The sequence below is a fragment of the Bactrocera neohumeralis genome, unplaced genomic scaffold, assembly GCF_024586455.1.
Source record: "Bactrocera neohumeralis isolate Rockhampton unplaced genomic scaffold, APGP_CSIRO_Bneo_wtdbg2-racon-allhic-juicebox.fasta_v2 cluster10, whole genome shotgun sequence".
NCBI classification, from domain to species: domain Eukaryota; kingdom Metazoa; phylum Arthropoda; class Insecta; order Diptera; family Tephritidae; genus Bactrocera; species Bactrocera neohumeralis.
The window spans coordinates 4,099,819-4,158,730 of record NW_026089623.1 but is presented as its reverse complement, the minus strand read 5'-3'; the positions used below and the strand labels follow the sequence as shown (position 1 = coordinate 4,158,730).

At 37.5% G+C, this 58,912-nt stretch overlaps 2 protein-coding genes across 2 annotated transcripts; both read right to left on the bottom strand.

Moving 5' to 3' along the window:
- Positions 1-27,050: 27,050 nt before the first annotated feature.
- Positions 27,051-28,649, bottom strand: LOC126765148 (tigger transposable element-derived protein 6-like). The gene is made up of 2 exons (XM_050482734.1): positions 27,960-28,649; positions 27,051-27,901 (listed from the first exon to the last, which is right to left on the bottom strand). Exons 1-2 carry the CDS (start codon positions 28,009-28,011, stop codon positions 27,051-27,053), a joined length of 903 nt encoding a protein of 300 aa, XP_050338691.1. The 5' UTR covers positions 28,012-28,649.
- Positions 28,650-41,116: 12,467 nt separating this feature from the next.
- On the bottom strand, positions 41,117-51,669 carry LOC126764865 (WD repeat and FYVE domain-containing protein 2). Its single transcript, XM_050482501.1, has 7 exons — positions 51,415-51,669; positions 51,015-51,362; positions 50,842-50,954; positions 50,662-50,788; positions 50,410-50,606; positions 41,639-41,780; positions 41,117-41,586 (listed from the first exon to the last, which is right to left on the bottom strand). Exons 1-7 carry the CDS (start codon positions 51,573-51,575, stop codon positions 41,448-41,450), a joined length of 1,227 nt encoding a protein of 408 aa, XP_050338458.1. The 5' UTR covers positions 51,576-51,669; the 3' UTR covers positions 41,117-41,447.
- Between the last annotated feature and the right edge of the window lie 7,243 nt (positions 51,670-58,912).

Here is a 58,912-nt window from a genome sequence, read left to right as displayed (position 1 = left end):
AATATATTTTTATTAGGAATGGGGTTTTGGTTGTATGTAATTTCTGTTCGAGCCAGTATCGATAAGGAATTTGAGCAATTCACCGCTAGTTGTTTTGCACTCGAAATATGGTAGTGATGAATTGCTTATATTATGTTCGGACCGACATTGAAAACATTTTGAAAACACATTTGTATGTTGTGGAATCTAGTCGTTCGGACCGACAATATGTGTTTTCGATGAGTTTTCACTGACAACTATCAATAGCGGCATTCTCTTGTTCTTGCAAGATTGCACGATGACACAAAATGCAAAAATCCTATACCGAAATATGCAAGGCCAAGAGAGTACCAATTGCAGAATCTAGTGATATATGACGGCACGAAAATAAACATGGGTTTTGGTCTGACATATTTTACAGCCATTGCAAATAATTTTCTGCGTGTGTTTGCCGTTGCTCCAAGAGGAAAATTCTGCAATTTCTGCAGAATTTCCGTGCAAGGTTTTGCAAGAGCAAGCGAATCCCCCTAATATGAGAATATCAAGTGACAGCTGTTTTTGTATATGGAATGTAAACAAATATCAAGTGACAATTTTGGGCCAGCAAAATATGTCTTCCAAAAACATCGATTGAACCAGAGCAGGCACCGATTATAATGAGTGGAATGTAAGTTTTCAAGTAGTTTTCAGCGAAAACTGTGTTTTCGTTTGACAGATTTTACACGGACGAAAACACAAGTTTTCGTGCGAAAACCAGTTTTTGTTGGATTTTCATTATTGGTAAATCCACTTGTTGGTCTTTTCCCTGCGTATTTAGGAGCAATAGGTCTGTTCGCATAGTTAACATTAGCTGTTTTTAGACTTGGATTTATGTATATCCATAGGTTACGGTGGTTTTGGGGCAGTTGGGCTAGGTGGGGGAAATTTAGGATCATTATTTCCGTAACGGTATTGGTTGTAAGGTCCATTTGGTTGGAATACCCTTTGAGGCATTCGTGGCGCGTGAAATGGTTGAGTTCGATATTGGTTAAATGTGTTGGGGTGTGAACTATAGGAGAAAAGTGATGGTGAGCTTGTGCTTAGCCCTTTTCCAATGTTACTAGAATGTCTGGCATACTGAGCCCTAAAGTTTTGATTCTCTAATTTTGTATATAGATATAAAGCCTGTGGTAGGCCTACTGGTTCTTTCATTCCCAATAATCGCGTTTTGTTGCCTTGAACGAGAGTAATCATTTGATACTCAATTGTGCCGAGATCTCGCTTATCTGTATAATGCAGAGTCTAACAATGTGAAATGCTGTTCCAGTTTAGTGGAGTATTATACGACACCAAAGCATTATCAGCAGTCCTCGTTATTTTATTTCTTATAGAATTTATAATACCAAAATATTTAGCTCTGATAGGTTCATACAACTTTAAAATTCTATCAACGCTCTTCTTCTAAGAGCTGTATTCGATTGGATTTCCCGAAAATTCTCTGAGGCAGCGAACTACGTCAGCAACCTTATCTAGTTCATCAATATTATGCCTATATTCGGTGTTAATTACTTCATCTGTACAGTTAAGTTCGTTATGTTTAGTTTCTCTGATGTCCTCGGTGGGGCATACATTTCTCACTTTTCTTCTAATCAGAGCTTCTAATTCTGGTGTTGCGTTTCTTCTTCTTCTTAATTGGCGTAGACACCGCTTACGCGATTATAGCCGAGTTAACAACCGCGCGCCAGTCGTTTCTTCTTTTCGCTACGTGGCGCCAATTGGATATTCCAAGCGAAGCCACGTCCTTGGTCCACTTGGTCCTTCCAATGGAGTGGAAGTCTTCCTCTTCCTCTGCTTCCCCCGGCGGGTACTGCGTCGAATACTTTCAGAGCTGGAGTGTTTTCATCCATCCGGACAACATGACCTACCCAGCGTAGCCGATGTCTTTTAATTCGCTGAACTATGTCGATGTCGACGTATATCTCGCACAGCTCATCGTTCAATCGAATGCGATAATCGACGTGGCCAACGCGCAAAGGACCATAAATCTTTCGCAGAATTTTTCTCTAGACAACTCGTAACGTCGACTCATCGGTTGCTGTCATCGCCCAAGCCTCTGCACCATATAGCAGGACGGGAATTATGAGCGACTTATAGCGTTTAGCTTTTGTTTGTCGAAAGGGGACTTTGTTTCCTTGTCCAGCCTGGAGAAAGCAGAACTAACGGCGCGGGTGTTTAAGCCGATGATATCAATATCATCGGCATACGCCAGGAGTTGTACTCTTATAGAAGATGGTACCTTCTCTACTAAGTTCTGCAGCTCGAACTATTTTCTCCAGAAGCAGGTTGAAAAAGTCGCACGATAGGGAATCGCCTTGTCTGAAACCTCGTTTGGTAACGAACCGCTCGGAGAGGTCCTTCCCGATTCTGACGGAGCTTTTGGTGTTGCTCAACGTCAGCTTACACAGCCGTATTAGTTTTGCGGGGATACCAAATTCAGACATCGCCGCATAAAGGCAGCTCCTTTTCGTGCTGTCGAAAGCAGCTTTGAAATCGACGAAGAGGTGGTGTGTGTCGATTCTCCTTTCACGGGTCTTTTCCAAGATTTGGCGCATGGTGAATATCTGGTCGGTTGTTGATTTTCCAGGTCTGAAGCCACACTGATAAGGCCCAATCAGTTTGTTGACGGTGGGCTTTAATCTTTCGCACAGTATGCTCGATTGAACCTTATATGCGATGTGGAGGAGGCTAATACCATGGTAGTTGGCGCAGATTGTGGGGTCTCCCTTTTTATGGATTGGGCATAGCACATTTAAATTCCAATCGTTGGGCATGCTTTCGTCCGACCATATTTTACAAAGAAGCTGATGCATTCTCCTTATCAGTTCTTCGCCGCCGTGTTTAAATAGCTCGACCGGCAATCCGTCGGCCCCGCCGCTTTGTTGTTCTTCAGGCGGGTAATTGCTGTTCGAACTTTTTTATGGTCGGGCAATGGAACATCTGCTCCATCGTCATCGATTGGGGAATCGGGTTCGCCTTCTCCTGGCGTTGTGCGTTCACTGCCATTCAGCAGGCTGGATAAGTGTTCCCTCCATAATTTAAGTATGCTCTGGGCATCGGTGACTAGATCACCTTTGGGGGTTCTACAAGAGTATGCTCCCGTCTTGAAACCTTCTGTAAGCCGCCGCATTTTTTCGTAGAATTTTTGAGCATTACTCCTGTCGGCCAGCTTATCAAGCTCTTCGTACTCACGCATTTTGGCCTCTTTCTTCTTCTGTCTGCATATGCGTCTCGCTTCCCTTTTCAACTCTCGGTATCTATCCCATCCCACACGTGTTGTGGTCGATCGTAACGTTGCGAGGTAGGCAGTCTGTTCTCTCCGCTGCGACACGGCACTCCTCGACGTACCAGCTGTATGTAAGGAGTTTGAAATGCTGTCCCACAGTTCCCTTATACCGAGTTGTTGGCGAGTGATCTCAGACAGCAGGAGTGCAAGCCGAGTAGAAAATCGTTCGGCTATCTGTTGTGATTGCAGCTTCTCGACGTCGAACCTTCCTTGTATTTGTTGGCGTGCGTTTTGTCCCTCTTCCGTTCTTCTTCTTCCTTTTTACGTCTATTACAACATGATCGATCTGGTTGGTGGTTTTTCGATCCGGAGACAGCAAGGTAGCTTGATGAATCTTCTTATGCTGGAATCCAGTACTACAGATAACCATATTTCGGTCCCCGGCGAAGTCGATCGGCCTCAACCCATTTGGGGATATTTCGTCGTGGAGGCTGGATTTACCGACCGTAGCGCCAAAGATACCTTCTTTGCCCACCCTGGCGTTAAAGTCGCCAAGCACGATTTTGACATCGTGGCGGGGGCAGCCTTTATAAGTGCGCTCCAAGCACTCATAAAGGCATCTCTCGTCTCTGTCCTTGTCCCGTCCATCGCATTTCTTGGACGGCGGTGATGTCAGCCTTTATTTTTACGAGGACATCAACCAGTTGGGCAGCGGCACCTTCCCAATTAAGGGTCCGGACATTCCAGGTGCATGCCCTCAATTCGTAGTCCTTATTTCGTTTGCCATGGTCATCATCAAAAGGGGGGTCTCTCATCCGAGGCTGTTGTTGCTTTTTCATTGGAGTGGCGGGTCCCAAAACCAGTGGTGAGTCGCGGCCTTTTTAAGTATTTTTAGTTATAGCTGTATAAGCCTCTAAAATGGTTATTATTGTTTTGATTTCGAATTATATCCGATCTCTGGAGGGTCTCCCGAAGGTGGTGAATCGCAGAGACGTTTTAAGTTAAACAGTGGTTAATATTATGTTTGATCTCTGGAGGGTCCCCCCGAAGGTGGTGAATCGCAGAGATATTTAGTTTGAATTTTATTATAAGGACTAGAAGTTCCATTTTGTGTGTTGTTATTTTATATTGATTTTCAACATAATATTATAATTTTAATTTATAATTGTATTTTATTTTATTATAAGGATTATTTTATAAAATTTTATTATAGTTCGTAAGCTAAATTTGCTTTTATTTTATATTGAATCTACATACATACTTACAATACATATTTCTTAATAAATCTATATAAGTAGTAAAATAGAAACTTTTTTTTTTAATTTTTACTAATAAGTGTTCATATATAATATATATTTTTGCATGTGTAAGTTGTGTCAAGAGAGCACACTTTTTTGTGAAATGAACAAGCTATTCAAATTTTTCGTTAGTGATAAAAGATAATATTTTTTTTTAACACTTTTCACTTAATTAGTTACTTGAATTAGATAATTCAAAATCAAAATTATAATTCTTAAAACTAACATCTTACATTAAAACGTGCATGACTGGAAGAAGTGTCCCGTTTAATCCGTTTCGTCATTACTACGGTTCCCCTGATGGCCACTTTCTCGCACGCTTCTCTTCCTCATGAATGGGTAAGAGATCAGATGAACGATTAATTCGGCTAAGAGGATGATTGAAAAAATTCCACTGCCGGCTCCTTCAGGCTGTATGTGTGGTTCTCCAATTCGTTGGGCGCCAGTTAACTTCTTTTAAGTTTAATTTTTATTTTTAATTTAAACGTTTTATCACAACTGTACAGTTATTTGATACTTATTTAATTCTAATTTTTAAGTTGTTGGAGCAATGTCCAACCAACTTAGTGAACAGCCAAATTAAAAGTGAAAGTTAAACCTAAGCTTATACTATCACCACTTAATATTCTAAGCGCCGGCAGAGAGAGACGTCGGCAGCGACGCATATTGTTAGTGGCGTGCTAGTAGCGTCATTAAAATCCGTAATTTTAGTTTGGCGTTCTTTTAGTGGATAGCAGTAAAGTGGCGTGATGCGTTTGCCAAATTTTGTACCTGCATTCCTTAACATTCTTAAGCTTACATGATACCGTACACTATAAAACAAAATATTTATTTTGTTAACTCATATGATTATCTACACACGTACATATATATAATAGTGCATACGGAAAACATCTGTTTTTCCGAATCCGTTTTCGCGCTCTCTTTTCGTCGTGCAAATATATTGGAAAACAATTGAAACAAAATTACACAAAACATTACAGCATATGGTTTGCTCATATACATTAGCACAAACATTTCGTGCATACTTATGCACAAAGCACATTGATCTCTTCAACAAGCTCTCAATTGAACTACAACACGTACTACATACAAGTCCAATTATTAGCAGAACCAAAATACGTCAGTTTCAACTTCCGGTACTAAACGGTACAACACTCACTCTATCCCCTACAGCTAAATACTTGGGGGTGGAGATTGACACCAAACTGTCCTGGAAAATAAATATAGAAAAAAGAATAAAGAAAGCATACTTGGCTTACTATACTTGTAAGAGAATCGTCAACAAGAATTGGGGCCTCAAACCAAGTAAAATCATGTGGATGTATACGGCGGTCATAAGACCTATACTTACATATGGAGCTCTGGTATGGTGGCCAGCGTTAAACAAACAATACAACATTAAAAAATTAAATGGTATACAAAGAGCAGCATGTGCGGGTGTTACTGGGGCAATCAGGTCATGTCCGACTGATGCGCTCAACGTGATCCTGCATCAACTACCAATGGACATTTTTATTCAAAAAACAGCAGCTATTGCGGCGACAAGAATAAAAGAATTGGGAGGTTGGAACCAGCAGAACTATGGACATAGTGTAATTCTAAACAAGCTCACCATTAATAAATCAGACTACATTCTCCCAAAGCTGGACTGGGAATAGACACTTCCAGGTAAGGATACCATCTAGACGGGAATGGAGAAGAGGCTCAATAGAATAGGAGGATACCATCTCAGTCTATACCGACGGGTCCAAAATAGACTGCGGAGTAGGCACGGGGGTATTCTCCACTGATCTTGGCATATCTCGCTATATACGTCTACCGAACTCGGCCAGCATCTTCCAAGCAGAAGTGCTAGGCATAGAAAAAGCCTGCGAAGCTCTATTGGAAAACCACGGGAATATAAATAAAGCAACTATATTTACGGACAGCCAGGCGGCGCTCCTGGCCTTGCCTTCACCCATGACAAACTCCAGCACAGTACACAACTGCAAGAGAGCACTAAGCGCAATAAAAGACAAGCTCCAACTAAATTTAATCTGGGTTCCCGGCCACAGGAACATTTTCGGTAACGAAAAAGCAGACGAGTTGGCAAAGGCTGGAGCTTTCGTCAACGAATCCGAGGCGGAGATAATACCAAGTCCGCTAGGGTCAATCAAAGGAGAGATCAATAGACAATTTCAACAAATTGCAAATAACAGGTGGAAAAACATCACAAAATGCGTACTAACTAAACAATTATGGCCAAGATATGACAGGAAAAGACCAACGACTTACTAAATAGGTCAAAGAAAAGTATTTACAGAGTAACAGCTACCACAACAGGGCACTGGCCATTTGGGGAACACCCATCCAAAATGGGTATGCCCTACAACGACATCTGCCGTGGCTGCGGAGTAGCAGGGAACAAGGAAACAATCTTCCACTTTCTCTGTGAATGCCCAGCTCTAGCACAGATCCGACACAAAACACTTGGAATCCATCTAGCACCAAACCTTGAATGGATTTACACTAAAAGCATATCGGACATATGTAAGTAGTTTCATCGAAACCTCAAAATGGTTTGAAAGAGAAGGTGAAACGTAATAGCAGATACAGGAGGTTCTACGAACAGTGCATCAAAATGGCACATCAAGTGTTAATTGAGCCCAATAGGGCTGCACTCCTACCTACCTACCTACCTACCAATTATTAGGGTGTAACTACATACCTACATAAGGAGATAAAAAATCAAATAAATTAAAAGTGCGGTTTTAGGAAAAGCACAAGAAGAATAAATAAAAAAAATATAATTAGATATGTTTTCCAACTAAAATATAAATAAATAAAAAACTAACTCTTATTTGCTTAAAAGAGTATACAGTTTACTACATAATATAACAAAAATGGTTAATAACGACACAAATCAAAAAACACCTGCAGGAGCTACACGCTCAAGACAGGTTATTAAATTTATTTCACAAAGTGTCAGTTTAACAAGATACTGCACTAGATTTGCATCTTCACCGATTCAAGAAAACTCTTAATCGTTATTAGAAATAAAATGCCAAAATCTTAATAATTTTTGGACTCGTCTCCAAGCGGCTCACGCCGCCATTTTAGATTCTGACGATTCATATACACACAATTTAAATTCCTCGGCTTACGTAATATACGAAAACTGCTTAGACCAGTACGAAGAAACAAAAGCGATGATCTCCGATCAACTAAAGCTAATTAAAGCAATTGCACCTACTCCCCACAGTAGAGTAGAGCTGCCACAAATAGACAGTCAAAAGGTAAGTTCAGGCATCCAACTCGAGGTGCCCGCATGTGACACAGAAATCTTCTACAGAGGTTATGAAGAATGGCCGTACGGGACATGTTCACGGCCGTGTACATAAACCATCCTCAATTATCACAAGCGCAAAAATTGTAGCACCTCAGATACAAAACTAAAGGTCAAGCAGGCGTAATAGTAGAGCAGTTCGCTCTTAATGACGAAAATTTCAATTTAGCTTGGTAAGCTCTAAAAGCAAGATATGAAAACGAAAGAATACTGGTCGATAAACAAGTAACGACACTAATGAACTTGTCAAAAATTAGGAACGAAACAAGTGTAAAAATCATCAAACTAGAATTAACTGTTTCTAATTGTTTGTCGGTTCTATGGACACTAAATATCTCCACAGACAGCTGGGATCCTATTCTGGTAAATATATGTACCGCAGTATTACCAGAAAAATCGTTACTTTTGTGGGAGCAATCGCTCTCATCACGAAAGAAGTGCCCAACGTGGCAACAAATGAAAGATTTTTTCACCACCCAATATGAAAATGCGGAAGAGTTGGAAGAAAAACTAATCAAAACTAAGAACATTAGACACGAACAAAATGGAAGCTTAAATAGACCCCAAGCTAGAAGCAACAAAAATTTAAACAAAAGCTTTTACAAAACACAAACGTTCACATCCGAACAATGAAAACATACGTCATGCGAACTATGTACCAGAGGGCATAAACTTATATCTTGCAACAAGTTTAAAAACTTAAAAGTTAAAGAACGAAATAGTTTTGTCAGGTCAAAAAGACTTTGCACAAATTGCCTGTCACATGCGCACACATATACAAATTGCAAAAGCAAATTTAAATGATTATATTGTCATAAAAGACATCACACAATGCTTCATTACAGCACATATCTCATCTCACCTCAAAGAAGCGCATATATAAAAAGAACCACGGGTTCAATTGCAAAAGCAAATCCCGAAACCTACAATTCTAAAAATTGCCGAGAGACACCATGTTACTCAAAGACACAAAAAGCTCAAACATTGTACAGCGAAACACAAAGTGGACTCAAGTTGAGTATAATATCTACAAACAAACACCTTAATTCACAATTACGGAAATTTCAAAAGTTAAGAAAACTTACCCCCATAACGAACCAAACTCTAGAAGATCGGTATTGTGAAGACTTCTCTAAAGCCACATCTACGCGATCAAATAATGGCCAGTACGTCCCACGACTACCTTTAGAGCCACAATTGTCCAACATCCCACATATTGACAGAAAAAACAAAGTCAGAATTCAATCTGAAAATAATAAAAATTCTAATATATGTAACTTTTCGACCCTCCAGGGTGGCCTTCGCCACTTATGATTACTGAGACAAGATTTATGGGACGAACAAATGAAACCGAACTAAATTTTCGCAGATATAAATACAGCGATGGGTAAACTATTTCTCACATACCAAGCCAATACGGTTTCTGAATATCCGTATTGCGCAACATCTGTGTGCGCACACAAAGCGACACCAGGAACACTACCTAATTACAAATTCAATATGGCAAAATGTAAATAATATCGCTTATATCTTCAATTATACATACTAGAAAGTCAAAAAATCGAGACATTTCGTTCAATATTGCTTCATAGCTGAATTTTAAATTATGAGCAAAAATTCAAAAAAAGGGAAAGGGATCACTATATTCTCAATGCGATACAGTGACGCACCTACACTTACAAAAAGCAAAGGTCGCTCTTATCGTATCTATCCAAGCGCTCCTCATATGGGTGGGTTATGGGAATCAACTACACAAAGCGTCAAATTAATTATGAAAAATTTTCTACTGTACGAATCGAAGCCGTTCTCCATTCACAGCCATTCTCACGCAAGGTCCCTCTAATTTCATAGTCCTAACTCAAGGGTAAAGGAGTAGGGTAAGACGGGGTACATTTGACACTGGGGCACATTTGACTTCAGTCTCTGTGGCGTTAACTGGGGCTTTATTGAAAATGTAAAAACGTGGCCACCACCATTATTGAACTAAACGAAGCGTCAAAAAATTTCACAATTATATTCCAACGCGTAATAGAGTTACACGTGTTTTTCTATTTTCGGGAACATAATTATAATTTTCGGTAGATCGGAAGTAAAGTCTTTCTTAAACAATAAAATACATTTTTTAAAGCATCTTACGAAATTGGTTACTCCGTTTATGTGTGCTAAGAAAATAAATAGTGTGTTTATCTGAAGTGTAATAGAATTTGCAAAATATAAAAAAACGAGACGGTGAGTGGAATGGGGCACCTTTGACTTGTGTAGAAGACAAATGTCAAATGTACCCCATATAACATTTGGTAATGTTAAGACAATTAAGGAGTTTTCTAATGCTAAGTATTACTTTAGCAATGGTGCGCAACTATAAGAAAAAAACCAACCAGTGTCAGATAAGTGAGGATGATATGAAAAAAGCTCTTGCAGACATAAAGCATCAACGCGAAACAGCTACGTCAGCAGCGGAAAAGTACGGATTGAAAAGAACAATTTTGATCATGCGATTGAAGAAACTAGATCCTTTGAGGAACGATTCAGATTCTGGAAATGGGAGTAGATGTGATGAAAATTTAATTTATCACTCTAAATACACAAGCCATCAAACGCTAACGAGAGTTCAAGACGAGCAATTAGTCGAATATGCTAAGAAGTGTGCGTTTTTTGCATATGGATTGCCGTATGATATATTCAAAAGATTTGTTTACGAATTTGTTGCCGCTAATAACATACCATGTCCATCTACTTGGGAAACTAACAAGGCAGCTGGAGAAAGTTGGCTTTACGGCTTTTTGAAGTGAAATCCATCCCTCACACTACGAAAGCTTGAAAAAACAAGCTTGGCTAGGCTCAGGGGTTTTACAAAAGCAGCGATGGAGGAATTTTTCCAAAACTTGAGTCAGATATATGCACAATATTCCTTTGAGCCTAAAGACATATACAATTTAGATGAAACTGGCGTAACCACTGTCATGCACACTCCTAAGGCAAAAAACCTATAAATCTTTGTTTTATTTGCACTCATTTATTTTCTTTTTTCATTATAGGTCCTTGCTGCGAAAGGACAACGTTCGGTTGCACAGGTTGTATCTGCAGAGCGCGGAAGTTTGGTGACCATGGTTGGCATAATGAATGCATGTGGAAACCATCTGCCGCCAGTGTATGTTTTTCCAAGAACACGTGCAAACGTTGGGTTTTCAAACGGATGTTTCCCAGGATCTATTATTTTGAACTCCAAATCTGGGCGGATGATTGCCGAACTTTTCACAGACGTACTGAAGCATATTCAAAAGAACAGCAACTGCTGTAAAGAGCAACCAATTTTAATTTTACTGGATAATCACGCTTCACATTGTAGTCTTGAAAGCATAACATATTGCCGTGATAACGGCATAACTTTATTGTCATTTCCACCGCATACCTCTCATCGTCTTCAACCACTAGACGTTTCAGTATTCGGGCCTTTCAAAAAATTTTGCAAAAAGTCCTTCAGTGATTTCATGATTAGTCATTATGGAAAGCATATAAGCATTTACGATGTAGCAAAATTGACGCATCATCCATTTGAAATGGCTTTTACTACGAGTAATATATAGTGGCTTCAGAGCTACGGGTATTTATCCTTTGAATTCACAGATATTCACGGATAGTGATTTCTTAGTGGAATTGGAGCAAGAGCAAGATAATTTACCAATTATCTATCCACCAAACACACTAGTGATCACTCCTACAAGTTCTCAATCGCTTGCACGGGCTTCTAAAGTAACTCAAACACAAACTTTAACACCAGAACATTTGAGGATTATTGCGCGCTTGGCGCCAAACATAACACAGAAAAGTGGATCTTCGCGAATCCTAACTAGTTCACCAGAAAAAAATCGATTTGGATTTCCAAACTAAGAGAATCACTCAGTTTTCCAAACGTTCCCCTACCCATTCTGGCCACATCTGAGCCAGGCGTGGAGTTACTCTACTTTATAAGCCGATAACACCGAAAAGGCAATAAACAGCTAGTTTAATAAACCGTTGTTAAAGAAATTTTAAATAAAACCGCTCCTTAATAAGACCACAGCCATTACATCACAACCCCAATATAACACACCTCACTCGTAGGCAACCCAACTCACAAAAGGAATGGACAACGAGAAAGCTAGCTCAATTCGTCATACACTCGTCGCATACCAACATACTTTCGCACGTCAACAATTCGACAGTCAACATTCGTTCTACAAGTATATACATTCCGCTCTATACAGCGCTGTGATAAACTTTCGTTCGTTGTACCAGCCATAATAATTCGCCAGAACTCAACGTCTTTCTTCCGCACTGTGATTATTAATACATCACCTCCTCCGATCACTCAGCGGTCCGGTTTACATCCTCCCCGCTCCGTATACGTGTACTCGGATTTCAAATAGAACATTATATTTTTCATAAGTCCTAAATAAACCTTAAATTATTTTACACTTTAAATACGTGCGCATTTTTATTTAACATCGTGAAAGCGATTAGTACTTTTTGGCAACAAAAATGTTCATCATCGATTATAAGTAGTGATAACTGTATTTCTTCTTTACATCATTCAACCTTCTATAATCCAACCGTAACCATGATACAAAGGAGTAGCGAAAGTGACGATTCACAGTACTTAACCTACCCCCCAAGTGTACGTTCACAATAAAAATATATTGGCCACCTCTGGAGAATAACGGTATCGAGAGGTCAAAACAGGTTGCGCAAAACGAAAATGCTATAATAATTATTTATATTTTATGCATACATATGTACATTTATAAATACATTAAAAATACATACATTTATAAATACTATATTCAATTTTGGTTACTGAATGAAGTTAAATGCTGTTATTTAAAAATTTAATTATACCTTCTTGATAGTAAAGATAAATATGCTGTATATTTTTAAGCGTTTAAGTTGACTTATTCATGGATAAATCGGAAATTATATTTGATAATGAGTGGACCAGAAGAAATAGTTGTATTGTAACAAAATTTAGTTTTACATGTCATAATAAATCTAAACAACAGTAAAACATAATTTTGATTGTAAGGTAAATCAAGAGATAATTTTAGAACCAATGTTTCCTATACTTTAAGTATACATTATTTTAATCACAAACTACATACACGTTTTATGTATCAGAATTTAACTACACGCCGGGGATCAGGAATCCTACCCGTTCCCAAATGTGGTAGCTATCTCAGTTTATCAGTATTTATTGATGAAAATAATATATATATTTTATGAACAAAAATTACGATATTATTATTAAGTTCTAAGCTAAGTTTTTAAGGAAAAAAGCTTCTTAAATAAAGTGTTTGTTGAATTTGCAATATCTTTATAGTATCAATACGGTAAATATTTTTCTTTCATAAAAAGTAGTTTATAATAGCTTCCGCAACACTATTTCGCCATGCTAAATAGCAATACTAACAAGATATTTGAATAATGTTGGTATTTGGATGGGTCTTGAACTTCGGTATTTTAATTGTATCCCCGTTTACGTTTAGGTAATTTATGCAGCTTGAGGATTAAAATAACTAAATAAATACAAATTGTATTGCAAAAATATAAATTTGACTGTGAATAAGCATATTCAGTATGACGAGGCGAGTTGTAATCTGGGTAAATCTTTGTCCGTCTATCACTGTCCGTGCAACCTGTATCTTGAGTTATATTTGAGATATCTTGATGAAACTTGGTACACTTAATCCTAGGCACCATAAGTAGCTTGGTAATGTAGGAACATCTAGTTGATTTTACTCTTTATATTTTGATGATGGTACATATGTGAGGTACTTTAATATTGGAGCTTCGTTTTCTGGTAGCAATATGTGGTACTGTCAGAAATAGATAAATTCGCGTTAATATCCCTAATACCCCATATTCCTAATATAAGATTCTCAAACTTTCGGTTGTCTTTATACTGTATAGTATATGTATGTCAATATGTACCTGAACGTATAATGGTAGATATACTATAGTTTATTGCCGTAAATATAGTATATGCTTTAAGTCTACGAATTACCCCAACTTTTATATGGTAAATTTAAAGATATAAGCAGAGAACGTATATTTATAGAGAAGGTTCACGATGTCGTGAATTTAGGGATATTTCAATTTTGGGATATTTACTGTTTTGGATAAGAGTGTTTCACCACAGATTACATACATATGTATATTTTCTATATATTTTATATCAAAGCACACAAGCATGTATGTATGTACAAAGTGAACTATTTCATGATGAATTCCTTAAAATCTTTGGGAATATATAATAGTCCAGTCTTCGACTATCTCTCTCATTGAGCGGACGTGTTTTCTAATCGCGGGTTTTCTTTTGTGCTTTACGTTTTATTCGCATATTTCTTTTCGCATATAAGTGCACGTGTTTTCGTTTTACTTTGATCGTACGGTTTACTCGCGTAAAAACAGTGCATATTAGTGAATATTTGATTTATTATGGCCCCAGGGCCGCCTAACCTCGGGGAAAATAGGTTTGCTTTGCTTGCCTCTAGCCCCAACCCCAAAAGGAAAAAACTTACATACAAACCACTTGAAAATTTCCCAGAATTGCCCCAGATTAAAAAAGATTGCCCAAAGTTTGTTCTAATATCTGCAACAGATTCGAACAAAACACTTTCGAAATACTCTTGTTTCGCTGTGCATAAAAGCTTAGAATCAATTAGTAAGGAAATTTTATCTATCACCGAATTACGTGATGGTCATCTACTCCTACTTGTTAAAAATCGGAAGATTGCTGAAAAATTCCTTACAACAAAGAAATTAAATGGTATTTGCGATATTAAAGTTAAGTTACACGACAATTTGAATTGCTCTAAAGGTACAATTTACGCTCCATTTCTAAATGACATTGCAGAAGAAGAAATTGTTGACAATTTAAAAGATCAGGGAGTTACTTCTGTCTATAAATTCACTAAAAATATAGAAGGCAAACAAAGACCTAGTGGTGTGATACTTCTTTCATTTGACCTCTACAAACTTCCAGGAAAAATCGAAGTCTCATGGCGCACAATGCGGATTAGAGTTTATTTCCCTAACCCCATGAGGTGTAAAAGTTGCCAGCTTCTAGGCCACACAACGAAACGTTGCAACAACAATCCTGCCTGCGATATATGCAATTTCCCTCCCCATCTCCCCTCGCCATGCAACCGCACCTTTTGTGCAAATTGCTCAGGCGATCACCCTTCCTCTTCACGCTCTTGCCCTAAGTACCTACAATCCAAAAATATCCTAAAAATAAAAACAGAAAACAAATGCTCAATGCGAGAAGCAATGCGGTTATACAAACAACAATTACCCCCGACCCCCGCAAACACTTCCTTCGCTTCTGTTACAAAAGAAAATACAAACAAGCAAGAAACCAACGTGATTTCCCACCGCTCATCATCTCCTCCCCTACCACCCTCCACAAACACTCTACCAAAATCCCCAACAACTTACCCTCTCCCACAACAAAAGCAAACTATTAAAGAAAACAAAAACAATTTCGTAATTGTTAACCATCCAAACTCATCATTAAAAGAAACTACAAAAAATCTTCCTAACCTAACGTTTCTCCAAACAAAAACAAACCCAACCAAAATAAGCATACCAGTCATTCCTAAAATATCCACAATAGAATCTCTCAACATCCAAACTCTCTCTCTCCCTACAGACAACATCGATCTCTCTCCACATACTTATACAGACCATACCGCACATCATGAAATTATCACTTCTGACGATGAAAAACAATAACTCTCACTATTATTCCCCACTTATTTCTCAATTCTCTCATTTCTAAGAAATGTTCAAATTTCTCCAATGGAATATGAACGGATTCTACAACAATTACACTGACCTAGAATTACTCATAAAAGAACAATCACCAAGTGTTATATCACTACAAGAAACACATCTTTCTTTTAATTCCGCAGCTACTGTACCTAAACAATACGCTGCCTATTTCTCCAACTTAACACAAAATCATACTAACAAGCAAGGTGTTGCTACCTTAATAAAAAAAGATTTCCCACACAAACTTCTCCCTACATGTTTCAACATTGCCACAATAGCAGTGGAAATATTTATTGGATTTAAATTAACCATCCTAAATATTTATTACATTCCTCCACACCAAAACTTTAATATCAAAGAACTACGCGATATAATCGGACCTATCCAAACACCCGTACTTATACTTGGTGATTTCAATGCCTGGAGCCCTCTTTGGGGTTCCACATGTACTAACCAAAGAGGAAAAGTCATAGGAGACCTTCTTTTAGCGGAAAACTTGACAGTTCTAAACGACGGTTCTCCTACACATTTTTCTACTCATAATTCATTCACGAATGTTGACTTGGTCATTTGTTCTTCTGCTATCGCCCCCAAACTTAACAGCCAAACACTAACTGATCTTTATAACAGCGATCACTTCCCCATTATAACCCACTTATCAACCCCTTTATCCAGAAAAGGGTCGGCGAAGCCAAAATTTCTGTTGGACAAGGCAAATTGGTCCAAATTTCAACAACTCTGCGAAAATTTTTCTGCTGCAAGTCCCATTGACGATAATATAAATAAAGAAACAGCTACGATTACCAAAATAATCAGAACTTCTGCTCACCTCTCTATCCCCCAAACGGGTAAAAAAATCTTCAAAAATCATGTGCCTTATTGGTCTACGGAGTTATCTAAACTTAGAGAAGAAAAACAATCACTATGGTTAATTTACAAAAGAACTCGCTCTATTGATAATCTAATAAAATACAAAAAAGCCAATGCAGTGTTTCGGAAAAATATTAAAGAAGCTAAGAGGGCTTGCTTACAAAAACTCACCGAAGCTATCAATCCGTTAACAAATCCCAAGAAATTATGGGCGGACATAAAAATGCTCTCAGGCTCCTATACCCAAGTTAATATTAAATGTATTAACACTCCAAATGGCTCAATTTTCGACTCAAAAGACATAGCTAATCATTTCGCCTCTGCATGGTCCGATTATTCAAGCGACTCAAATTTCCACGCTTCTTTTGTATCAAATAAAAATAAACTCCTTAGTAGAAGGTACAGCAAAGTACAATCACCCCCTTACATTACCGAATCTGACATAACCATCGCCGAATTCGACTTTACCTTATCTTCAATGTCAGGCAAGACGCCTGGTGCAGACAGAATTTCATATCCCATGCTAAACAACTGTGCTTTAAGCCTCAAAAACAGAATTATTAAATTGTACAACAATATTTTATCACAAGGTGTCTACCCTCAAAGCTGGAAAAACGCGGTGATAGTAGCCATTCCGAAATCCAATGTGGTGTCTACAGATGTTCTTGGTTACAGACCAATATCACTCCTCTGTTGCATGGGCAAACTATTAGAAAAAATAATATCAAAACGTATCTCGTGGTTCGCACTAAATAAAAACCTTCTCAGTCAAAACCAAGTGGCATTTAAGGCAGGGCAAGGCACTTTGGATGCTTTACTCTTGTTTGATGATTTCGCCAAAACTTCCTTATCCAAAAGAAACCACATATCCACTCTCAGTTTGGACTTCGAAAAAGCTTTCGACAGAGTTGGTTCCCATGTTATTCTGCGACAGCTTGAGAAGTGGCAAATTGGCGAAAAAATATTTAACTTTATTAAATCTTTCCTAATCAATCGGAAATTCATGACTAAAATCAATAACACTTTTTCGAACACGTACAATATGTACAAGGGAATACCACAAGGATCACCACTGTCTGTCATACTATTTATAATCGCATTTAACGAAATCAGTACGATAATCTCTAAATATAAACTCATTTCGCATATTATTTATGCTGATGATGTGCTGATCTTCTCCAAACAAAATAATCTAAATACTGTAAAAAATACCTTCTTAAAAATCGTTACTGAAATTTCAAATTGGTCCAATGTTTCAGGTGCGAATATTTCTATAAACAAATGCAAATTATTCCATATCTGTAGAAAACACAAATGTAATAACTTCAATCTAAGCTATAATAATGTAAATATTGTAAATACTACTAGTCTTAAATTCCTAGGTATAATATTCGATAAGAGACTTACTTTTAAGGAACACTGTACAAATCTACGTAAGCAACTAATTTCTAGGCTTAATATAATTAAGTATCTATCATCAAAACACTGTTTAATTCACATTTCTTCTCTCATTAATATTACAAGAGCTTTAATTTTATCTAAGATTGATTATGGTCTCCCTATCTATGGCAATTGTGCCAAAAGCAACATAAAGCAAATCTTTGCACCATATCATGCAGCTGTTAGGAGAAGTATTCGGGCCTTCCCAACATCACCAATAAAGTTCACATTAACGGAAGCCGGACTCCCATCCATCGAGGAAAGAGTTACATATACTTCGCAAAGGCTTATTCCAAAACTACTATTATGTAATAATAAGCTTTTATATAGTATAGTAAAAGCCAAATGGACCGACGATACTAACTCCACTACTTCTTCCACTATTTCTAATTGCATTAAATTAGCTAAGGATTTAGGTATTACAACTATACCGGAGGAAAAGTCTATTTCTTTTGCCCCATCATGGCTACTCAAAGAATCTTCGTTCGATCTACATCTTCAAAAACATCATAAAAAGAACACCAATTCCAGGGTTTATCAAAGTTTGTTCAAAGAGCGCATTGTACAACACTACGTAGATTGGAAACTCATTTTTACTGACGCTTCGAAGGCCGACTTCTACACGTCTTTTGCTATTGTTGATAACGTTGGAAAGACATTAAAAGCTGGACACCTACCCAATTACAGCTCAGTATACACCGCAGAAGCAGCAGCCATCTATAATGCGCTATCCCTAGTACAAAACTCTAACTTAAAAACATTAATATGTACTGATAGCAAGTCTACTATCTCAGCTCTCCTAAATGCATCCAACAAATCCTACCTCATTGCGCAAATTAGAAACATACTAATTGGGAACACAAACATTAAAATTATGTGGATCCCTGGACATGCCGGTATTACCGGAAATGAATGGGCCGATGTAAACGCCAAATTGGCGGGAAAACAGCCATTGATTGTTTTTGACTACATCGAAAAAAACGACATAATCCATTTAATCGTTTCAAAACAAAAAGCCATAAAAGTTAATGCCTGGAAGAATGTGCAACACCACTACGCCATCTGCAACCAAGAAGGGGAAAAACCTGCTTATCCGCCAACAGGCCATTGCCAAGATATAAAAGCCTTCGTTCGCCTTCGTCTTGGTCATACGTCATTAACGCATTCCCATTTATTGAATGGAAATCTTATTTCATCCTGCCTATACTGTAACTCATCGTCCTTAACCATAACACATCTACTGGATGAATGCCCCTTCTTCAACTCAGCAAGGGCCAAGTATATTTCAGAATAATAAAGCTCTTGATCTATTAAAAATAACATCTATTGTAAACATCACAAAAATATCTGAATTCCTATCTCATACAAAGTTAAAAAAATATATTTAAGTTATCCTTCCTTTTTAAATTTATTTATAACATATAATTTTTAGTCTATAAAAACATATTGCTTGTAAATATTTCCTACATGGAAGGTTCCATCTCTGTTACTTAAGTCTTTTATAATTAAGCCCGTGAGCTGAAAGCCTCTGTAGCTAGTGCTCCTTATGTTTAATGTATAATAATAATTGTATTATTATTTTACAAATAATAAATAAATAAATATAATATAATAGTCATGTTTATGTTGTTACCTAAATATTTAATTAATGTAGGCAGGGTTCTCATTTACTACTCCCTAGCAGCAAAATTTCTAAAATTATTGCTATGCTATCGCTACCGCTCTCAATTTGTCGGCTATGCTGTGCCTTAGCATAACTATGTCAAAGTGTATTCAACAAAGTGAACTAAGTATGTATATGACATTTAATTTTTCTTTACGCTTATATGACATGAATGTTGTCATTAACTTAACCCTTACATTTATTCAAAAATTCAAATTCGGAAATTCAAAAGTAAGCAAATTTCAAAACGGAAAACAATATGTTTTTAAATAACTGAATAAAATGCCGAATACTTATTGCCTATGCAAAACAACTCATGGAAGCAACTTACCAATGTTTTGTGCTCCAACTGACAAATCGCAACGGAAGGAATGGGAAAAAGTATGTGGCGTACAACTCAGTTTGTCTTCGAGAATATGTGGGCTACATTTTAAGGCAGAGGAAATAAAAGAATCTCCCCTTAAAAGAAGACGACTAAGCGCCGATGCAGTACCCTCATTAAACTTACTTCCCAATCTTCAAGAAAAAAAGTAAGAAACCCTCATATTTTGATAAATAGAAATTTTACGTTGTTACTATTGATTAGGTCTCAAGACAAACTTGTTTGCGCGAAAATTTTAACAACTGATCGGAAGCTATACATGCTGTGCTGTAGTTTTTGTGGTAAGGAGTTTCTGTTGTGGAATTGGTGTAAATTTCTGGTGCACATGAACGAGAACCACGCGTTTTTTAATAATGTTCTTGCCAACGCAGCTGTTCAAATCGAGTAAGTTATTTTTGGTTGTCTAGTTTAAACAAGGCCATGCATCAAGCCCTCTCTAACCTGTAGAGGAAAATTGCCTTGCAAAGTATCACATGATAATACTTGTATAATGAACATCATTTGAAAATATAACGCACAAACACTGGTTATTTTACCTACATATATATGGTAAGATATCGTGGTGCCATGCGTTTGTATTAATACTCCTCGTTGTATAATGTGAATATACTTTGGGGTGTCTTTAGACTAAATTTTAATGTGATATGGCTAATACGTTTACATGTAGGGGCAATCATTTGTCGGAACCGATTAAATAAAATGACAGTAACAAACAGCCCCCTTACAACATGTCATACATTTTGCGTTATAATTTCACCTTCTAAACAACTAATTGATCATACAAAGCATGGTACTTATTACATATATGTTCATGAAAAGTATAAAGCATTCAATATAACGATTTTTCTTAGTTCTTAATATCTTTCTGAGCTGAAAACCGTATCATTTTCTTATGTATTAGCGATGCAGAACATATAGTTGCCACGGAACAGAAAAATTTAGAACTTCAAGTTAGGTCGCTAGAGAAGTGAAGTAGCGAGCTCGAGTAAGCTTGTAACCGCAGTGAAAAAGTTTTTTACGGAAGGTCAGATTATGAGGCTGGTTGTAAATAAAAATATACATTGGTCATGGTCAGACATTTCATCGGCCGTTATCTTACATGCATCAGGACCGAGAGCATATAGACATTTGCTAAAAAATGGTTATCCTCTTCCGTGTGTGGCCACTTTGAATAACTGGGTGAGAAAATTGAAAATGGATGAAGGGCTTTTAGAAAATGTGATTAAACTTATGGAACATAGTAAATTAGGTAAACAGGAACGGATCTGTGTGCTCTCCATAGATGAGATGAAAATAGCTTCATGCTATGAGTATGATCCGATGGAGAGAGTCGTGAGAAAACCATCAAACTATGTGCAATTTGTATTCGTTCGAGGTTTGGTGTCCTCATGGAAGCAACCTATTTTTTATGGATTTGATTATAAAATAAAGAAAGATACATTGGAGAACATAATCTCAAAACTATATTCAGCACACTTTACAGTCGTTGGAGTCGTTTCGGACATGGGGCCTTCTAATCAAGCAATGTGGAAAGATATCGGTATCTCAACTTGTAAGTGGTATATTATTATATTTTTATGAGAATGCTAGAATGCTTCTTAATTTTTTTTTTCAAAATAAGCGATGAGCATTTGGAAGTAAAAGGCGCAAGCCGTCAAAAAGTGAAGCTTGCTGCGCAACTATTTTCGAACACGTGTGCTAATGCTATAAGAAGATGCTACATAGATGGACATAAAATATATACCGCAGTGGAATGTGCAGATTTTATCCAACTTGTTAATAACTGGTTTAATATTTTTAATTCTAATATTCGTTCTAATCAAACTCCGTTCACAATGCCATATGGAAAAGCACTTTTGCAACAAAACGAAGTGCTCGAAAAAATGTCAAAAATAATGTCTGAGCCCTTGATTCCAAATAAATGATGCTCCTTTTCAAAAGGGAGTAAATATTTCCACAATGTCTCTTAAGCTATTACTTGAGTACCTACATGGAAACGTTGGGATGGAATATATTTTAACGCAGCGCCTGAATCAAGACATCTTGGAGCATTTTTTTGGCGCTATGAGAAGAGTTGGGGGTCAATATGACCATCCGACACCGCTACATTTTAAATATCGACTTCGAAAATATATGTTTGGTAGATATATTTAAATGATCCTTTAAAGTGTTTTTATTTAATTTGTGTTTTTTTTTTGTAGCACGGAACACCGAAAGTTTAAGCTCAACATTGAACGTACAAGAGGACGATACAAAGTGGCTGACACTAGATCCGGAGCCGGAATATTTTTTAAAAGATGAGATATATATACATGAAGAACACTTTTTAAGTAAAGAGCTTGACAAAATTAATAATCAAAATTTAAGTAGTACAAGTTTGGGTTCATTTTATGAAGATGGACTGAAATATTTGGGTGGTTTTTTAATACACAAATTAAATTTAGGTGACAGAATTTCAACTGATAGTACATGGGCATGGGTAGACCAGCGAGGGGGGACAGGACTTAAAAAACCGAACCAAAATTTTTTAGACCAGTTAAAACTTTTAGAAGACGTGTTTATAAATGTGAATAACGACAACATTTGCAGTGACAGAAATTTGTAGACATACTTTTTGATAAATGCAAAGATATTGCTCTTGAGGATAATGTCAAGAAATTGTTTTTTAGGTGCAGGATACATTTTCGAATCAAGCATTTGAACAAAAATTTGAAAAATAAACAGTTGCACCAAAAATATCACAACGACAAAAAAATGTTTTATCCACTTACTTGAAAATACAATATTAGAAACAAAACTACTCATTTAATTTTTGATTTATGCTTTGGAATGAACTATATGAAAGAATTATAATAACTATTATAATTTAAAGAGTCGCATAAACATCTGTATACAGTTTCTAATAGTTTGGCGGGGTACTGGTTACGACATATATATATAGTTACAATAAAATTTGTGAATAATGTTGCATTTATACACGTATGTAATTGTTTGTAAAATAAATATGAAGTATAACGTTGAGAACAAATAAATTGGTTGTCTCTATTTCTATTACGTTTATATTAACATATATATGTATGTAAAGCAAGTGGCTTCATATTGTTCAAGAATAAAAAAAAAACACACGGGTTAATATAAACAAATACATGAATTCTTTACTATTTTATTGTCAAATAAGCGTAAGTCAAATACTTAGTTCACTTTGTTGAATACACATTGAACAATGTAAAGTATGTGCTCTACTCTGCTCCGAGTTTTGTTAGGTAAACAACTATAGCTGGAGCGGGAGCAAAAAATTAAATTCTGCGCTATGCTCTGGCGTAGCGGTAGCAAAAAATTGGGAGCGGTAGCACAGCAGAGCAAATGAAAATTTTCATGTGCTACAGCTCCCGAATGTGTTTGTTGTTTTTTTTTCTTTTTGCTATTTTCTGGCATAATATTTGAATTAATTGAATAATTCAAACAAAACAATGTTATGCAAATCATTTTGGCACTTGTTGCGTCAAGTGCCTTTATAAATCTAAAATCAAATATTTTAAGAAATATATTAATAAAGCGAATTAGATAATAATTGAATAAATTATAATTTTTTTTTATTATGTAAAATATTTACCATTTTTATATTACCAATAACATCATCTATTCCAAATGTATTACAATACTCAATTACTATGAATTTTCGAAATTAATTTTAACTACATATACTTTCTCCCTTTTTATATACATTAGGGTGTTTTGTTTTTTGAACTATTAATTTTTTTCAGTCCTGTCACGAAATTTCCTTGGAAATACGCCAAAAAAAATTCCCTGAAAATTTTAGCCCTACATATTAACATTAAGAACTGGACCGAGGCATGTAAAATTTATCTTTAAATTCCCACAGATCAGAGGTATTTTATGGCATCGCTTAATAGTTCAAAAAAAAAGACACCCTAATGTATATAAAAAGGGAGAAAGTATACATATGTAGTTAAAATTAATTTCGAAAATTCATAGTAATTGCGTATTGTAATACATTTGGAATAGATGATGTTATTGGTAATATAAAAATGGTAAATATTTGACATAATAAAAAAACAAATTATAATTTATTCAATTATTATCTAATTCGCTTTATTAATATATTTCTTAAAATATTTGATTTTAGATTTATAAAGTCATTTGACGCAACAAGTGCCAAAATGATTTGCATAACATTTTTTTGTTTGAATTATTCAATTAATTCAAATATTATGACAGAAAATAGCAAAAAAGAAAAAAAACAACAAACACATGCGGGAGTTGTAACACATGAAAATTTTCATTAGCTCTGCTGTGCTACCGCTCCCAATTTTTTGCTACCGCTACGTCAGAGCATAGCCCAGAATTTAATTTTTTGCTCCCGCTCCAGCTATAGTTTTTTACCTAACAAAACTCGGAGCAGAGTAGAGCACATACTTTACATTGTTATGCTAAGGCAATGCTGTGGCTCCCGACAAAGTGAGAGCGGTAGCAAGAGTAAAATGAAATGCTACGAGAGTAGCGTAGTTTTTCAAACGCTGAATGTAGGTCAGTGGTCGGCATGAGAGGATCAGTCACTGTGTTGGTGAGCACGAAAAAAAAGTAGCTCAGTGAGAAATTGGAATTAAAATTAAGCAAATTTTATAATTAATTAAGAGTATAATGAAAATTAACAAAACCTCTTCTAAAGATATATTCCCTATTATCTTCAAAAGACTTGGATCCGTGTTTTAATAGTTCGGCCGGCAATCCGTCGGCCCCTGCCGCTTTGTTGTTCTTCAGGCGGGCGATTGCTATTCGAACTTCTTCATGGTCGGGCAATGGAATGTCTGCTCCATCGTCATCGATTGGGGAATCGGGTTCGCCTTCTCCTGGCGTTGTGCGTTCACTGCCATTCAGCAGGCTTGGAGAAGTGTTCCCTCCATAATTTAAGTATGCTCTGGGCATCGGTCACTAGATCACCTTTGGGGGGTTCTACAAAAGTATGCTCCGGTCTTGAAACCTTCTGTAAGCCGCCGCATTTTTTCGTAGAATTTTCGAGCATTACCCCTGTCGGCCAGCTTATCAAGCTCTTCGTACTCACGCATTTCAGCCTCTTTCTTTTTCTGTCTACAAATGCGTCTCGCTTCCTTCTTCAACTCTCGGTATCTATCCCATCCCGCACGTGTTGTGGTCGATCGTAACGTTGCGAGGTAAGCAGTCTGTTTTCTCTCCTCTGCGACACGGCACTCCTCGTCGTACCAGCTGTTCTATTGCACTTTCCGAAAACCAATGGTTTCGGTTGCAGCTGTACGTAAGGAATTTGAAATGCCGTCCCACAGTTCCCTTATACCGGGTTGTTGACGAGTGCTCTCAGAGAGCAGGAGTGCAAGCCGAGTAGAAAATCGTTCGGCTATCTGTTGTGATTGCAGCTTCTCGACGTCGAACCTTCCTTGTGTTTGTTGGCGTGTGTTTATTGCTGCACAGAGGCGGGTGCGAATCTTGGCTGCAACAAGATAATGATCCGAGTCGATGTTAGGACCTCGGAGCGCACGCACATCTAAAACCCTGGAAACGTGTCTTCCGTCTATCATAACATGATCGATCTGGTTGGTGGTTTTTCGATCCGGAGGGAGCCAGGTAGCTTGATGAATTTTTTTATGCTGGAATCGAGTACTACAGATAACCATATTTCGGGCCACGGCGAACCCATTTGGGGATGTTTCGTCGTGGAGGCTGAATGTACCGACCATAGTGCCAAAGATACCTTCTTTACCCACCCTGGCGTTAAAGTCGCCAAGCACGATTTTGACATCGTGGCGGGGGCATCTCTCATAAGTGCGCTCCAAGCACTCATAAAAGACATCTTTGGTCACATCGTCCTTCTCTTCCGTCGGGGCGTGGGCGCAAATCAGCGATATATTGAAGAACCTCGCTTTGATGCGGATTGTGGCTAGACGTTCATTCACTGGAGTGAATGATAGTACTCGGCAACGGAGTCTCTCTCCCACCACGAATCCAACACCAAACTTGCGCTCCTTTATATGTCCACTGTAGTAAATGTCACAAGGACCTACTCGTCTCTGTCCTTGTCCCGTCCATCGCATTTCTTGGACGGCGGTGATGTCAGCCTTTATTTTTACGAGGACATCAATCAGCTGGGCAGCGACATTCCAGGTGCATGCCCTCAATTCGTAGTCCTTATTTCGTTTGCCATGGTCATCATCAAAAGGGGGGTCTCTCATCTGAGGCTGTGTTTTCTTTGTCATTGGTACTGATTTTTACGTGGCGGGTCCCAAACCCAGCGCACAAACCTATGTAGGGGATGTTTCGCCTTCTCACATTAGCTCGCCCTCGAACGGATGTTCTTAGGCTACCCAGAGGATACTTGGTCAAAGACCGGAAGTAGTGAGCTGCTTGAGCCATGTGTAAAATAATCGTTTCTGGCCACTCCCAAGTGAATGGCGATCAGATAACTTTCCTCACTTGCGTGAACTTCTACACATGACTCCATCCTCCATTTGTTACGGCTTACTAAAGCGGTGGCATCCGCGAAAGTGGATGTCAAAACGTTAATAGCTGTTGGAATGTCTGCTGTATAAATTATGTACAAAGTTTGGCCTACCACGCTACCCTGAAATACACCAGCCCATATTACTCGTTCTTCTGATATGAAGTCTGCTACTTTAACTGTAAATTTCCTGTTTCTTAAATATGCCTCCAAAGTTTTATGCAATTCATAAGGCAAGACGTTTTTGATGACCGTTATAGCAATATTTGGTAACTCATTAATAAGCATTTTTGGAGTAATATTATTGTGTCCTGATGCCTTTTTCGGATTTAGCTCTTTTATGATTCTACAGTGTAATCCGGTTATAATGGACTCCACGGGACCATGTCAAATTGTCCATTATAACCGAGTGTCCATCTAATCAGAATATAAAATTTTTAACTCAAAAAGTAAATTTAATGTGTTTTTTATTAAAGCAATAAAGTTTATGAATAAAAATACAAAATTAAGGAAATAATAAGTTTAATTAAGTCTTTTGAAAAAAGTCAGTGATTTTCTTTTGGGTGAATGCCTTATTGGCAAAATCTCTTTGTGGTTTGATTTCGAGTTTATTGAGCAAATTGATTGCATCTGAACTATTCTCTTTTTGTTGAAAATATAGCTTCAGTTTCCTAGAATAATTCGTAGCGTCTTCTATTTTTATTATAGTTTCGGGCTGTGCTAAATCTTCACCACCGGAGTCTTCTTCAAGCAGCTCATGCAGAAAGTCTTGAATTAAGTCATTGTCTGAGTGTTCTTCTGTGGTTATAATATTCTTATCAATCCTTGAATATTCATCAAACTTGCTTAAAACCACTACGTTATTAATTTCGATAATTTTGCTTAAAGGTTCATCGTCCTCCGGGGCGAAATTTAATCCATCAGGAATGTCTTTTACCAGACCAGCATGTCGAAAACAGTTTCCATTGGTTTCCTTAGAGACACTTTCCCATGCAACACTTAACATATTGACAGCATCTAAAAGACTCACAGCTTTTGCCGGGTTTGCTTCTTCAAGAAGGTCCATAATTTTCATCAGAAGCTGCTTTCTATAAGATTGTTTCAAGCTATTAATGACGCCTTGATCCATAGGCTGAAGAACCGATGTAATATTAGGCGGAAGAAAATGTGGTTTAATGTTATGAAGATGAACTTGAGGATGAGCAGAGCAATTATCTACTAATAGCAAAATTTTAGTCTTGGCTTTTATAAGTTCACAATCCCATTTCTTTAAATAGTCAGTAAAGGTCTGAGAAGTCATCCAGGATTTGTTGTTAGCACAATAATCTACCGGCAACGTTTTAACGTTTTTAAAGCATCTGGGGTTGTTATATTTTCCTGAAAGCAGGCATTGTGCAGAAACAGCGGATTGTATTAAATTGTATTTAAAACTTACCAATAACCAATAATTTCCGTTTTACCGTGCCCGATGCATTAGCACAAATCATGGCAGTTATTCTTCTTTAGACATTTTCCGCCACTGTATGTTTCACCTTTGATCTTATGTGTTTTGTCAGGCAGCATCTTATAGAAAATTTCCGTTTCGTCCACGTTAAAAATGTTGTCTACGGAATAGTTGTTACTTATTGTAGGCCAGGTTTGTAATAGCCAGTAATTTGTAACACTTTGGTCCACAGAAGCCGATTCACCACAAATTTTGCCGAAGCAAATGTTATGCCACTTTTTACTGGAAAATTATTGGCCCTTTTCTGCTGAAACCATTTAAACAGTAATTCATCAACTTGAGGATGTGTCGCAAATCTTATTTTTTTCTCTTGTCGTTGACTTTCCAATCATTATTAATTTTTTCCCGATTAATCCATATGTTCGAAACAGTCTGTTTTTTTAGGTTTTTGTTCAAGCAAATGTCAGCTTGGGAAGTTCCTCCTTCAATTTCGATTATAGCTTTCAGCCCACCGCAGAAGTTGTTTGCCTTCTTTGACTTATTTCCAAGAAAAAATGAACATTTTCTGCTGCAGAGACTGATTGTGTTTCTTGATCGAATTCGGGGAAGAACAAAATTTTGCTTATTGCCAACTGATTGCCAACTTTGTTTTGAAATTTGATTTTGAAACCTTCGGTTATAATGGACAAAATCCGATTTTATTGTCTATTATAACCGGAGTCCATTATAACCGAGTCTACTTTAACCGAGTTTTTTACATATGTTTGAACTGGGACTTGACAAAGAGGTACATAATAACAGAGTTTCCATCTCAAGCGAGTCCATTATAAATGGATTACACTGTATTAACTTCAGAAATAGAGTCTTAAAAGACTGGAGTGACTCGTTAACTGTGTTGGGTAAGCTGGACAGCTCAAAGTTGTTCTTTGGGCAATTAGGTTGAAATACCTTTTCTAATTGATTTGCAAACCAGTTGCCTTTTCCTCACCACTGCGTGCCCAATTACCATTCAACTGTCTTAGATAGATAGATTATTAACGAGGTAATGCTCCGCGACCTAGGGTTTATTGTGCCCTCTCCTATATCACATGACTTCCCAAAGTTCCAGCAGCCTGAATAGTTCCAGGAGTTTGCCGGGCGCTATTGAGGTGATGTGATCCCTGCTAATGTACATGGAGCCCAGGGCCTTAAGCCTTCTTCTGCAGATTGCTGCACAATCAATAATTAGGTGTGCTGGTGTTTCCTGTTCCAGGTCGCAGAACCGGCAATTAGCACAGGAGACTATGCCCATGTTGGACAAGTGCTTCCTGAGCTTGCAGTGCCCTGTGTAGATCGCGACGGGAAGGCTGAATTTCAGCTCATTAAAGGTGTGTGACCCTTCCGCTAAGAATGATTTTGGTCCCATCATCTTGGAAGCTGCCGCAGAGCGGGCCAGTTCGTCGGCCCTCTCATTTCCTTCTATTCCTTTATGCCCTGGAACCCAAATTAGGTGCACCAGGTTGCTCAAGGATAGGCGGTTTAGCCTTTCTATACATTCCTCTACTAAAAGCGATTTGGTCTCATATGCTGAGATCGCTTTAGTGCCGCTTGACTATCGCTGAGAATGGCTATGCGCTGTTTGCGATAGTTGCGGCGGAGGTTGACTTCTGCGTACTGACATATGGCAAAAACTTCAGCCTGGAAGATACTTAGGAAGCATCCCAATACTAGCCCCAATACCTTCCGGTGTTTTTGAGCCGTCAGTGTACCACTGGAGTACCGTCTTCAAGCAGCATTTCCAGCGTGGAATCGCTCCACTCCGTCTTGCTGCCCAGAGTAACTCTGTAGTTCCTTTTGAAATTAATCATCTTCGTGGTGCCGTCCTTTGGGAAGAGGGCCAGCGGTGTGCTTTCCGCTAGTGCCTCCATCTGTCGAGAGGACATTAGCTTCCCTCTTCCGCAGCCCTCTGCTGACATAAGCAGTATGTTGGAATCTACTAGTGGCTTAAAAGACTTTTGGGCTTTCCAAAGAAAGTTTTGCTTCCTAGAATTTGGACACAGTTTCTTTACATAATTTTCAGTGCTGCGTTCTTCCTCGCGTTAAGGCGCTTGTTTTAACTTACGTACAGCAGATTTCAGTTGAAGCAGAGTTGAAGGGGAGCGACTTAACTGTCTACCTCGCCATTTCTCATTTACAAGTTTTTCTATTTCATTATTAGTGAAATTTCTAATTTTTCTAATTCTAATTTTTTGGTGTTCCAATACAGCTGCATTAGTTATTACATCATTAAACTCTCTTAAATTCCATTAATATCTCTTCCTGTATTTATTTTGCAATCAATATTGATGTGGCTGCTGATATATTTCCTATACTTCAACCAGTTAGTTTTATGAAATGTTAGAGAAGCTTTTGGCTCAAATATGGTGGGCTGTTCGTATAACTTTATTAGTACAGGTGAATGATCAGATGATAAGTCTGTACATGTATCAGCTTACTACAGCAAAATCTATTAAGTCTGGTATTTCTTTCTATCACTGGGTCAGTATGTCCGCTTACCAGGAGATATTGTGTCCAGGTTATTATATTTATTCATAATAGTGTTCGTTTGTTTTGCGTTGTAATCTCCACCTGCTAGAAATCTTTGACCTAGCGTTCGAAAAAAGTCTTTAAATTCGCTATCAGTAATTTCAAAACGAGGTGGACAGTATATAGCCGTAAGATTTAAGTCACAACCCCAATTTTTTAGGGATATTGTTGTAGCTTGTAACTGTGCTGTAGCATAAGATTCTAGAGAATAGTGGTTTAATCGATTTCTAACCAACACTGCCATGCCACCATGCGCTTTTCCATCCGCATGATTTATAACATAGTCTTAGTCCCGGTATATTGAAATTATTTTTATTTGTAATACTATGTTCGGACCGACAACGAAAACATGTTTTCGTGGGAGAAACTGGTTTTCGCACGAAAATTTGTGTTTTCGTCCATGTAAAATCTGTCAAACAAAAACACAGTTTTTGCTGAAAACTACTTGAAAACTTACATTCCACTCATTTTAATCGGTGTCTGCTCTAGTTTAATCGCTGTTTTTGGAAGACATATTTTGGCGGTCCTAAATTGTCACTTGATATTTGTTTACATTCCATATACAAAAACATCTGTCGCTTGATATTCTCATATTATATGTTCATGTTCAGACCGAAAATTTAAAAGATTATTGTAATAATTGTTCTCATTGCCGTTAGAATGCTCAAAAAACAGCTGTTATTGTCATTCAAGAATTCACATCGCTTAATATTTATCAAAAGAAAAGATAGTCATAAAGTATTTTGAAATAAAAAGACGGATTTTTTTAATATTTTCCATATAATAGAAATAATGGATTCATTTTTCCATTTGTTAAGTCGATTTTCAGATGAAATTAGACCCATTGCTTTAAAAAAAATTTGTTTGTTTACATTTTTTCCCTTTGTAGTGTCTAAATCAGCTGTGATAATGTAACAGATTTCCAGTGCTGACAAGTAGATTGCGCAAAATCAGAGTCGCACAGAGAGATTTAGCGTGGATCAGTTTCAAATCATTTCAATGAAGTGATTTGGAACTGTCATTTTTGTATGGCGAAATCTTGATAAATTTTTAAGATTAGTGGGATAATCCTTTCAACAGCCGAAATCGTGTGATTAAGTGTCGGTCTGAACATGGTATAACGGTGTTAACCAACGTAAATTAGAGATTATTATATTTCTGTCTGAAAAAAATATAGATGTAATGCTTATATCAGAAACTCAACTTATACTATGTTCGGACCGACTCCGGACTCAAAACGGCTGCTTGACGCTCATAAGCTCAAGATTGGATGGGTGGTCTGCAGAATAAGGGAAAAGCCGAACCTCAGAAAGTGTTTCAGGTGCCTGGAATACGGCCATCTGGCGAGGACATGTACGAGTGAGGAAGATCGAAGGACATGTTGTGCTAAATGTGGTGAAAAGGGACATTTCGCAAAGGAATGTGACAAAAGCCCATCGTGTGCAGCATGCAAAAGCAGCGGGAAAAAGGAGAACGGACACCGGATCGGAAGCTGGAAGTGTCCTCTATATCAAGCGGCGTGCAAAAAGACAAACTGAGAGTTGTCCAAATCAACCTAAACCACTGTGAAGCGGCTCAAGAGCTGCTGAAACAAACGATATTCGAAAAAAAGATAGATGTGGCCATAGTGTGTGAGCAATATAAAGACATAAACGCTGACACGTGGATCTCAGACAAGGAAAAGAAAGTTGTCATATGGGCTTGTGGGGGCAACGCCTTCCAAGATAAGCCGCTTCTGGGAAGATCTTACTATACTTACTATAGCGAAGATAGGTGGCATTTATTTCTACAGCTGCTACATATATTCCCCCCGAGTGTGATGCAAGGTGACTATGAAATAATTCTAGATGAGCTAGTGCAAGACGCCCTCACTACCACGCCAAACGTGATAGCAGGCGATTTCAACGCATGGGCAATTGAAATTGTAGTAGCTACACAAACAGACGGGGTAATGCTCTACTCAAAGCGTTTTCTGTGTTAGACGCCGTGCTGCTCAATACCGGAATAAGAGAAATAAGAATGGACGGAGATCAATAATAGACATCACATTCGCCAGCAGCACGCTGGTTCGATCTGCAAACTGGAAGGTGTGCGACTTTTACACACATAGCGATCACCTGGCCATCTTGCTGGAAATCCGCAAACATACACAAACTCGATCCAGCGTAAAAAAAAAAAAAATAATATGGAAAAAAGTATGGAAGGTGGAAACGTTCGATGAAGAAACTTTCAAACTTATGTTGGAGGGGAACCTAGATGGTGCGATCAACGTTGACCGACAGGCTGAAAAACTGGTGAAGCACCTAAGCAAAGCCTGTGATGCTGCTATGTGTAGGAAAAGGCATAACATAACCCAAAAGCCCGCATACTGGTGGAACAAGGAGATCAGCACATTGAGAAGCGAATGCCATAAAGCGAGACGCCTCTGCCAAAGGAGCCAAGGTACGCCACACCATACAAGATTGCGATAAAGTTTTAAAAGAAAACGTAAAAAACTCAAGAAGGCTATCAAAAGAAGTAAGTCTTCGAGTTTTAAAGAACTTTGTGAAAAGGTTGACGAGAATCCGTGGGGTGACGCGTATAAAATAGTGATGGCGAAAATAAGAGGAGGTAAAAGTCAAGCACCAACCTGTCCGAGCCTCCTAGAAAATGTGGTGAAAACGCTTTTCCCAACGCAAAAACCACAATCGAGTAGAACGTTACCAACCATGATGGAGTCTGCAACTGTAGGCGAGAAGGAGGTAATGGAAGTGGCGGAGAGATTTCGCAACGCAAAGGCTCCAGGACTGGATGGCATCCCGAACAAGGCACTGAAAATTGCCATCAGCCATAACAAGAGGGCATTCGCCGAACTCTACACACGATGTCTGAATGAAGGAGTTTTCCCGAAAGTATGGAAGAAACAGCGGCTGGACGGACAGTGACGGACATTGCGGCCAAAGCCATAGAGGGCACCAGATGGATGTTTGGTGATAAAAAATACTGCGCAGTTGTTACGCTGGACGTGAAAAACGCATTTAACTCGGCATACTGGCCACATATACTGAGAGCATTAGAGGTAAGAAACACCCCGGGGTATCTTCTAAGGACAATTAGCAGCTATTTGCCTGACAGAATACTGTTGTACGATACCGATGCAGGTCCAAAAACCTACACGGTGACAGGTCGAGTACCACAAGGCTCCGTACTAGGTCCACTACTTTGGAATGTGCTGTACGACGGGGTGTTACGATTACCGCTGCCAAAAGAAGCACAGATAATTGGCTATGTGGACGATATTGCCGTAACGATCGTAGCTAAAGAACTCTTGCAGATACAGAACATATGCAATGAGACCGTTTCAAAAATTAAAGACTGGCTAATGAGTAACAAGCTGCAGCTTGCAGGTGAAAAAACAGAGGCAGTGCTCATCACGAGCAGAAAAAGGCTAGAAACGGTCACCTTGAACATAGATGGATATAACGTTGTAACTCAAAATTCTTTGAGGTACCTTGGCGTTATGATCGATACGAGGCTCAATTTCAAGGCGCACATTGAAAAGGCCTGTGGTAAGGCGGCTAAAGTGACTGCGGCCCTGTCGAGGATCATGGCAAACATTGGTAGCCCAAGTCAAAATAGGAGAGCTCTGTTGGCCAAAGTTAGCCAGTCAGTGCTTATGTACGCAGCTCCCATATGGGGGACAGCCCTGCGTCAAAAAACTTGTGTAAATAGGGCAAAGGCTGCGTCCAGGCTATGTGCCCTGAGAGTTACCTGTGCGTTTAGAACGATGTCGCACGAGGCGAGTGCTATCATATCTAGGCGCCTAACGGTCGACGAGCGCAAAAGGAGAGGAAGACAAGTCTCGATGAGTGGCAAAAGCAATGGGATGCGGCAGATAAAGGAAGATGGACCCATAGATTAATTAAGAATGTACCAACCTGGATCGACAGACAACACGGAGAGACAGATTTCTACTTAACGCAGTTCCTATCGGGTCATGGCTGTTTCAGGGAATACCTACACAAATTTGGCCACGATGACGAAACACAATGTTCCTTCTGCGGAAATGCCGCTGAAAATGCAGAGCACGTCTTTTTCACCTGCTCGAGATATGTAGTAGAGAGAGAGACTATAGAAAAGCTGACAAATGAAAGCATAACGCCCGACAACATAGTGAGTCACATGCTGGGATCACAGCTGGTGTGGGCTAAAATGAAAGAGCGGGCCGCAATAGCGCTCTTAGAGCTCAGAGCGAAAGAAAGGCAGCGAAGAAGCATAAGACCACATGAATAACCCGAGTGGTAGGTCGTGAAGAGCCAGTTATCGCCCTGCTTGGCCCTGCGATGTAGTGCTACCCGCAGGTCCGAATACAAGCTACAGCAGCCGGAGTTAAGGGTTTAGTACGTAGGCATTCTGTTTCGCAATTCCAGCATAGTTATTTATTACTGTCTGGGCGTGGTCCCGAAAGAGGTGTCCCTAGCGGACAATATGAATCGTGCATGCTATCAGTCCCACCCTGGTAGTATCTTTAGAAGATTCCCCCTTCGGAAACAAAAAAAAAAAAACAGGGCAACCCCTGTAGTTAACTGTGTGATTTCCTCCACAATTGCTGCATTTTTTATTTAAATCCTCTTTTTTAAGAGTACATTTTGAAGTAGGATGTAGATCACCACACACCACACAGACACTGCGTAGAGTGGACTATGCTTTCGTGTGTCCATACTCTTGGTAGTTTGTGCATTGTACTCGACCATTTTTTTATGTGGTTCCTCAACGGTGCTTCTGCGATGGAACAGATATTATAAATTGTAAATCGGGTGTATTTAATTTTTCTTTAGTTGGTTAGAATTTGTCATCAATTGTATTTTGAACATTGATTGTGATAGTTTGTTCCTGTTAAAAATATTTACTACTGATTTAATGCTAAAACCACCTTCTTCCAGTGGTTCTTTAACATCATTAGAGTCTACCGAAGACTCTATACCTTTTAGGAGAACAACTAGGTCTTTTGAGCTCTTCAGTTGGTAAGAGTAGGAATTTTTGTTATTGTTTGACAAGTACTTTACAATATCCATGAAACTTTTTTCAGTGTATGTTTGAATTTTTGTTTCATCTACATATGTTGCCTTTTTCCAAGGGCACAATATGAAAATTGTTTGTGCCTATTAAATTACTTATTTTGGAGATAAGTGCATTTGAGCTACGCTCACGCAAATTTGTTGTTGCCCGATTGTTGTTTACTGCTACTTCTACTGACTGCGCTTGCTTAATTTTCATTTCGACTGATCGTTGCGATGACTCGTCATCGCCGTTACATTTTTTTTTTTGCCAGGCGTTGTTTTGTTGCCTCGACAAACCTGAAGTAGGCCTACGGCCTTACTGGTGAAGCTGCGAAGCATTCATTACTGTTTTTATTTTATTTTATTTTTGTTTTTATCTATTTATTTCGCGCACTATTTGTTTATGTTTATTAATAATAATTTGTGAGCACTGACTTTTATTGGTTGTTTGTTTTTATTTTATTATTATTGATTTTTGCACAACCTGAATCCACGAAGCGAATTATTTTATTTAGAGTTCCCGATTGTTTTGCAAAAATATTGCGCAAAAATGACGTTAGAACGTGTGCTTAATGAAATTTATGCTATGTGGTTAGCGCTGTACATGTGTATGCTATACATTGATTAAATTTAGCCTCTTCAGTTTATATCTCATTTAAAGTTGCCGCGAAGTAAAATTTAGCAATAAAACTATGGGCTTTTTCGGCAATGCATTAAATGCTAGGAACGCTGTTGACTTCATGCCCCGAAATACTCTTAGATAGCAAAAATTATCAATTCCTATTAAAAAGGTACCAAAAAAGTAAGAATAGTGTAAAACAAGGGCACAATTCCGATTTCTTTGGCGCCGCGCGATATTCGACTTCAAAAATCAGAAATTTTCAAAATTCGAACATTTCAACAAGCTATTTCACTACATTTAACACACATTATGCACATTTTTCACTTCAAATCCATTTAATTAAAGTGTAGACATTTAAACAAATTCACAAATTACACTTTTCGCAGGTTTTATAACTGAGATTTATATTTTAAAAATTACTTTTTACACTCGTAGTGAGCATGATTTATGTGCTAACAATTGTGAGGAAATGGATCGCTGCCATATGATAACAAGCAAATATGAGCGATTCGCTGAAATTTTTCTTTTTCGCTATAATTCCTCTGTTTTTATTTGGCAATCTTAGTTCTAATAAAAACATGTGTGTCTATAAATTATATTTCAAAATAAATTAGTATAAACAATATTTCAACGCATATGGATATTTTCTTATATAAATTTAATAAAATATAGTAATATTATACGATAATATTACGAAAGAAAATGAAAAGTATAGAGTACAAACTCTCTTTTCATACATATTTAATAATATAACAAAATAATAAAGTACTTAGGTTACTTCGGGTATTGCCTCGATCAGGATTATTTTTTGAAAGAAGTACTACGCGAAAGTACTTCAGTCACCCTGGGTATTGGCTTGACCAGGGTTATTTTGTCAAAGCGCGGCCGAAGGCCTCCAACGCAGAAAGCAGTCTGAAGCGAAAGTACTTCAGTCTCCTGCATATGATATAAATTTTATAATATTATCATAAAGTCCACTCGTTTTCCTCACAATTGTAAACAATCTAACCTTTTCAATGATGAGTGTGCTAAGTGATTTTTAAGTTAATTAAAACAACAACAAATTAAAAGTGAAATATGAACGTATTTTAATGTTTACACACTGTATTTAAATATACAAAGTGAAAAATGAGAAAAGATTAAGTGAAACCTTGTGAAATACTAAGTGTTATTTATACAAACTTTTGAATTTTTAATCGGGAATACTTTGAAAAATATAAGTGTTAGCAACATTATTTTTGCATATTCCTCCTCTGGAGAAGCTCCCCTATCCGTACATACCCCATTTATACCGACTTTCCGGATTTTTACCCGACCGCCAAAGTCAGGAATCGTGCCAAAACAAGAAACTTATTATTCGCGAGTAGCTTTAAAGTCAAAAGGATAATTCCAAAAGTGATAGTTTAATGCACTTGACGTAATCTTTTTCTTCTATATTCTACAAAATTAAGAAAATCCTCATATACAATAAATCAGTAATATTAAAATTAAACTTAACATATGTATATAACTTACAATGACATCTTAGCTAGCAGAGTTGGCTGTGATATCATTTTTTTGTGCAACTACTTTTCAAATTTTGAGCATTTCTGCGCAACAGCTGCGCCACTGATGCTTTTCTGAACTCTAGATTTCGGCAAAAATGTCAGTTTTGCTTTTTCGAATATGCATACTGCCCAGTTTGCATTACCTGCAGTGTTCCCAACTTAGGGGTTTTCCCCCCAGATTTAGGGGGTAAATAAGTGAGATGGGATTTTTTTAGGGGTTTAAAATTTTTAGGCGTATTTTCAGGGATTTTTTGACTCTTTAATATTTTTATATTGATAACATTATTATTTTTTGTTTTATAAGATAAATATACAAATGGCTGTGGTGTAAACCAATGTAGCCAACAGAGACATTAACATTTATTTCTCGACCTACCGACTCATAACGACATCTAGTTCGTAATTCTACAACCACTCTGTGGTGACTGGCGGCAATACTGGCGCCACTGGCGGTTATTTTATAGCCTGTGCATATGGCGGCGTATGTTGGTATGTTTAACATTATTGTCAGGTAGGATACCGCCAAAAAATAGGTTAAGAATATTCTTACGACAGTTGTTATTTCAATTTTGGTTTGTATTGTGTGTCGAAAATAAATTTGTTAAAGATGCCGAAGGACAATAAAAATAAAAAAACGTACAGTCAGAAGTACACGAAGATTTGGGAAACAGATCCAAACCTAAAAGGAAAATAGATTTCATTGCATGTTTGTAATTTATAAATGATCGAGAAAAATAATTAAATTCAATATTTATGATTTTTTATTAGAGTACCATAGGCGTCATCTAACTACTGCTGTACGGCAGTACTCGTTCTTCAATAAAATTAAAAAAGGTTTTTTTTTTTATTTAGTTAGGTATACAGGTAGTTGTTGGAGTGGGTGAGCTGGTCAGCGGTGTTGGTAATATTTGACATGTTATGACTTTTTCAAAATTTATTTCGGATTTAGACATAATGCATACTTGAACAATGGTTCTGTTCAGACTAACTCACCCTGCTCAACGTTGGCCAACGCCGAGTTTTGATGTGCATCGCTGCTTAAACTTGGCATCTCGGACACAGTTGCATCGATAGATGTGTGATGAGTTTCTGAGCCCGCCATTTTAAAAAAGTTTATTTAATAAGATTCAAATCGTATTTAATGAGCATCATAGTCATTAGTCTGAATAGAGCCAGTATAAGTGTATAATGACTGTGACGCAGCTGGCTGTAAACGTTTTGAAAATATCTCAAAATTCGGATTAGCATTTGCCACTGTTCCAATTTCAAACGCTAGTGTAGAAAGTGCATTCTCCGTCTATAATGTCATAAAAAATAAGTTGCGGAATAGACTATCCATTAAAATGTTGCAAAGCATCTTGATGGGCTTGACATTACATCGAAATGGTGGATCGTGTACAACATTTAGTCCATCCAATAAAATGTTAAAATTGTTTAATGTCAATATGTACGATTTCAAAAAATGTGAATCTTCAGATGAAGAAGAAATATTTCATATGTTAAATATTTTACAATAAAAAGACTTTTGAAACATTGTAACGTGGCTTTTACCACCTTACAATAATTTACTTCAATACTGTACATCATTTACCCTCACCATACCTCAACAGAGAGCTTTCCACCATACTAGAATTATGCTGCACGTAGTAAACTTCACCTCACCGCATTGACCAAAGCTACGCACACAACTTACCTCACTACGCTGACGAAAGCTGCGCTATGCTGCTATACAAGCAAACACTTCACACCGAATGCGATCATTTCTTCCAGCTCTCCTGCGAGGACGGTTGCCCAGCAGTCAGCAGCAATAGGCAGCGGTAAGTGAAGTAGCTAGTTGTGGTAGACATTGCGTTGAAAAGATATCACGCCTTGGCGTGATGCCAGTGCTCGCAATGGCTCTGCCCTATATACAGTAGAATTAGATATTTCGATGGGATTCGCAGGCATTGCGTTGAAAAGGCATCACACCTCGGGGTGATGCCAGTGCTCGCAATGGCTCTGCCCAATTGATGTTGTTAGTCTTCGCAGGCGTTGCGTTGAAAAGGTATTACACCAAATCGGTGTAATACCAGTGCTCGCAATGACTCTGCGGTTATGTTAGTTTTCGCAGTCGTTGCGTCGAAACTCGACTCGGTGTGATATCAGTACGCGCAATGGCTCGACCGTAGTTGCGTTGTGATACAGCGACATCACAGCTGCGCGGCCTCGAGCAGCGTCACTACCGCTGCCCGCATGCTAGTGCACCGTTGCGCTGCCTCGAACAGCGTCAGTACCGCTGCTTGCACACCGTAGTGCACCGTTACCAAACTAACGCGATTAACAGGCGACTCGCACGTAAGTACAGGCTAGAAAAACGGGATAGTGCTGGGTCAGTTGCTAACCGGAGGTCACCGAGTGCAGGCGATATTTAATTATATCTCTCCTTCATCAGAAGCCAGAAGACCATCACCGCCGTCTGGGAGTAACTACTCCTCACCAGAAGCCAAAGGACCATCACCGCCGTCTGGGAGTAACTACTCCTCACCAGAAGCCAAAGGATCATCACCGCCGTATAAATCACCGTGCCAACTTCAACAAGCGTCAACGCCTGGCGCGCCAATTTCGCTCGCTTCCATCTGACTCGCCGTATAACCACACGCTGGTCTGGCTGTCCACATAAGGGGGTGTGGATACATCTTTACGAGAGTAAACACTTTTCTTTGCTAAGAGTTCGTGGGTCCCAAGGCTGACCCTGGAGCGGCTGAGCATACCTCAGCTATGGACGAAACCCCATTACAACATATTTTATTCTATATCATTATGTATTTATATTTACAGTAGACGCTCTATAAAGTTACGTTTTTAAAAGTTTCCTTCCCCCCAAATTAGTTCCCCATTCCATTTCATATACTCAAAGAATTGAGAGGAAATGCACATTATCATTGGCTATTAGTTACAAATCTCTTAACCAAACCTCTAAAAGTTCGTTTTTAAAAGTTACGCTACTCCCGAAAGCGTAACTTTATAGAGCGTCTACTGTAAATATTTTTTAGGGGGACAACTCAATAATTAAGGCGATTTTAGGGGTTTTTGACAAAAATTTAGGGATAAATATTTTTGAGAGTTAGTAACACTGATTACCTGAAACGCTCTATATGAGCCTAAAATTTAATTTAATAAATTATCAAATTTGGTTGAAATCTATTCACGATTTCATCAAAAAATAATTGTTAAATTCTATCGCAACTTTTTTTTTAAATGTTTTGCTTTTGATTCGTGGAAGTTTGAAGAGTATAAAATGTTCGGTTACATCCGAACTTACCGAAGTGCCAGTATAGTGTAATACATATAGAAAATATTTCATCTATCAAGCGGATTAAAAACAAATCATACAAATATTAATCCGCATATGCATTTATTAAATATTCATTACATGATACAAATAAAGACGACAACAGCATTATTCAGTTTTTATAGCGAACTTTGCTTAGGTGTCTCCCAATATGCGCAAAGGATTACAAATAATTTCAATACAAATTTTAGAAATGGAACTCAGCAGGCATCTATCATCCACACACGATTTTTGTACACATGCTATTATGCTTCCAAAGGAATAAAACTTCATATAAATAGAAATAAATCATTAATAAATATAATTTGTAATAGCAAAATGAAATCCTTAATAAGGGATTTCAGCATAAATCCAGATAAAGCTAGGCTATTTTCATTATGCCCAAATTGAAGATAAATCCCAGATTTTAATAATACGATCCTGTCCGACGGTCAATAACAACTTTCGATTCTCATCCAAGTCCATATTAATGATAGAATGTTTTGCATCATGAAACGAAGCCAATGAAGGACGTCTAAAACTTGTCGCTTTTTTAATATATTCTCACAACATATAAATAAACATACTCAACACTTTGTAATTGCTTATAGCAAGGATCACAACAACGGACATCGAATTCAAATCCCATTATAGGAATATTAATACGGTTTACAGAGCAACTGTCACATACTGCCTTTCCACAGTGTCGACAATGGTGCTGTCGAATGCCTGAAAATTATAAAGCATATTATAGAGTATTACTAAATTGAAAGCAAACACTACTAGACTATTTCCGAAAAACCTAAAGAGCAACTGAAGTTAATTTATTATAGCTGTCTTCAATTCAGAAAGGTTTAAAGTGGAGTCGATTTTAAAGAAAACAAACCGAATCAAACAAATTACCAGCACTTCCGTTGGAAACCTGTGCCACAATATATTATCACATGATTACACAATTGCGTTGCGTTTTTTCTATGATGGATAAAACCTTTTTCAGCAACAAAAAATATTTGCGGAATCTAGTAATTTCATGAATATATAAATATATTTTAATAAATCAAAACATAGATAGGATCCCAATAGCATTACAAAATTGCGGTGCAAATGTTCCAAGCTTAGTTCAAATAGGTTCATTGGATACTGTCAGTTTTAGACTAATCCTTAAGATAACTTCCTGCTACAGTCACCGAAATAAGTAAAGTATACAAGCGTTTTTTTGTTCATTGTTGATCAATACTTATTAGTGGCACCGGTACTTTTGTAGTACCGTTACTTTCTGTTTAATTTGCGCACTTGTACATTCAGAGCGAAATAATTATAGCGTACAATAAGGAAAAGTATTCCGTATCGGCAAGACGTTCCATTTACTCTTTATTTTTAAGGATTTTTAAAGTGAGTTTGTTTTAAATAAATAATCAAAAAAATATTTAAAACTAATATTTAATTTAGTAACTAATTAATTCAAACAATGCGGGAATGTGGAGCTACAATAAGAAATGGACATCATCCAAAGGTTGATGAACGGTCGAAACGGCAAATAAAGCGTTTGGCAGTCAGTAAAAACATTTCACCAGCAAAAATTAGACTTCAACTAAATCTTGAAGTGTCCACCCATCGAGTTCAGCAGATTTTAAAAGAGAATATTAACATCCAGTATGCCAAATGAGCGCCTCAGCCTAAGTTGCTAACTCGGCACAAAACTGGGAATGACAAATAATGGAGAGATATTCGACGACCACTAGAAACAAGGCTTTCGAGAAATTTCAAGGGAGGATCTCATATGGTATGGGGAGCTTTCGGATACAATGGTACAACCCCAATTTGTTTTGTAACGCTTAAAATTAATTCTTTGAGTTTTATTGAACTGTTAGACAACGTCATAATAGACTTTTCGGAAGGATTTTGTGAGGAACGATAGATTTTTCAGCAAGATAACGCCGCGATACACAATGCAGCTGCAACAAAACGTTTCTTTATGGACAGAAATATAGCATTAATGGACTGGCCCGCTATAAGTCCCGACTTAAACCCCATGGAAAATCTCTACTATACTTTCGCAGCAAGTTTATTCCGGTGGTCGACAAATTGATACTGTTAAAGATCTAAGGAAGTGCATTGAAGCCGAATGGAAGAAAATACCCATTTCCACCCTTCGCTCTCTAATTGAATCCATGCCGAGGCGCATAAGTACCGTTATTTTGGCTAACAGTAACCATATTAGTTATTAACACTTCGAATAAGTTTGATTTAATATGAAATATTTGTTTGTACGCTATCCTTTTTTCGTACCAAGTGAATTGAATTTTTGAATTATTTTATTAATAAGTAGTCATTTTTGTTTTTAAATATTGTGTAAATAATTTTCGATGTTGATTCCATTAATAAATAACATAAAAAATAATCATATGAAATTTAAAGATGCATAAAAGAGATTTTTAGCTTGTACACTATACTTATTTCGTGGACTGTACAATTTACATCGTCGAACAACGTAATAGTGATGCCTACATTTCTGCTAGGAAGTTTTCACAGAAATCATCATTGCAGTCATCAACTTGGAGCAGCCCTGCTTCCTAGGGACATTACAACTTTTTTACAATACCCCGGCGAGCTTCAAAACACCTACAAAATTTCGGTCTTGGACAACTTCCAACATGTACTGAACACTATTTGAAGTAAAGCAACTGCGATCTGGATGCTGAAGGAGTGCGCGCACGATATATTAGGTCTACAACTTTGCTTCCGCCGTTTTTTTGTAAAATTAAGGCAATTTTTTCAGTTTTTATACAATAACGGTGCAAATATGTTTTCCCTTATTCCCTCAAAAAGCAATGCTTAATTAACACACGAAATGCTTTATGATCCATTTTTTTGTAAACTAACACAAGTTGCTTTAAAAAAATTCTAGATTTTTTTAATACCTAATAGAAATCAAATAGATGGTAGTAGTAGAGTAATAGTATTATCTATGTATGTGTCAGCCTCAGTAAAACGTGGACGGGTCCTCAGAAGAACTTTTCTTGGAATTAAAAAAGAAAAGCAAAATTTCCCGCAAATGTCGAGAATTCGGCTCAAAAAGTGACATTTTCAGTTGAGATTATTCTGGGATGCAAACAGATCTCTACAAATATTTTGTTGGGTTAATGTTGACACAAATGTCCAATATCGATATAAAACGATTTAATCGACCAGTGCTTGACCCTAGAGACATCTATTGAAAACCGGCGGAAGCAAAGCAATTCATCTCTTACCATTGTCCCAATAACCTAACTTAATACGATAGAGGCATGCCTATGCATTTCTCCCACCAGCATACATTTCATATTACATGAACACCTGGCCGTAAAAAAGGTTTCGTGTGGATTGGTGTAAAGAAATGCTGAAAAAATACGATCGCGGTGCTTCAAAAGACGTTTATAAGATCGTCACAGGTGACGAATCATGGATCTATGCGTATGAGCCCGAAACAAAACAGCAATCGACAAAAAAAAAAAAAATAAAAATAAAAAAAAAAATATAAGAAAATAAAAAAAAAAAAAATAAATAAAAAAAAAAAAATTAAAAAAAAAAAAAAAAAAAATTTAAAAAAATTAAAAAAAAATAAAAAAAATAAAAAAAATATAAAAAAATAAAAAAATAAAAAAAAATAAAAAAAATATAAAAAAAATAAAAAAAATAAATAAGAAACCCATTTTCGTTGATAAATATGCCTATTTACATTATTAGGCCAGAAATATATGTATATACAGGTATCCCTCGAATAACACGGTTAATTGGTTCCGTGTTAATCGAAATCGTGTTATTTGATACTAATAAATCATACAATTTTGGAGATTCCGTTCCGTGCTATTAAAAAACCGTGCAACTCGGAACTCGAGATCCATACAAATTTGTACATTTGGTTGCAACGATTAATTAAGAAAACATTAAAAATAAGAATTTTTTTTTTTTTTTATTTTTAGTTATAAAATTTAAGTTATACAAAAATAACAAAATTCATTCAATTTAGAAAAATGAAACTTAAAAATTTAAAAGGTAAAATTTTATAAACGCAATAATTATTAAATTACATATGTATGTTCAACCACTGATTCAAATGCATTATTGCGTCATACTACAAACAGTCGTTCGAAGAAAAATTATACTCAATTTTTAACAGGAATTTTCGCGACTTCGTGTAATTCGAACTCCGTGTTATTCGAGGGTTGTCGCAATTTTTAACCGTACTATTCGAGATTTCGTGCAACTCAAGTACCGTGCTATTCGAGGGATACCTGTAGCAACCTACGTATCCCTTTCTCCGTCGAACAATAAACAGCTCCTTTCCTGGATCTACAGCTAAGTGATTTCGACGACAGTTAATTTTGTACTTTCCTCAACCACGGCTTATACCCTTTTTACGATTTTATACTCCACACGGAATTGGAATTGAAGTTAGAGCAATTCAACTCCAGTTTCACCCTACTCTTTTTGGTACATATTACGATTTTGAACTATTTTCAGTCGAAGTTTCATTGGAATAGCAAAATTGTCCATTCGAACTTCCTAACACCAAGGAAACAAAAGTTTTATTGACAATTAAATGGCTTTTAACTAATGTTTATTGCATATTCATTAGTTATTCTCGTTTAAATCGGGAATTATTTTGCTTTTTTTAGTAAATGAGATGAAATAGGTTTCCACAAACTCTTTATTTCCTTGCTGTCGCTAGTTATCAATAATAAAATGCACAATAGTTTTAATTTTATACTGAGAGCAACCTACGATATCTACAGATGGTTCAAACGAAATTAGTTTTTAAATGTTATGAAAAAACTAAACACAAGTGACTGAAAAGGAGCAAAATGCTTCAGAAATATAATTTTACTTAATATGCATATTTCTAGAAGTAGTAGATTGTATTACCTCTTTATGTTCAAAACACTTCCCACGGTCCCTTAATTTTATTTTAATGTTTCTAAATTGTAGTTTGTTTCGTCCAGTTTCGCGATTTTACTCGACGGCATCAACAAGAGTTTCTCTTTTCTATTGTTTTCTATTATTTTTAACCATCCTCTGCTCAGAGGAAAAAAAAACTTCCACTCCGCTGGAGAGATCAGGTGGAGAAAGACCTAGTTGCCATTGGTGTCTCGAATTGGCAAACAGCGAAAAGAAGAAACGACTGGCGCGCTCTTGTTAACTTGTGTATAACCGCGTAAGCGTTGTCTTTGCTAGTAAAGAAAAAGTCTACCCCACTGACAGAGTTGAAAACCGTAATAACAAAAAAAGTTGACGTTTGAAAAAACTTCAAGGGAAATTGTTTTTGACGGCTTGAATTTAAAACCACATTACCAAATTTCAAAACTCCAACCTAAATTTAGATGAGTTTAAAACCTTAGGTGTTCGCTATAAAAGCAATAGGCTGCACTCTGCATACTGCATACGATATTATAATACCGCAATCCGGACAATTACTGAAATCCGCTTAATGTCTCCTAACGAACAGGAATGCAACATGGTTCAGCTGTACGGATACCTGATACCCGCTTGGTTATCCTCGAAATCATTTAACATTAAGCCCAGAAAACGTGCTTTTTCAACGGGGTCGGACCATAGAGAGAGGTGTAGTAGATGAGTAGGATTTGCTGGTGATTCAAAGAGATGGTTAGTCATGGGGGTTCTTATAGTTGGTATGTCGGGGACTATTCTAAATAAATAGGCGTTTAACCTGTTATAGTATCAAAGAACAGAAGTTGAGCAAGAGTCATTTTATATTATCGCTGCAACTTGAGCAAAGGGTGGTGACTTGACTCTAATACGCCACTCTTAATACCTCCACAGTGAATGGCCGTCAGTGCGTGTCTAAAATGAGTTGCGTTCGAAGTCTGGTCGGCGTTTCTGTGAAAACATCCCAGCAGAAACCTTTTGGAGAGAAGTTCGTTATGGTCCTTAACCGAAACCGTACGGATCTCGCTGTGTTCGACCGAAGACATCAAGAGGCATTCTGTTAAAGTCCGGAGTGCTATATTCCGACATGTCTGAAGCTTCTTCGTCTGCGTATCACTGCTTCCAAGCTACTGTATTATTTCCAGTGTTAGAAAGTCCTTGTAATTTAACTAAATGACAGCACAAAAAAGAAATAAAACTAAGCGAATGGAATTTTCATTTAGAATTTCATATTGGAAACCCTGCTAATAACAGCCGTTTTTTGTTTACAATCATCAAATTAAAAACGAAATAACAATTACAAAAAGCATCAAAAAAAGTAAATAAGAAACATAAAGAAAAAATAAATACATTTTTGTTATTTTTTTATACACCAATTTTAGTGTCTACAGAAATACGAAAGTGTCTGCGAGAAAAGGAGGTGAAGAAATGGACGGCAGCCGAAATTAAAACGGTGCTGTGCTATATGCAGGAACACAGAAACATCGAGGCGAGTTTTCGGGATATTCATTATTTATTTTGATTTAATTATATCCCCTTTACTTTCAGTAACCCGCAACGAAAATATGTTACAGCAAATTGCTTGCGGTAACCTAAATTGAAGCGACGTGGAGTATTTTAAAATGTAAGGTTCGCTACTTAAAGAGCCAAATGATATCGGCAGAAAATTGGATAAATTCCACTGGCGTTCGAGTTGAGGATGACGATGTGGAGCTGACAGTGATGGGTACATTTTATATACATACATATGTATATTTTGATATCAACTTTAGAATTAAATTGTAATTAGTGCTTTTCTTAATTGCAGATAAAGTCCTTAAAAGTTGTCCGCATTACAAATAATTAGCGGACATTTTTGTTGCGGAGAGGGAAGCCGAGGTGGTGGTAATAAGCTCCTACGCAGTGGAGCTCGACTCTGCGCAAAATGTGGGTAATTTGGAAGACCCCGAAGCGCAAGAAGAAGAACATGACATTTCGGAATTGGCATCTGGCTCATTTGCGGCGAGCCCGTTTGCAAAAAAAATTAAGGCCAAGCGGCACCACACTGCCATAGATAAACTGGCTACATTAGAAGCTGAACGAATGAGCTTCAGGGAAAGAGCTTCAACTTGAAATCGAAAAATTTAATTGGATGAAAGAAGTAGAAATAAACTAAAACGAAATTGAAAAGAAAAAGATTTAATACGATTCCAACTCAAAAGAATGGAGTTGGAGCAAAACGAAAGAAACCAAACGTTTCAGAAAAAAATTAAAAATAAAAATAATAATAATATTAAAATATAATAACCAATAAACACTTAAAATCAACAAATAAACAATTTTCAATTACTTGTTTCATATTAAAACAAAAATATGAATTTTTATTCAAAAATTAAATTGTACAGTGCTTGTTATTTTAGTTCGGGGTAGGTGCAACAATAGCACTTCCATCATATTGGCATTCATGGGCTTCGACACTTTGCCTTTCAGAGTGTGAAGAATCGGGCCTTTTCAAGAGTATGTTGTGCAGCACACAGCAGACAAGTACCCATTTATTAAAAAATTTTTGACTCCCTCGGTGTTTTATTTTTAGCCGCATTTGTTTCAAACTACAAAACTTTTCTTTAAGGATTCCGAAACAATTCTCGACTCTCAAAATGATACTGGCGGCTGTGTACTTTGTCGAATTTAGCTTGTTTTTTAGAGTCTGCTAGAGAAGAATTGCTTCGTTATGGTGTTATCAAATGACAATTTCTACGACAGCCGGTTCTGCCATTACACCATTAGATCAACACCTAGCAACAAGGTTGCTCTATATCGTCCTAATCTGTGATGGCATTGATTACAACCCCGCATGAATTTTTCTGCTTTTCCATGGCTCCACCATAATTTCATTTCGATTAGATCCAGTTCATGAAATGGTTGGAGCCGTCTTAAGGCGTGCTCAGACCTTAAGACTCATAGGGAGTGTAGCCCCATGCTGCCAGCGACTTATGCGACAAAGTCTCAACGCCTATGCAAGATGCAGCCTAGTGCACAAAAAGGTCCCACTGATCTCAACTAGACAATAGGACTCCCAGTCTGAAGAGAGAACTGTCCTAGTACTGTTGGACTTGTCGAAGGTCCAGTTAACAATACAATACTTGAAAAGATCAGACACACCACGCTTCTTCCAGGACATCATGGGCCATGAACTATGTGAACGGTCGACATTCATCGGTATTATTATCACAATGACCTCAAACGCAGATGATTGTACGATAATGACGTCAGGCAATGGAATTGATTGAATATGTTCAAAAATGAAGGCCTATGTCCCAGAACTTTCTCGCTTCCTCACCTTTAGGAGGTGGACCATGAACTATGTGAGCGATCGACATTCATCGGTATTATTATCTCTATGATCTCAAACGCAGATGTTTGTACGATAATGACGTCGGGCAATAGAATTGATGGCATATGTTTAAAAATGAAAGCCTATGTCCCAGAACTTTCTCGCTTCCTCGCGTTAGGAGTCTAAAACTTGCTAAATCCACGACCACCTTATTCACGAACTGGACGAAGAAGAACAGACTGAGTACCGAAATCCTAATATTCTAGGAGTAACATTCGCCATTGTCACTAAAGTACAGAGCCGCAGCAATATTCTGAAGTCGCTAGCCGGCAGCCCTAATGACAATTACGGTACGCCTCCTAATGTCTCACATCGAGCACATTCAAAATGCTACGTGTAAAGGAGCATAAAATCCTCTTCTATAAGCAGTTCCTTCTCGCCTTATAAGAACATGCAGAGATTACTATTACAAGAAAAATCACTATCAAAAAAATCGAGAGTTTTTGACGCATTCATTTGATATTATCGATATCCAATTTCAAAACATTGACCAATATGCAGTGGAGGTGTAGACCATACATTTGAAAAGGAAAATCGTCACCATGTACAGTATATCTTAAAAAACTACTACACTTAATTTTGTTAAAATATTCTACTTTCTGTCCAAAATAAAGATTTAAATCATGGGTTAAATTATGTCAACGAGAACTTCGATAATCAGTATATATCCGATTTTATCACACTTTCAGTAATATTGAATATAACTTCAACTCTTACCGATCCCAATAGTTTTAAATCGCCGTAATGAAAGCCCCTAGCTTGGTAAAATCTGGGTCATTTCTGATAATGTAGAATAGACTGATGTGAGGATTGTATCAAGGGGTGTTATTTCGGCGATATATTCTTCATTGGGCTCATAAGTAGAAAGAATTAGGCGTGGTTATTATTCTATTTTACCTACTTTCATTCCGAATTGGAAATGCTACAAAACAACTATTTCATTTCGTAATTACCTATTATTATTTTTGCATTATTTTCGTTAAGTCAGAAACATTATTATTATATCTGTATGATTAGGGGAATGATTTTGTTTTATTCGTCATTGCGATTTATATTTACCTATTTGTCTTTGGTCCATCATTGCTCGGAAATTCCAAAAAAATGGACGTTGACATTGTTGACAACTATTGTTTTCAACCCATCCTGGTACTTCCTTTCGCATCGCATTCATTTCCCAAAACACAATAACAGAGTCTTCACTTCCGCTTATTAGTTGCTGGGTATGATTGGCATATGCAAGTGATGAAACTTTATTACTAAAGGTGAAAGAGGTGAATACAAAGAATGGAATGAAAAAAGATAAAAATCTACTTGTGTCCTTGTAGTTCATAAATTGTACCACGTTTTCCTCCAACATCCCATACAAAAACCATTTGGTCACACGATCCACTAAACAGTAACTGATGTTCTTCTACCCATTTCAAGCATCGAATACTGGCTAATAATTTATATGTCTATATTTTTAGCAATACAAATAAAAATAATAATTACTAGTATGTCCTTTAAAGGTATTAATGAATTGAACGCCTTGTACGTCACATCGTAACATTGTGATCATACCAGCATTGTCTCCAACGAATGCATATTTCGCCATGGTGTCAAATCTATAAAGAAAATAATCTTAACAGCTTATACGAAAATATTCGAATATTTTGAAGACGTACTGAAGTGAAGTACAAGGTGTCTCAAAACTGTAACTACCCAATCGCTGACCATTTTCAGTAGAGTAAAAGACGAATAATTTGTCCTTCCCACATGACAACACCCATTTCAATATATGAGCTACTACAACTTCCATTACACGACCCTGATGAGCTAAGTAATCTCGGACAAAAGAAAGACGATTGCAGTCATCAGAAAATAAGTATTGGGTTACCGTTCCATTATCCTGACCAATATACAATTGTCTTTCGGCCGCATTATAATATATAGACGTACCTCCTGAAGGCATACTTTCACATATACTAGGCCAATACTGCCCAGAGTCCCGTTTAAGCCACACACGTATAGTTCTAAACAAAATTTTTTTTTATATTTGGTTCTCCAGCAAATATATGTACAAACTTGTCATCAGATACGCTTATAACTCCGTTTTCACCGGGAATAAATATTGCAGAATTAATATCATCACCACTGCCCTCCAGTTTATTTAGCAATTCCAACTTCTTCTCCGAACTGAAACGATCATCACAACTGCGTTGAGCCGGCTTAATTTCTGCAGCCATGTTAATACAAAAGTTATTTCGGACCTATAGACTCATTTAATTTAATATCTTCTTTTATTTTCGATTAATCATCGATTATCTTTCCCATAACAAAGAACGATGTTGAACACATATACACGCGCAAACATTATACCCAGTCTACGCAATCAATTATTCATGTCAGCCTTCAGCAATTCTCTTTTATAATAAATTCCAAACACCGTTTTTATTATGTCTGGTAAAGCGCTTAAATAGAACTTCATTTGAATGTTTAAAAATAGTATTCTCATTTTCCCCTACATTTAGCAGATGTTTCCGGATCGCGGGTTTTTTCATTTTTATCATTCTCAAAAAAAAAATGTACGACATTTCGTGGAAGCTTTTCTTCTTATATCTCAAATCTTATTTTCAAATATTTAATTTTTCTCCCTACATTGACATAATATAAAAAAAGTGAGGAAGGGCCAAGTTCGGGTGCAAACGAACATTTTATACTTTTGCAACTTGCACGAAACAAAGCCAGAAAAATACTTTAAGGTGTAAAGCCATTCAAAGGTAAATCAAATTGAAAGGTAAATTTTGTCCATTTCACTTCCTTCAAAGTAATCGCCACCCGCTGCAATACACTTATGCCAACGAATGGCCATCAGAACCTTCTTCGATTCAGTGAAAGCGGTGTCCTCGGAATGGTCATGTGAATATTTAGAAGTTACATGAAGGTAAATCGGAAGAATGCGGTGGTTGCGTCACGAAATTAGTTGAAAATGTGGCGAAATGATCACGAATAACCAATGCAGTATTAGATGGCGCATTATCGCACTCCTTTGTTCAATAAATTCAAACATCTAAGACTTCATTTCACGCTCAAATTTATCTATTGTATAGTATTGTCTTTTCGTATTTCTAATCAAACTTCAACTTATTTTTTTTTATTTATACTAATAAATAAATAAACAAATATGTGCCATTTTGGTAGACCACTTTTCCGATTTTTCCGCAATAAGACATAAGACTTTATTCCATCAATGTAAAGCTTTCATCACTTTAAATCGAAATTTCCAGAACGGTAGCGACCGAACCTTTATTGTGCTGTACGAACTGATATAGCATCGTCTTCGTAAACTTCACAAATTTCCTTGGTGGCTTGAGTGGTATTCTTCCCTTTTCTATACAAAAATTTTTAAATATAGCGAATTTCTGCATTATTTCCACTTATTTAATTTAAATGCCCAAAAATTCTTATTTTGTTCGATCTAGCCACAATGGACAATATTATTAAAAAGCTTATTTTGAGACGCTCTCACACTGGAATAAGTTGGGCATTGCACAATCGAAACACTGATTTCATCGAAATTTTTTACAAATTCACAAACACTTTTTGCACTATTTAATGTTTTTCACTCACCGTTCGAGGTCCGTTCCACTGTTTGGAAAACTAAATGTTCTTCCTCCCTCGTTGCAGGCAACAACACATGTTCTCCAACTGCTGGTTGTTTTCGGCATTTTATCTGTAAAATAAATAAAAAAGTATTAAATAAATGCAAGTTTATTTAATAAAAGTTAAAATAGGCTCACATCTTTCAACTTATGTGCTGTTTCTCCTTCGTTATTCTTCGAAGTAATGGCCGTTACAAATGGAAACAAAAAAATGGAAAATGTTTCCCTTCCAATAATAACAAGGCGAAATTTTAATCTGGTCGTCCCTCTTTTCGAATTACAAAACGTCAAAACCTCCCCAATCCAGTCAACTGTCAAAGTTTAGGTGGTTTTGACGTCTAGCAATTGTTCTCTCACTTCCAGTGAGAGAGGAGTTAGACATCTCTTTATCTCTGGTCAAGACGAAGCCGTGAATTATCCAATGGAATTTCTAAATTCTTTGGACATCCGGTATGCTGCCGCATCATTTGCCGAAACTGTGTAATGGAACCCGACTGATTGTGACGCAGATATCGAATACAAGGAGGCAGAGTGCTTGATTCTATGAATTCCTTTGAGTTCTAACGATTTGCCATTTCAGTTCAAACGTATTCAGTTTCTAGAGAAAATTGCATTTGCGATGACAATCAACAGGACACAAGGATAGTCGCTAGAAATTCGTGACAAAAATCGGAAAATGCCAGGTTTTTCACACCGCCAGCTATACGTGGCATGTTCACGAGATTTAAATTCATCTTCTCTGTACATTTACGCACGAGAACAGAAACAAAAAAATTGTGTTTATCAAGCTGCGTTACATTGAAAAAATAAATTCAATTATCTTTTCATTTCAAAACACATAATTTCACGCAGGACAACAACCGCGGGCAAGCTAGTTATATATAAGAGAAAACTCGTAATATGTATGTATGTATGTGTACATAAAACATAATTTAAAACTTAACGGGGCATCTCGACAGGATAAAATCTATGTCTTGCGAACTGTCAAATCTATTGCTATGGCCATTGCCAAATCTGTATGTGGGCATTTGTTATCATAAGATAATCATTTGCGCAAAGGCGTAGGGTAGGTAGGTTCGAGCTGATGTAGCGCATGCTTTGAGCTCTTGAAAAATTTATTTTATCATTTGCGAAGGTAGCATTTGGGTAGGTAGCTGATGTAGCCCATGTTTTGAGCCCTTGAACTGTTTAAATCTTTTATGTGGAAAATAAAAAAAGGATAAAGATCCTTTTGTTTACAAATGTATTTCTGGGAAAAATGAAATAATAACAAAGGATAAAGATCCTTTTTTTTACAAATGTATATTTCTGGGAAAAATAAGATAATAAGGAAAAGATCATTTTTTTACAAACGTATTTCTGGGACAAATAAGAATTCATATTTTTGGACTACTATGTCATAATTGAGGCATACATTTTATATACCAATTAAAACAATAAATTTAAAATGAGCAATGCTATTTTGATTTTCGCTAGTATAAGTTTATTAAATTTAAGATTTCGCTTATTCCCAAACCAATTTGCATAATTTTTCTGTAAATTAACAAGATTAAACTAAATAATAATTTTTTGAAAAAATATTATTTTAAAAATGTACTTTATTTTTATAATATAACACAACCGTCTCAATACTCGCTCTTCTAATTTTCATATTACCGAAATGAAAATGCCGTCGGCATATGTGCAAATGGGATATGTTGCATCTTCGAAAATTTCATAGAAATTAAAACTGCGCTGTCAAACTGCTGAAGTGACAGCTTATAGCTTACGATATATGGCATACGAATTAGTTTGCGATATATTGTAAGATATAAGCAATGTGGAGTCTCCACAGGCAATAGGCACGGCAATACAGTTCGCAAGACATAGATTTTATCCTGTCGAGATGCCCCGTAAGTATTCATACATATGCACATGTAGCATGCATATGACATGTGTACGCTTTATGTGTTGCATACTTTACGTTTATATGCAATAACATGTGTTGATATAAATATCATTTTGCAAACTTTTATGAATGCAAGTAAAACCGATAGCATTCTAATAAAAAAATTATATATTCAAATTAATATTTATGGTTTGTTTGGACTTGAACACCTTATGTTTCTTATCATTTCTTTGATATTTACATAATGTTTTTTTTCTGCTAAATAGCATCAGCTTCTTTGTAATATATATGTATGTAGTCGGACGAAAGCATGCCCAACGATTGGAATTTAAGTGTGCTCTGCCCAATCCATAAAAAATTAGACCCCACAATCTGCGCCAACTACCGTGGGATAAGCATCCTCAACATCGCATAAAAGGTTCTATCGAGCGTATTGTGTGAAAGATTAAACCCCACCGTCAACAAACTGATTGGACCTTATCAGTGTGGCTTTAGACCTGGAAAATAAACAACCGACCAGATATTCACCATGCGCCAAATCTTGGAAAAGACCCGTGAAAGGTGAATCGACACATACCACCTCTTCGTCGATTTCAAAGCTGCTTTCGACAGCACGAAAAGGAGCTGCCTTTATGCCGCGATGTCTGAATTTGGTATCCCCGCAAAACTAATACGGCTGTGTAAACTGACGTTGAGTAACACCAAAAACTCCGTCAGGATCGGGAAGGACCTCTCCGAGCCGTTCGATACCAAACGAGGTTTCAGCCAAGGCGACTCCCTATCGTGCGACTTCTTCAACCTGCTTCTGGAGAAAGTAGTTCGAGCTGCAGAACTAAATAGAGAAGGTACCATCTTCTATAAGAGTGTACAGCTGCTGGCGTATGCCGATGATATTGATATCATCGGCCTCAACACCCGCGCCGTTAGTTTTGGCTTCTCCAGGCTGGACAAGGAAGCACAGCAAATGGGTCTGGCAGTGAACGAGGGCAAGATGAAATATCTCCTGTCATCAAACAAACAGTCGTCGCACTCGCGACTTGGCTCTCACGTCACTGTTGACAGTCATAACTTTGAAGTTGTAGATAGTTTCGTTTATTAAGGAACCAGCATAAACACCATCAACAATGTCAGCCTGGAAATCCAACGCAGGATAACTCTTGCCAATAGGTGCTTCTTCGGACTGAGAAGGCAATTGAGAAGTAAAGTCCTCTCTCGAAGAACAAAAACCAAACTCTATAAGTCGCTCATAATTCCCGTCCTGTTATAGGGTGCAGAGACTTGGACGATGACAACAACTGATGAGTCGACGTTGCGAGTTTTCGAGAGAAAAGTTCTGCGAAAGATTTATGGTCCTTTGCGCGTTGCGCGGCGAATATCGCATTCGATGAAACAATGAGCTGTATGAGGTACATGACGACATTGACACAGTTCAGTGAATTAAAAGACAACGGTTACGCTGGCTAGGTCATGTTGTTCGAATGGACGAAAACACTCCAGCTCTGAAAGTATTCGACGCAGTACCCGCCGGGGAAGCAGAGGAAGAGGAAGACTCCACTCCGTTGGAAGGGCCAATTGGAGAAGGGCCTGGCGTCGCTTGGAATATCCAATTGGCGCCACGTAGCGAAAAGAAGAAACGACTGGTAGGCTGTTGTAACCTCGGCTATATTCGCGTAAGCGGGTCCTTCGCCATTAAAGAATAAGAAGAAGAATGTTTGTTTATTTATTATGATATTTTTCTTACATAATGATGTATCTGCTGATACATATACATATGCATAAATATATAAATTAAACAATTTATGATATTCGTTCTAGAAGGAAAAGTGTCAACCCCGCAAAGTGTAAAAACAAGTGTCAACGGTTTCAACATTGCTCTTGGCGATTTTTAATATTTTACACTTCTAAAATATTTTTCCACGGCTCTCAAAAATCTGCGTCGATATGTATACAAGCTCATACAAAAACATACATATTTGCGCTAGTTTGGAAGCGAAGCTGTTACAGCGGCAATGGAAGAGGCGACAATTGGTTTGTTTGTGTTTTTCGGCACACGTCGGATTTTCTAGCAAGTTGTTATTCCCTTATGAATGTTTCTACATATGTACATATGTGGCTCATATTTGCTTTCGTAAACATACAGACAAATATGGCAAAGAAAGTTGGTTGCCTTGTCGTGGCGAAGGGGCTGAAGTAATAGTAAAATGAGCATCCCAAAAGGAAACGCAGTCTACTCTTACGAACTAAGAGGGACAACTCATAATTCCCACAATGGTGATATGGATGAATAAATCCTAGGTTTAACGCCCTTCTCCTAATGTGGAAGTATAAAGATACCCGCACCAACACCACCCTACACCAAGGTTTTGAGGTATCCGTGCCGATGGCTGAATAGGTAATTAAAAGCTGTTCGGGAACAGTCCCTTCCGATGCCCAGGAGAGGCCGGGGGTTTCAAATGCCTTGACAATGGCAAAAAAAGCAACACAACCCAGAATAAGCTGAGGAAAAACCGGTAACAGAAGGCAGTCCTTATACTGGGTAAGTTCGCAAAAGATCAGGCAGCCGGCATCCCAGTTGATGAGCAAAAACCTGGACAATCTCCAAAAAGGAATCACTCAATCACAGAACAACAAGGTACTCTGACCAACAAACCTAGGCGGAGGAAGGGGAACATAGCAGCTAAACAACGGCAAGGCACTTCTTCGATGTAGCAAGAGATACAACTGCGGGACCTCACCCGGAGTTTGACTTCTCTGAAACCTTTAGGGGTTACAAGGTCATCAAATGCGCGGACCAGGGCTCTTTGGAATTCCTGACGGGTAGTGTTGCCAATCGCCTTTGTAGGCCTCCAATTGAGGCTTATACCCGCCAAGGATATCCCAAAGAGATCTCATGCTCACATTTGGCTACCCCCTCTAGAGGAGGCGGGCAAAAAACTCCTGAGATGCATCAAGCTGCAGAACAAAACTATACCTGGTATAGATGAGTGGCAGCTGATTAAGGAGGAGAAACCTCTTAAAGCAAGTAGACTAATTCTGGTGGTCATTGGCGATGAGTCCATAGAGGCTCTTATGAACACTGACTGCAAAATCAGCTTCGGCATTCGCAAGGCCAGGGTAAAAAAACTTCCATCGCGAAGATGACGCGGAAGAGGTCGATGATGCCAGCCAGCGGCTAAGGAATGTGGACATCGAGGAAACCCGGGATGTACAATAACCTAAGATGTGTACAGATTAACCTGCAGCACTCGAAGTGGGACATCGACATCAGTCTAATACAGGAGCCCTAGGTTAATGAAGACACCATTAAAGTGCTAAGCAGCAACAACTGCAACATTTATTAAACAATCAACAGAAGAAGTATAAATGCAATCCTTTGTCCTAATTACAGCACAGCAGATATCACGTAGGTAAGGGTGGAACAAAAGGAAACCCATTTCTTCATGGTCTCAGCCTACATGGCCCACGATGAGGACATACCACCGGCACCACTTATACGACTTCTAGAGGACAACAGAAAGGAAAATGTCCTAATAGGGTGTGATGCAAACGTAAGGCACACCGTATGGGGTAGCTCCAGTATAAACACCAGAAATGAGTCACTCTTACTGTATATTTTGAATAGCAATTTAAGTATATGCAACAACGACGATAAGCAAAATTTTATTTTCCCAAGCTCTGATAGATTTCCGAGGTAAGAGGAAGAGCTGGACCTCACGCTATCAAAAGACACAGACAATCTCGTTGTGGATGACTGGAGGGTATCTGATGAGCTTTCCATGTCGGATCACTCCTGGATACTCTTCTGCATTCGCGAGAAATACAGTACTCTTCTCAAATATCGGAACCTTAGAAGGACAGCATGGGAAAAATTTACTAGAATAGCAACAAAATGCATTGGAAAAGGAGGCAATAAGAGTATCAGTAATCCTCATGAACTAGATTCAGAGGTAGAGAAGTTAGAAAAAGTCTTAACAACAACTTTCAATGAATCCACTCCGCTAACCGTTCTGAAAGAAAGGTGCGTGGAGTCCCT

Coding starts and splice junctions, on each gene's coding strand:
- LOC126765148 (XM_050482734.1), bottom strand. CDS start 28,011: ATGATTTGTGCTAATGCATCGGGCACGGTAAAACGGAAATTATTGGTT. Junction 27,902..27,959: donor ACGGAAATTATTGGTTATTG/GTAAGTTTTAAA, acceptor GCCTGCTTTCAG/GAAAATATAACAACCCCAGA.
- LOC126764865 (XM_050482501.1), bottom strand. CDS start 51,575: ATGGCTGCAGAAATTAAGCCGGCTCAACGCAGTTGTGATGATCGTTTC. Junction 50,607..50,661: donor TATGAACTACAAGGACACAA/GTAGATTTTTAT, acceptor TTTCACCTTTAG/TAATAAAGTTTCATCACTTG. Junction 41,781..50,409: donor GATGGACCAAAGACAAATAG/GTAAATATAAAT, acceptor TATAATTTTCAG/GCATTCGACAGCACCATTGT.